We start from the raw sequence: 72,089 nt of genomic DNA, 5'->3' as shown, positions 1-72,089 counted from the left end.
TTTGAGGATCATCTGAAATAGCATGACTCAAAAGACTAGAACCCACAGTATGAGAATGGGCGCGACGAGTATTTGAAGGATCACCGGCCATAGAACCTGCCACCTCAATAGTAAGGTGAGACCACTTGGGCATCTGAGGTGGAGCAGGTGGAGGTGGGGATGGTGGATCATCAACACAATCATCAGAATCATCCTCAAAAAGATGTTGAAGAGATGCAGTGGTCGGAGTAGGCAGAGGAGTAGACACTAGAGTCGGGGTATCCATTGTGGGAAGGTGCCCATCAAACTGAACATCCCGTTGAAACAGGACCTCTTTGGAATCAGGATCAAACAACCTATACACCTTAACATCCTCACAGTAGCCAACAAAAATGAGGGGTCGGCTCTTCCACTCCATGACTTTCCTCTGAGCATCAGGAATAAAAGCCCATGCCTCACTGCCAAACACTCAGAAAAAAGAAACATCAGGCTTGTCATGAGACCAAGCCTCCTTAGGAGTCATATGTTGAATCGCCTTGTGAGGCATCTAATTCTGAATATAGTTGGCACAATTGACTGCCTCAGTCCAAAAAGATGAATCTATGGACCTAGACTGAATCATACAATTCACCATCTCTCATAAAGTTCTGTTCTTGCGCTTAGCAAAACCATTCTGCTGAGGGGTGTAGGGAATAGTAAACTAATGCTGCAAACCATGCTCAGTGCAAAAATCTCTAAAAGATCGATTCACATACTCCCCCCCATTATTTGTATGTATCTGCCTAATAGAACAACCAAACTGCTTCTCAATAAATGTCTTGAAGATTCAAAATGAATCAAAGACATTAGACTTGTACTTAAGAAAGTACACCCATGTGCGTCTGGAGAAGTCATCAATAAAAGTGAGTACATACTTGGCCCCAGAAAAAGGAGTGGGAAATGACATGAGATCACTATGAATCAACTCCAAGGGTGCCAAAGCACGAGAGGCTCTTCCCTTCAGAAAGGGATCTTTGTGATGCTTGCCATGCACATAACCATGACAAACACCATCAGTGTAGAAAATCTGTGGGAGCCCAAGAACAAGTGCATGTGTACTCATCTGCTGAAGATATCTATAATTGACATGGCCCAAGTGCTCATGCCAAAGCTTACTCATGGAATCTGCATGTTCTATAATAGAGGAACCTGCACCCTCAGAGGGCTCAAATCCATCAAATCTGTATAGATGAGATGCAGTATCAACACTCCTAGTAGTGACAACTAAATCAGAGTCATGGAGGTCTTGAATAACCACATCATGTGGTGAGAACTCAATTGTCTCACCAGAGCTAGAGTGGCAAATCTGATAAATGGACATGAGGTTTGTCGAGATGTCAAGGACAACCAAAACATCCTGTAGATTACCCCCATCCAATGAGACAGAACTTGAACCCAAGACTGAAAGCTAAACTGAATCACCCACTGCAATCTATGAAGTACCACAAGAGGTAAGAGAAGTAACCAACTGCTAAGTGTGAGTCATATGGTGAGAAGCACCAGAATCTAGCATCCATGTGGACCCATAGATTGAAGCTCAAGCAGTGAGAGCATGACCTTTGCTTGTGGAAGGAGAAGACACCTGAGGTGAGGAGATGTGATGCTACTGCATGGCTTCTTCTAAAGCCTCTAATTGTTTCCAACACCTGGAAATTGGATGTCCTTCCTTGCCACAAAAACTGCAACTATCTCCTGATTTCTTCTTAGTCTTGGAGGAAGACTCACCAGATTGTGAAGATTTCCCTTGTTTTGGAGGAAATGGAGGTTTAGAATCAGACTTCAGAGGTGGCTTGGAGGAAGACTCACTGCCTGCAGAATTCTTCTTGGGCTTTGGTTTCTGCTTTTGCTTCTCCTTAGAGGACTGAGCAACCAATGCTTTGTTTTTGGAGCCTGGGAGCTTATCCATCTGAGAAAGATGAGACTGCTCATGAGATAAATGCTCACAAAAAATATCAAAGGTAGGCATGGTGAAACAAGCACCCAAGCCATCCATGGTGGAGTAGAAGGTAGAGGCAAAAACCTAAAAAATGACCCCGAAGCTTCGAAAGAATCAAGTGAATGCACTTTATGTCTATCTTGATCTTGCCACATCTGTGAAGAACAGATCGGGTAGTCTTGAACTTGTTAAATAAATCCTCACTGGTGGGAAAGGAATCAGGTGACAAGAAAACCAAACCGGCCTCAATCTATAATGCTTGAATCTCATTAACCCTCCCGAAGAGAGAATCAAACTTCAACCACATAGCCCAAGGAGTGAGGAACTCATCAAGGTGAAACATAAGACTGTCGGAGACATGTAAAGAGAGAAAACCCATGGCCTCATCCATCTTGTTTTTATGCTAAAGAAGCTCATAAGGACACTGCAATAAAGGTTGAACCTCATCCAAAGAAGACCACAAACCTCATTCCTAGAGAAGCCTCATGATGCGGGGCTTCCAGGTGTGATAGTTCTATGAATTCAACAACTCAACTGAAGGATCTGCCATGAAAACAAAACTCTGAACCTGCACCTACTTGTTGGTTTATTTTATTATGTGATCTTTCAGAATAGATAGAAGATGTAAAAGGTTTTGTTTGTTTTGTTTGTTTTGGTTTTCTTGATTTCTGATATAAATGATAGAAAGCGAGAAAAAAACACCCCCCACAATAGATAAACCCAAACCCTAGGACATACTAATGAGAAGGAAGTAGTGCATAAGAAAAAAAACTTCAAACTGATATCTCATGTACCTGATGAAAATTCTGAGAAAAACGATCACATATCTGAATAGAGAATGCTAAGAGCTTTCCAAGGCCTATTCATTTTCAAAAAACGAAGTCTGTTTGCCCATTCTACGGCTCCGAAAGTGCAAAAAAGAGGCTCAACTTTAACTAAAAAAAAGTACAGTCAAACAGCAGATTCGAAAAAAAAATCCAACACCATGAAGTTTGGTCATCCATACGGCGGCCGGACTATCAGGTCTGGAACCCTGCACAAAGAAATCCCCCCAAAAAATTTGAAACCCTTGTTTGCTTTTTTGCCTTTTTTGACTTTTTAAAAAAAAAATTTGAAGATTTTTTTTGAAAAAATAAAAAATTCGGCCTGCATGCCGTAAAAAGGAAAAAAAATTATTTTTGAATTTTTTTCTCGATTTACGAGCCAGGGTCGTACGACCTGGTTTTGGAGAAAAAATTACCCTCAGATGCTCAAGATTCAAAACCAAGCAAGTTTTATATGACTATAGAGGTTTTTGGGCCTTCTGAGCATGATGGTGAGGTCGGTTTAGGCCTAAAGTGCTCAGAAAAAAGCTTATCCCTAAGTACAAAAAACTTCCTAAAACCCCAGATCTACTTCCAATGCAAAAATTCTCAAAAACAAGAACAGATAGCTGGAGATCTGAGCTCTGATACCATGTGAGAGTTGAGAAATACAACCCCACAGGAGCCCAAAGATCTTTTGCAAGCTGAATAATCTGTTACAAGGAGAATCAAGGAAGCAAATAATCTGAAAGACAAAAATACAAAAAAATATGCTCAAAAGATGAGAGCTCAATATTCACCAAAAGTGTAATGTAATAATAGATATAAAGAAAAGAATTAACCTCTAATAGGTCAAGAAACCCTAAAAAGGGAAAACCCTAGGCTTGCACATAATAATTAATAAAAGAATTAATTATTATGCACCTAATGTTAGCTTAAGTGTAAAAAGATAATAGGGAACTTAAAGAATTAAACAAATATTGTTTAATTAATCAAGTAAAGACCCAGTTACTCTAACAAAATTGAGAGAAGAAATAGCCCTTTGATTTATGACAAATTGAGAGAGATAATTGCTCATCAATTTTTACATGATTGAGAGACAAAATAGCTACCTAATTTATGACAAAATGAGCCATAAATTTTGCTCATTGATTATGACATAAGTGAGCACAAAAAGAGGAGAAATTGGTGGGAAAAGTTAGGAGGGAATAATTAGTGGAATTTGAAATTTGAAAAATTAGCAAAAATAGGTGGAAATAGAAAATTAGAAAAATAGGAAATTGAAAATTTGAAATTAGGTGAAATTAATTAACAAATATTCATTCATTAATTAATTCACAAAGAGGACATTATTAGCCAATTAAATGAAACACTTAATTGCAACAAGAGGGACCTAGGATAAATAAATTAATTTATTTCACCTAGAAGGAAAAGTTAATAGGATTAAATGATTAAATCATAAAACCCTAAGAGATAGACTAGAAATGAAAGGATAACAATTAGGTTGTGACAAAATCGAAGCCAAGAAAGATAAAGATTGCAATCAAAAGGACAAAATGACAAGAAATCGACATTGATTAACTAATGGAGATCAATGAAAAAATGATAAGGATTGACAAAAGGACTAGATTGATTGATGACAAAAGACAAAGGATCAATGACTAATCGATCCAAAATTGACAAAGATTTGCTGATTGATTGAGACCAATGACAAATCAATCAAAGATTGATAAAAGGTTGGTGTGATGAAGGTTGAATGACACAAAGGACCAATGACAAAATTAGTCACAAATTGACAAGAGATTGATAACTCAAGGATATAAGATGATCCAAATGATGATGGTTGATCGAAGATTGATAAAGACCAAGGATAAAACCCTAATTTGACACCAATAAGGGTCAACTGATGGTGTCCAATTGAAATGACACGATGATTGACAATGATAAAGATTGAGGACAAAACCCCAATTCAACATCAAATAGGATTGACAATGTCCAATTGATATGGAAAATTGATTACGACCAAAGATTGCAATTTGAAAATGATATTGACAAGACCTAATTGAGAAATGAGAAAAACACAATTGAAGAGGACAAAAGCGCAGAAGAATGATGAGATGTCAACAAATTATAAAGATTAAGTGTGTGACATAGAAGAAACGTTAATAAGGTGTGAAAACCCTAAAATAAGGTCACGTGGACATGTTAAAGTATGACGCTGCAAGCATTGCCATTTTTAGATGCCTACATTTTGCTCCTCTTTGAGACAATGTGATTATGAGCATTGTTACAAAGAATAATTAAGAAATATGCCCCAAACAACAATTAGGATATATGTATGCCCCCTTAAGGAATTGGCCAAAAAAAAGAGGCCAATTGATCGACAACGATGACAGGAAACTAATAGTTCGAATAGACTAAAAATCAGACATTGGATGCACGAGATAGAAGCGTTATAAAATATATTGCAGAAAGATAGTGATCATTTCAGTGTTAGACTGCCTCAGGGAACACATACACAGCTTCAGATGATCAACTGATGCAAGAGCACTGATAAGTGGCTCAAAAACCCATATTTTTGTTTTGGTCATACACCTAAGACATGAATGCACCCAATTTGCATGTAAAACAAGGGCATGTAGACCATAGGAAGAAACCCTAAAAACTGACAAAATGATGCCCCATTGTGGGACAAATATGTCAGACCATGGACCATGGATAAGAGGAGCTCCATCCTCAAGACAAGACAAACATGATGAGGATAGAGGGAGCCAACAATGATAAGGACATAGTCGCTCAATATGATTTAGACATCCTTGGATTTGTACTCAGCCTGTGGGCCATACTAAACTCAAATAGTCTGATTTTGTACTCTGACACTTTTGATATATATATGATATGATATGCATCTATGTTATGACTTGATATAGATCTATGCTATGTATGGATGCTTTATGCACATTTCATGAAATACAATGAATGAAATATGCACTCATTTTTTGTATTTTGCTTTATATGACATGCAAGGAAGAATGATGTTATGAAAAATGTATTATATTTTTTTTTTATTTTGTAATGCAATAAAATGGATAATGATGATATGAAAATGTACTAACCAATGAATGCAGAATGGAAATGTTTTTGGGCACATTGGAGTACGAGATCAAACTGATTGAAAAGACTGACGGAAGAAATGTTAGTAAGAAGAAATTAGACAAAGAAAAGTTAATGATGAAGAAAATCTTGCTTTCACAAATGTACAATAGTAGGTGAAAACCTTTACTTTGATTTTGGAAAATGGATGCGGCGCACCATGGCAATGAAGGCCAGGATGATAATGCAATCCCTTTGCATAAAATAGACATCTTTCATACAAGGAATGAGTCAAAACATCCTAGGACAGGACGTGTGTCAAGGGTCGAGGTATGTGTGGCATTCACAAAGTGAATGCACTTATCACAAACACCCAAGACATACTTGCCCCATAATGCTAGAAACACTCCACAAATAGAAGACAAAAAACAAAAAAGGTCCATGAGCCATCTCGGTCACTCTAAATCACTCAGTGACATCATTGAGCAACATAGGAACATGATCAAAGATAAATCAAGGAAAGATAAGACTCACAAATTCAAACAAGTCAAACAATTATCCTGATCTTGTTGTCAAAAGTGATAATGTTGGGTTGATAGGACGATCATGCTATTTGGTTTCAGGAATGCAGTACACTGTATAAGGCCCATGATAATTTTGACAAAAGGACTGATAATGATATTGATGTTGCTTGATTGATATGACATTTGGATCAATTTGAAAGCTTGGTTGACTGAACAATTCATCTGTTAATGCATGATTTCATTAAGCGTGGTGTTTAATGTGTCATTTATTTGTTGTCTACATAGGTGTTTGTCTATGTACAAAGGGGGACAGTTCATTTGCAAAATGAAAGTGCAAGTGATTGTTTTTGAATTTTTTTTTTATATTTTCCAATTTTTAGGGTTTTTGAAGTTTTTAATATTTTTGAGTTTTTTTAGGACATTTTATGATTTTTTGTGTTTATTTCAGGACATTTTTCAATTTTTTTGTATTTATTTTAGGACTTTATTTTATTTTTAGAGATTTTTTCAGGATATTTTTTTATTTTTTTGTTGCTTTCTTCAGGATCCTATTCAAATTTTAGTGATTTTTTCAGGACTTTATTTGCTTTTTAGTGATTTTTTTAGGACTTTATTTGGTTTTTAGTTATTTTTTCAAGACTTTATTTGATTTTTAGGGATTTTTTCAGGACTTTATTTGGTTTTTAGGGATTTTTTTTAGGACTTTATTTGATTTTTATGATTTTTTGTGATTTTGTCCCCAATGTCTAGCAAGGCAAGGAATATGACGAATGGATAAATAGGCTTACTGAAATGTTGGTGGATACAGGGAATACAAAAGGCCATTTATTATTGAGACAGAATAGATTCAATTCCCAAGGGCTACAATGTGATGGGATAAGAGACAGGATTTGAACATTTAAAGGACTGGCATGGTATGAGGGACATGTCAAGAGGTTATTGAAACCATGTTTTGCATTTTATATCCTCATGTCAAATCAAGATCAACAAACAGAAAAGAGTGTATGGAAGGTGATAGGATATGTTTAGGACAAGCAATATCAAAGATGGATAAGGGATATGAATAGGATAAGGATGTGATAGGCTAAGGGGTAATGACAAAAGGTTGCAATAATCCTAGGAATATGGACGGAAGGTTGTAATGAGAAAATGGATAAAGAACAAAAGTTGTGATAGACTGAAAGTTGCAAATAGGATGCATGACACTCGTGAAGATCCTCAGCCTTGTCAAGACCATAGGTGAAAAGGGAATATGGGTATGAGGGAAGATAGGATAATGGAGGGTATGACATGAGTAAGATATGATAATGGAGGGTAATAGGACATGAGAGGATAGCAAAAATGAAACCTGCCCCCAAGGATGGTATGGAAGAAGTTCATAGATTATGCATGATGCCTATTTGCCAGGTTTTCATCATGGTACTTGCCCAAGCTGCCTGTTTGTCAGGTTTTCACTAGAGGATGAATTATTTTTCTTTACTTTTTTTTTTGTATATTATATTTTCCACATTTTTTTTCTTTTTTTTTTTTTTTACTTTTTTTACTTTTCAGAAGAAAAATGGACACATGATAAGGGATAGAAGAAGGACTCAAGCATCTTGTTATATGGATGGTATCTTTGAAAATGGACCATGACATTTAAAATTATGCTCAAAGTCATTGGTAGGATAATGACATGGAAATGAGATGGGACTAAGGCAAGGATTTATGCAAAGGATTGGATAGGATGGAAGGAAGGATGGAAAATATGCATTGGATAATGGATAGGATATTGGAATATTTGGGCTTGAGTGGATGGAAATGCTAGCAAGATCAACATTGGTACACACCTTGAGGGGTGGACTAATGGAGGGAAAATGGATTTTGGATATTGAGATTTTGATGGAGGAAAGGATAGGGATTTTGAGACATAAGGACCCAAAATGGATAAAGGAGGTGATGGAGGAATAAGTTTTGAAGATTTGGATGAAGGAATAGCAATTGTGGATGCCAATTTTGGTCCTGCTTTTTGTGCTTCTAGGAGCTACTTGGGAACCCACATGGTTTTTTATTTTTCATGCTTTTGTCGTTCCTTGGAATGCATTGCTTGCACAAGGGATTTAGGAATCCATATAAATTTTGAATTTTCTTTTATTTTCTTAGTGGCCCTCTGTGGCCTTTTGGATATTTATTTTTCTTTTTGGATCACATTTTTCTTTTCTTTGACATGTCAATTAGACTGTACATGTTGATCCTTGACTGTATGTGGATTGATGGACTTATGACTTTTATGCTTGGCATCCCAATTGCTTGGAGAGGGAAAGGAATGCGTGGATGGATAGGACTGATATGGAGGACTTTTGGATAGATGGAAGGTGCTCAAGAATGTGTGCCTTTGTTGATCCTGCATAGGGGATGAAGGGATATAAGGACCTAAAATGGACGGAAGGGATGAAGAGGAAGGTGTATTTTTGGATTTGGGTTTGGTGGGGATACCAACATCTCAAGGAATGTCACTGAGGCCATGACCAGTAAGTTTTTCTTTGACAATGAGGGGTTCTTTCTCATGAAGGTCTACCCCTTTGCCTTTATAAATATTTTGACTTGTAGAATATTCTCTACTTTGGGAAGAAGATGCGGGTCCATTGTGAGGTGGACATGATATGGAAGAAATGATAGGATCATGAAATAAATCAGACTAGACCAAAGAGGAGGAACCCATTGTGCATGTAGGGGGTTCTTGAACATCTTGCACCAACATATTAGGATCATGAGGGGGACTAGGATCGTGTGGTGGACATGGATCAATGATAGGCTCTTCATGAGATGGAGTGGGAGGAATAATGGGACCATCAAAGGAAATGAGATCTTGAGGTGTATGTAGAGGATTAGGACATGGAGATGGAGGAACAAATGAATCTTGTGGTGGACATGAAGCTAAAAGGATACTTTGATCTTGACAAGGAGGAAGATCAGTAGATTCCTCTTTAAAGGTGCTTTGCTCTTGAATTTCAATGGGATCATCAGAAAGGATAAAGGGGATATCTTGACCTTTGTTAAGGAGTATAATGTCAACGAGATTTGAAAAGGCATCAAGTTCTTAGATAGGTATAGGGGGATCCTCATGGGTGACTAGGAAGATGGGATCCTGGTCAACAATTGGATGAGATGATAAGGTTTCAGAATCTTGACCTTGATCCATTTCAAGAATTATTTCTTCATGGTCTAAATTATCCTCTTGACATGGTGTTGGACTTTGGATATGTGCGGGGGATTCAGGCAAGGAATCAGTTATTTTACATGAGAGGGATGGACTTTGAATCAGATCTTCTAGAATAGGTAGTGGCAATGAAGCACTCAGTGGCATTGGGTCTAGCATTTCTGAAGTATGGCAAGGACTTGCATCATGAATTGGATAAGTTTGGCAATCAATTATGGACAACCATTGGGTAACTTCATCCTTGGGTGTATTGTTTGGTGAGGATGATATAGAAGGTTCTTGCAAATTTTCAAGAGGTGTAGGAATAGATGCTACTGGAGAGTCAATTTTTTTATGGGGGGGTGAACCATTTCTAGACATAGGTATATGATTTTTATCTTTCTCATAAGGATTGCTTAAGATTTTCTTTAAGAGTTGTATAAAAGAGCTATCTTTCTTTGGAGACACATTTGAATCGTTGCAAGATTTTGTCATGATTGTATTTTGATTTTGGATTTGTTTGTAAGGGATTTGGTTTTGATTTGATGTCATGTTTTGATTTTGGACTTGGTTAAGTTGGTTTGACATGTTTAAAATTTGGTTTTGGTTGAATGGGATTTGATTTGTCATGTTTGAAATTTGTCCTGGTGTGAGTTGCAACTTTTGTTTTTGAATTTCTGGTTGTAATTGCTGATATTTATTTGTTGATTGAGTTGGATGTTAATACTTGATATTTGGTTGAACCAACTGTTGACATTATGTGTTTGGTTGGACATATTATTGAAATTGTACCATTGATTGTATTGGTTGGATTTGTTGGACCATGTGTAAGTTGGACTCGTAAGAAGGATAGATTACTTTTGAAGGTTGAGTCTCATAAGAATATGAAGGTTGGTATGACTCAAATTCCAATTATGATTATGATTCAAAGTCTGATTCTAATTCCCTTATGATTGGTGGTATTTGATTATCTCTCATCATTTTCTCTAACCAAATCGCATGTGGGCTAGGATCAGTATTGTTCGAACTAAGATTTTGATGTTTTGGATGCAAACTTGAGGTTTGGTTTTGAATGATTGTTTAATTTGAGGGTGATCTTGGGTGAACACTTCCAAGTCCTGGTTGTATTGGTATGAAGATGGGTTCAAAATTTGGTGGTGGTCCCAATTGAATGATTCCATACTCTGGTAGCATGTTTGTATGTGGACAACCATTTGGATTGAAGTTTGGTTGTACGATATTGTCTCATTGTTGTGTTGGATATAATTGTGATTGTCTCAACTAGTTATCATCCATTAGAAAAGACATGACTTGATATGTTGATTCTTGTTATTTACTTGATTTTAATCTTGTTTTAATAGGCATGCCACTATGCAATGCAATATTTTTAGGATTTTGATTTTAAAATTGATGTATTAAACTAATGCAACCTAAAAGGATGACAATGAAACCTATGTTTTTGGTCTTTTTAGATCTTTATAATGACAATGAAATGCAAATAAATGCAACTTAAATGATTGACAACACAATTTGGGGCAAGAATGCAAACTATGTTTTTATTGTTTTTCAAGATTTTCACAAACTTTTGAAATACAAACCTAAAGACTCAACCTTGGGAAATTGAAATGAAGTCAAGACCTTGAAAGGACAAGAGGACAAAGGACCAAATGATTATAGGACAAAATGACAATGTCTCACCTATATGCTTAGATAGTAAGCTAGGTTTGACAAAATGATATTGACAAGAGTGTAGACACTTAAATTAACTATTTTTAATTAATTAATTTAACTGTCTCACATAATTAATTTATTAATTATGTTGATCCCTACTCTTTTGTCAATATTAATTGAATTTAATTAATATTGTCACTATAGTCTAGTTATTGATTTATTTAATAAATCAATTTACCTTTATTCTTCCAAAGTCCCTAAAATTAATTCTTCCTAAATTCTCTCTTTAATTAATTAATCTTAATTAATTATTTAACATAAGTGATTCCTAAAAATCACCTTTTCCTAATCCATCATTAACCTAATTAATTCTTCTAGAAACTGTTAGGATTCCCAAAGATACTAAGAGGGGGGGGGGGTGAATCAGTATCTTGCCGATTAATGGATTTTCTTAACTTATTAAATGAATTGCATTCCAAAACAGTGTACCAGTAAACCAAAATTAATGCAGTAAATAAGAATAATACACAACATAGAAAGCACACCATAACACAATATTTTTAACAAGGAAACCTGGTGTGGGTCTCTCACTAGCCAATAAGTGAATATTACTGATACATTAGGGGCCTGCACATGCAGGAAGGCCAACTGCCTAAAACTCACTACTTAAGTACAAAGAGGGAAGTCTCACTGACTTACAAAAGTGGATTATACAAATCCAATGTCATGTACTGCTTTGGATCAACATCTGCTATGCCAGGTTTAGTACTGGTTTAAGCTCATACAACTTCCAAAACCTTATTCCAAATTTTGCCTTATTATTCACATCTTAGTTCTACAATAATCTAACCATATCTGCATATCCTAAATGATCTATAAGACCTCATACTTATATGAGTCATATTACAACTCACCTTGTCGTCTTACAAAAAGATTTTACAATTAAATATAAAATACAATAAATAAAATCTTGTCGGCCAGGGTGTCAGTGAACATCTTTGCCACTGCTGCTGCCGGTGTCTATGCCTGTGCCAGTGTCTGCCAGTGCCAGTGCCATAGGATTGTAAGGTTGCCATCAATGACAATACCTTCAATCACCTATAATTTCTCATTGGAGTGTGCATTTTCCAACAATCTCCCCCTTTGGCATTTATGGAAACACTCATGAGAAAAAGCCAAAAGTGTATCCAAAACTGTTGTCCAAAACTGTCTTACCAAAACTGTCAAAACTGTGTGCTCCCCCTGAGAAGATGATCTCTTTTGTTATATATTTTTATCATCCTCATTCCTTTTTCTCATCTTCTACTACTCCCCCTTTGGCATCAATGACAAAGGCTGTCATTCAATGTCAATTGAGTGTAGTTCCTATCTTGATCCTTGTAACCGGTTGGTTACAATCTAATAAAGTTCTGCTAAAACAACATTCAGATTGTTGTAGAATCTTTCACTATCCTTCAGTGCTGCTTTAGTCCTCTAGATTGTATAGGTGAGAAGGTGCATTTTCTCTTCCGATGTCTTAATTCCTAGAATGAGAGCCTCATAAATCTCTTTTCTCAAAGAGATAAGGATATCCAGTTTAGGACCTAGTCTGCACTTAAGTTCTTTTGCCTTAAAATTTATCCTTTCCTTATCTTTTTCAAATTTTTCTATTTTCTCTTCAAATCCTGCAATTTCCTATTCTACTACTGATATTGAATCCAATGAACCTATCAAGTTGTCAGCAATATCATTGATTTCCTTTTGAGCTATGCTAATCTCTTTATCTATATCTTTTGTCAAAATGTCTGTTTTGCATGTATCTTTGTACAGTTTCTTGAAGTCCAAAATTGTCTTGCCTAGTACCAGTAATAAGGTATCCATATGTTCCTTATTCTTCTTGACTGTCTCCTCAAAGAATTTTTCCTTCTCTTTATTCATTTTATCTTTGAATGTCTCCTCATTGATTTGATCAATTGTCAGAAGATTTTTGGTTATGTACTTAGACAATGTGTCTAATTGACCTAAAGAATATTTATTCTGTATGTTACACTTAGGTGCAATCATCTTCAAAATTGGTAATGCATCATCGATAGCCTTATATGCTAGTGCATTACACTCTATTATTTTCTTGATTGAATCTAGCAATACCTCTGTCACATTAGTAGGTATAAATTTAGACATAGAGGTTCCAGATGAATGTCCATCTACCTTTACAATATGTAATCCACCGGTGGTGGTAATAGATTTCTTTTCCTCTTTCTCTGGAGGGTCAGTTTGTGTCTCCATTTCCACTAGCAAATTTAGGTTTTTCTGTTGTAGCTAGTGGCACTGTCTCTGAATGTACCTGTGAATCCTATTGCTCTACCTATTTCTCTGTATGTGTCTCTACCAGTTTCTCTATGCTCTCTACTGATGGTTTCTTTGATTGTGCCTCTGATGATTTTACAGTGGTATCCACTGCTGGTTTTTCAATTTGCACCTCAAGAACATCTATAGCCGGTATCTCAACAGATTTTTCATTGCTATCAGTTGCCGGTTGCTTAGTAGATACATCAGTATGTGCACTAGTGGTATCTACAATTCCTATATCTGGGGAATCAGTTTCCTGTTTAGTTTGTTGTTCAGTCCCAATCTCAAGGTTTCCAACTGTATCCTCAATGTTTTTCTCAACAGTTGTGTCTTGTACTAGTGACTCAGTTGCCACATCTCTTTTCTCAGTTGATTCCTTATCAACCACAATGTTCACTTCCTATGTGTCTATATTAATTGTGTACAACACCTCTAAATCAAGATTTGTGTCCTCATGTGTTGTCTCCATACTCTCTATTGTCGGTGGAGTATCAACAGTTTGTGCTGATGGAGTATCAGAGGAAGGTGGGGGTAAGCTATATGTCACCTTTATGATTGGAGGTCCACCTACCTTGCCTTTACCTTTATCCTTTTCCTTTTGATAGAATTTAAAGGTCTTTGGTCTCTTAAGCTCTTCTTGTTTCTCCTTTTCAACAAAGAATATATCCCATTTGTCTACAGTTTCTTCTGATATCTCACTAACTCTTCCTACCATTAGTGCTACATGCCCGTGACCGGTTGAAAATACTGTCTAGTTTGCCTCACTGATTAACTCATCAATCTCTTGAGTTGAGTTCACTGGGTGAACTGTAAGTAGTTTTTCTATTTTGATCTTTTAATCTAATTCCACAATTTCTACCCTTCTTGCTTCTAACCTTCTATACAAGTAATTGGGTATATCATCTACAACTTCCATAAAAAAATTCTTATAAATATCAAGATGTAAAATAACACTATTTTCTATACTTTCCTTTTCCTCATCTGAAAGTGTGTTATACAACTTGCTAATATTTGTCAATTTTCCATGTTTAGTTATCTCATCCAAAAGTTTGTCCAAAGGAGGGACAACTTGTTTTTCCTTCCTTTTCTTTGGTGTCAACTTCTTTGTCAGAGGCCTAACTGCCTATTGTTTCTGTCTTGTTCTTTTTGGTGTAGGAGCAGGTGCCAATGAGGGTTTTCTTTTCTTGACTACCCTTTTTAAGTCTATTGGTATTTCATTGTCAGAGGAGGTAGCAACCGGTGAAAGATGTGTTTTCAGTTGTAGTCCTTCCAAATCACTCTCCTTGATACCATTTTTATTCAATACATCTTCCTTGATTGCTTTTGCCTATCTTGAACCTCTTCTGACTATCTGCTCAGTTTTCTTTATTCTTTTCTGACATTGAATTTTACTTTCTATTGTTTCAGCACTATCAAATATTTCTTCAATTGGTTCTTTAGGTGCCTCTAAGAGGGATTTTGCATAGCTTTCAATTATGTTCTCATCTGCCTCATATCCCATTTCAGTAACCCAAATAGTCCTTGAGACAACTGCCTCCATTCAGATTTCATCTTTCTTGATTACAAAGCATATCTCCTTTTGATATTTGTCCATAATATCTTGAGATAGCCTTATCATAGTTTTCATTTTAGCTTTTAGTGTTTGAAAATGTTCATTTATATTCTTTTCTCTGTCATCTCCCATGTTGTAGAATGTCCAGTAGTTGTTTTCCTATGGGGATGTCAAATCCAAGATCCTTTCTACCAATACCGAGAACTTGCTTGGTTATATACAACATTAAACATACAAGTAGATTGCCAAATCTGAAAGTCCCTTTCTTGTCTCCTTTGATTTTCTTCAGATTATCTATCAATTCATCCTTCAACCACTCACATATGTCAATCATAGCATTGTTATTTACCAAGTCATAGGCACTTTTGATACATAAGCTGGAAACAAAGTTTAATATGTTTGCATGCGTAACCTTGTATCCAAGAATCATTCTTATGAACCTTATGTTGATATCCTTAACATCATTTACTCTTAGGGAACTCTTATCGAAGGTTGCACTAGTTAGGGTCATTACAGTGTCATTTGGAACCTTTTTAGTCTTATCAGGCCTACTAGTAGTGGAAGGTGTAGATCAGGAAATTGAAAATCATCAAAAACAATAGCAATTAGGACAACCACAAAACCTAAAGCTGCTATGAAAGCAATCCCAATCCAATCAATGAAGACATAAAGACAAGATATTCAAATCAAATGAAATCGAAGAAAACCAATGCAGATATCTCCTTCATGTGGCTCCATTGTTCTTCTTTCACCTTCAAATTTGATGTGGATCTCACCTACAAGTGCAAAATGCAAGTGGAAAGAAAGTTGTTGAGAGATGAAATTCATAGCATAAGGTTACTCGAAAATGTGATTGATCAATCCTTTCATTGAAGAAAATCATCCAATTTATAGACAAATTGGAGAGAGGACAAGATTAGCATGAAGAGATTTGAAAGGAAATTCAAATCAAGAATGGCAAAATTATGACAAATGTATGACAATTTGCTATGTAAGGTGTATAACAAATTGTGACAAATTATGACAAGATTGAAATGCCATTCCCATGACAAAAGGGAAGAGAGAAAATAGCTTCCATGATTGCAACGAATGGAAGCATAAACATAGGAGAAAAATGAGGGAATGAATTTAGAGGAAATATTAGAAAAATTAAAGAAAATGGGAGAAATAGAAATTAGGTGAATTAATTAATAGGTTTTCATCCATTAATTAATTCATGAAAGAGACCTAGGACTAAATAAATAGATTTATTTAACCCACAAAGAAGAAGAAAAGGATAAATGAACAAATCATAAAACCCTAGAAATAAGAGGACAATGAATTAGGTCAAGACAATAACAAATTAATGTAGGTTCGATCATGATTCTGATTGACAAAGGACCAATGTTGATAAATGATTGAGATTGGTTGGAAAAAAATCAATGACAAATTGACCAAGATTGACAAGGAGATCAAATTGATAGGTGCCAATTGAGAAGCAACAATGACTAATCGATCCAAATTGACATGATTGAAAAGGACAAGGATCGATGATGAATCGATCACAAAATGACAAGATTGACAAGGACAAGGATCGATGACAAATCGATCGCAAAATGACAAGGCTAACAAGGACAAAGATCGATGACGAATCGATCACAAAATGATGAGATTGACAAGGACAAGGATTGATGATGAATGGATCGCAAAATGACGAGATTGACAAGTTCATAATCGCAAATGATTACTAAAAAATGATTGAAAGATTGACAAGAGGACAAAACCCTAATTCTATCATCGATTAGGATTGACGATGTCCAAAATGATGATAAATGAGAACGCACCATGATGCGACAGGATAAGATCGACCAAAATCATGATTGAAGATTGCTATCGACAAGACCTAATTCGAAAGCGATGAAAATGAGGAATGCAGAAGAAGGACTCAATGCTTACAAATGATAAAGACCAAGTGCACAACATAGAAGAAATGTTAATACAACGTAAGAACCCTAAAATAAGGCAATGCACCAATGTTTAAGTATGACTCCACAAGCGTTGACCATTTTTAGACGTCTACAGAAGGTAAGCTTGTCACTACCCTAACTACCTCTTTGGTTATCTTATGAATTAAATCCAACCAAAAGAACTCTCCATGAACTTTGCTTAGCACAATCCTTATAACATCCTTGGGAAAATCAGGGATACTAAGAATTTCCACAAAACCTAGGGTTTCAACTATTTTGTGTTCTGGTTTAACATTTCCATTTTCATCACATATAACAATCTTGTACATGTTCTTAATCTCATCATCTCCTAGTTCTTCTATATGACAATGTATGTAGATGCTAGGATCCTCAAGATAAGAAACTCCATTGGGTATTTTTGAGAATGCTCCTAGGGTATCATCTTTCTTTGCAATTTCAGGAATGATTTTAAATACAGGTCTAGGGCGCTTAACAACTTCAACTACAGTAGGGTTTGTAATGAATTTAGGTGCAGAGGAGGAAGCCCTTGTTATAAATACCTTAATCTACCTTTAGGTATGAGTGCTTGAATGATTTGCTTCACTTCTTGCTATGGATGCCTCCGCTCGGGATTTTCATGCTCTAAGGAAGTTTGAATGCTCGGTGAATGAAAAGAGAGCCAAAACATTTGCTTTATAATGTCTTTTCCTTCAACTACCACATTGAATGCTTGTCGATTAAGTCAAACTTAACTCATCTGCCAGTAAAGAAGTATTTCAACTTCTCACCATCAACCGAGGGTAAACTAGCATGTTTTTCATTTGATGCCATACCTCTAAGGGATTATTTCTCAGTTAGATGAAGAATCTCCTACCAGTGGAGTGATACTCTATTCTACCGGTCAAGGAATATCTTCATTAACATTCATATCTGAATTTCTGATACATTGTTTTGAAAATTCTTGTTTTACCTCTTCAACCTTTTCTTTACCTCTCAAACTGGGTCCTTTGTTATTTGCAAGTGATGCCTTACTTCTATAAAATTTTACAATATGTCCAATTTTGTTACAAGCATAACAAGTCACATTGTTTTTCCAGAATAGATTTTCCATATCCTATGCTAGTATGTGTTCTGCATTGATTAGATAAGTGTCCAAATCTTCCACAAACATAACATCTTACATTCATTCTACAATTTTCTGAATCATGTCCAAGTTTGTTGCATTTAGAACATTGACCGACGGGTGCATTGATGTTCTGATAGTTTCTAGATCTACACTAATTTTCTCTATGACCATACTTGTTATAGTTAAAGAATTTTCCATTAAATTTATAAGCATTAGGTTGTCTTACCGGTTTGCTGTGATCATGTTTGTTTGCAGTGCTAGAGCTTTCACCAACTTCAAAGCCAAGGCCATTAGTATCTCCATTAGGTTTCTAATTTTTCAGCATGTCATCAAGTTCTTTTGAACTTTTCTTGAATTTCTCCTTGTGTTGATCTGTAATAGCCAACTCATTTTCCAAGAAATCTTTCTGTCTCATGAGTTTAGTTTTATCATGCTCCAAGTGAATTATATCTGTTTTTAACATATCATTCTCATGACTGATGATAAGTTGAGACTTTGTCATGTTTTTATCATAAAAACTTAGGTTTTTGACATCTTTTGGTTTGCATAGTAGTAGTGAAGTATTGTAAATTGACTATATGTATTCCATGTGTTAAACCTGAACTTATGAAATCTTGCTTGAACTTTGCTGGTCTATTCCTCTAGCCATGCCATTTATTTCTACAGCCAAATGATTTGTTCTAGTTGCTATGCAGATTATTTAGGGTAATATCATATGTGAATTAATGAATGTATTAATTAAATAAAATACGTATGCATGTCCTTGTATGTTGTTTTTGTTGTAGTGCAGATAATAAATGATTTCGTAGTGGATATTCTCCTTTCTCACCCGAAGAAGGAAGAATCATGAAAGAAATAACTAGAGATCAAGCTGAAGAGAAGCTGAGCGAGTGCAAGGTACGGCATGAGCGTAGTAGCCAAGTAGCACTATGAAAGTTTAACTCTAGTGGGCATTGAATTCGCAAAATATCTCTATGGCATGCAAAGACTGTGTTTCGGTCTAGATCCACGTTTCCTGTAGCCAAGCTCTAGTTATCTTCTTCATTAGTCAATCATCTGCCTCTTCTTTTGGGCATGAATTGAGTTGTCCATTGTAGTTGATCTTTTCTTTTTAATAAGCTCTTCCTTTTTTCTTAGAGGTTAGACAGAATAGAAAGGAATAGAGTAGAGAATTTTGATAAGTATTATGGAGTTTTTTTAAATATGTAATCATTTTCAGGAAGTAATGAATAAAAGATATGTTGTTCTGATCTACTAAAAGTATTTTTTCTGGAAGCTTGATATCACTCATCTAAGGGGGTCCACTTGGTGAGTGATCCTGTGTTTATCCTCATTGAAATTAGTTCTTCTTTAGTTGCAGTAGAAGTTCGTACCTTGACTGTTCTTGCAACCACTAGAAATAGATTCATTGACTATTCTTGCAACCAAGACAGAACAGAGTGTTTTTTGTTATTTATATTAGATCATTCTAGCATTGTTTTTATAAGCTTTCATGTAGCCTTCTATAATTTCCATGCTTTCCTTTCCTTTCCGCATAATGTTAGTTACTGCAGCAATGCAGAATAGCCATTGAAGGAACTTAGTGCATATATAGTGCAAACCCATTTCAAGTTTTACGTCCCTGGGTTGATAACTAAATGAACACTAGCCATGAAAATAGTAATTTTACCAGATGAATGTCCAAACTTTGGGTTGAGATTTCTATTAGAGTTATTATTATTATAGTTGGAGTATACATTTTTGGCGTCGTTTTTTGGGATGGTGTCAAACTAAGAACCTTTTATGGCTATTATTGTTTCCAATTAATTATTTTTGAGATTCTTTATTGTTTGAAAATTTCATGAATCTGCATGCATAGAAGAAGAAGAGACCCCAGAGGTAGATTTCTGCCCAATCATCCTAATCATGCAGAAGATAATTTCCCAACTATAAATCCTTTTGCTGAACTTTACCAAGCCCCACAAAATTTGAATCACCCTGAATCTAAATTTTTGGAAGGTAGTCTTCAGTTCCTTTTTTATCTTCAAGAAGAGGAATTTCCTATAGTAACAACCCCCACAAGTCTAATGTAGGGGAACCCTCCTCTTGGTGGGAATAATCCACCACCACCACCAGGTCCAACATTTGAGTTTCCCATCTCTGATCAGCATGATAACGCTAATCTCAAGAACATACTAGCATCTTCACTCCCTAAATTCTATGGATTGGTGACAGAGGATTCGAACACATTTATGTTTGAGTTTGATGTTTTCTGTAGGAGTTTTGACTATACTATAGATGCCCATAGACTGAAAAATTTCCCTACCACTTTGAAGGAGTTATCCTTGAGATGGTTCATGAGCTTGGGTAGTAGCACAATCAATACATGGGATGAGATGAAATGGTTGTTTCTTGTAAAATATAAAGATTATTGTAGAGGTACTGCTCATCATGGGGATGATATCTTTAGAATGACACAAACTGAAGATGAGAGTCTTGAAGATTACTTGGAAAGGTTTCTATTTAGTGTAGCACTCTCAATGAAGATTCCTTCAAATTGATATTTTTGATGGGAATCAGTGATGAATGCACTGATTCCTTGGATCTTATGGGAGGAGGTGACATTACACAATCCACTTGGGCTGAAATAGGACAAATTTGCAAGAAGTATTCCAGATCTACTACTAAGAAGAATAGGAGATTTAAACCAGGTGCACCATTATCATCATCTGGAACAGGAGTTTCTAGAATGGAACTTAGTCATCTGTTAAAGAATTTCAAGGAGGACATTATAAACAATATGGCTACCCAATTGGATACACTGACAACTAAGAAGAAGCATGAGGAAGCTAATGCATTCCTTGCAGAATTTTGTCCTCATTGTAAACAGTGAAAGAAAGATTGCAGATGTAAGATGGTTGCAAATGTGGAGGTACATGACTTCAAGCTAATTCAAGGTGAGGACAAGCAAGTCTTCTATGTTGCTCAAAGAAGACCAAATTTTCAAAGACAAGGTATGCCACCTGATCCACTTTCTTTTTCTAGTTATAGTGGAAATTCTTATGCACCAAACAACCAATGGCAACCATAGTATTCTCAAAATCTTGGTAACTATCAAAATTGGTATGGTTCATAAGGCCAAAGGTAGCATTTTTCTAATCAAATGCCACAGTGGCAGTAGCCACAGGGGAACTGGTACACACCTCAGGGCCAAGGAAACCAGTTTCAAGGGAATTGGCAACCTACTTCTCAATGGAGGGGAAGCCAACCATGGCGAGCTCAATCTTCTGGTTATCAGTCACCTATTCAACAACCACAACCTCTTTCTTTAATGCCTCCTCTTGTAGCTACTACTGTACCACCTAAACCAACACAGTTACCTACTCAAACGTTGCCAAATCCAAATATCGAGTCTCAGTAATAAGAACAAGCTTATTCAGCTGATGTTAATTAGTACCCAGCCTATTATTTATCACTAGATGACATTCACCTCCAATCTAGAACAACTTTACCTAATCCCTCTCATCAAGTTATCACTGAGGTACAGGAGGAGTAAGAAATCTCTAATCCAATAGATACAATACCCTAGAATCAAATATTGCCACCATTTCCCCATAGATTGCAAGAAAAAGAAGTCCCCATTGAACAACAAAAAAGCTTTGATATTATTGATCAACTAAAGCACATTTGTGTTAAAATTTCATTATTGCAAGCAATAAAGGATGTTCCCATATATGGTAAGGCATTGAGAGAAACATGTCTAAAAAAACTTGGCAGGAAGAAAAAGGATCCACAAATAGTGTATGTTATGGGTCAACTGGCTAATATTATGTTAGGTAATTTTGCCATCCCAAAGTATTCTGATCCAGGTAGTCCTGTTGTGAGTATAGTCATTAATGACAATCAAATAAAGAATGTTTTGATTGATTTAGGGGCAACCATTAACGTAATGACAAGGGAAGTAATGAAACATTTTGAGATCAATAGTTTAAGTCCTACACCCATAGTTCTATAGCTTGTTGATGGCTCTACAATGAGACCTGATGGTATCATCGAGGATGTAGTGGTTATTCTAGATTCCTGGGAGTATCCTGCAAACTTTATGATTTTATCTCCAAAGGCAACATTGGGAGGATATCTGGTTATTTTGGGTAGACCTTGGCTTGCCACAACTGATGCATATATTGGGTGTAGATTAGGGGATATGACTATTTCAGATGGGAGCTCTACAAAAACATTAGCCTTGTATTCTCCAGCATAGCCCCAGCTTGAACAACAACAAGTCGTTTGGCCTTTCTTGGGATAAGAATTTGAAGAAATTGACTCTATTAATCACCTTATGATGATTAATCGAGGACCACTCATGTAGTTATATGATGAGGAATCAATTCTTTATAAAATCCTAATAAATGAATTCATTGAAGAGCAAAAATTGCAAGAATTGGGTCTAAATATTGCGGGTTTGGACTTTCTTGTAGCCACTGATATATTGCATACATTGTTGCTGCAAGAATTATCTTCTTCTCATTTTTCTGATATAAACCAGATTGATCTTACTATTAAGATAGAGGTGGAATTGAATAAATATTTGAATATCAATAGAGATCTATCAGATACTCAAAAAGAGGGCCTTGTGGACTTGCTAAAACTTCATAAAAATGCTTTTGCATGGGATTACAAGGATATGAATGAGATTGATCCAGCAGTTTGTACCCACCATATTTATATAAAGGATGAGTGTTTCCCACTCAGACAACCACAAAGAAGAATTAATCTTTCTTTGAAGGAGATAGTTAAAGAAGAATTACCAAAATTGTTAAAAGCTGGGTTTATCTATCCTATCTCTAACAATCAATGGGTATCACCTCTGGTGATAGTCCCTAAAAAAGGAGAAAAATGAAGGGTATGTGTTGATTATAGAGCTCTAAACTTAGCAACAAGAAAAGATCATTTTCCATTGCCATTTGTGGATTGGGTATTAGATTCTCTAGCTGGTAAGAGATATTTTTCATTCCTTGATGGATTTAGTGGCTACAATCAAATCTAGATAGCTCCCAAGGATCAAGGGAAGACAACATTTACTTGCCCATGGGGCATGTATGCATATTCTATTCTTCCTTTTGGGTTGTGTAATGCTCCAGCCACTTTTCAAAGAGCAGTGATCAGTATCTTTTTTGATATTTCTCAAGATATTATGAAAATTTACATGGACGACTTTACAACTTATGGTTCTAAATTTGATCAAGCATTGGGTAATCTGAAGAAAGTTTTGCAATGATGTGAAGACTACAATTTGTCTTTAAACAGTGAAAAGTGTTTCATCATGATGGAAGAAGGAATAGTCCTTGGCCATCATATATTTGTACAAGGCATCCAGGTGGGTCCAGCAAAGATTGAGGTCATTCAGCATATTAATGATCCTATGAAGCAAAAAGATGTAAGAAGTTTTCTTGGTCATGCTGGATACTACAGACAGTTTATCAAAGATTTCAGTAAAATTACAAGTCCCTTATATTCACTGCTTACTAAAGATACAATATTTAAATGTACTCCAACATGCAATGAAGCTTTCTTAAAGCTTAAGCATGCTTTGACTCAAGCATCAGTTCTTAAAGGGCCAAATTGGTCTCTACTATTCCAAATCCATATAGATGCATCTGATTATACAATAGGAGTAGTGCTAGGACCGAGAATTGACAAATTGGAAAATGCAATATATTATATTAGCAAGAATTTGCAGGGACCTGAATTGAATTACACAGTTACTGAAAAGGAAATGCTAGCTGTCATATATGCACTTAACAAGATATCCCATATTTGTGCATACAGATCATACTGCAATTAGATATCTCATGAATAAGCCATCAATCACTAGTAGATTAGCTCGCTGGTTATTGTTGATACAGGAATTTGATATCACAGTTGTTGATAAACTAGAGAAGTCTAATGTGGTTGTAGATTATCTTTCACGTCTTTGTTGGCATTATGTGAACCGGTATATGGACATAATGACATTGTATGTTGTCATTGATGTCAATATGTTGAAGAGGTATGAACCAGCATATGTGAGAACTGGTATAACACTGTGAACCGACTTTTGTGCCAAAGTGAAGTGGTGTGCTTGTTCAAGATGAACTAGCATATGGTTATGGGAACCGACACATGGAAGCATTGTATGACTACCAGTTGGTAGTCTCAACTTTAGGGTTTCTAGTTGAAGTGCTTCAAGCCTGTATGGCTCAACCGGTGATCTTTGTGTAATGAGTAAGTAGTATAATAAAGAACAGATCATGTTGCCACGTCAACCTTGTGCACGTGAAGGATCTTGCATGAAGAAGACTATCCCTATCTACCTCGGGAATGTGTGAAGTTTGTAAATGATGAAAATGCGTGATGGATTATTAGCCACCATAAAATCGGTGGATAATGAATGATGGAGAATGTCTTGAGATTTATTCAAGATCTACTGCATTTAATACAGTATGATGAACGATCAAGATTGAACTGTTTGAATTCCTTAACCTAACAAGTCTAGGGTTTAGGGTTTATGCTACCGACCTATCTATTGTCCTATAAGGTTGATGTTGTGATTCTTTCAGAGGTTGTTGGCAAAAGCTCTGTGTGAATATCCAAGAGAAGGGATACGAGATCCTTGCTAAACCAGAGGAGAGAAGTAATACCTGCAGAGTGTAAGTGCAAAAGGTGAAGAGGAGCTTAAGCGGATCTACATTGGCATTGAGTGCTGTTACCAGATCATTGTAATACCTATTGATCTCTAACCACCTCAATAGCTGGAAAATCCCCTAACAGGGTAGCCTTAACCGGCTTGCTGTAAATCCCTTAATAGGGTAACTCAAAGTTATTGAGATCTGGAAAGCTAGAGAGCTCTAGAAATCCTTTAGCTTTGAGTTCTTGAAATCCTCTAACAAGGTACCCTTAATAGGGTTTAACCCTTAATCGGGTATTGTAGCCATCCCTTAACCGGGTGATCCCTAACAGGATCGGTTCCTAATAGAACCTATTGTATCTGTCTTTAACAGGACAAGGCTCCTAACAGAGTGAAATTCCAAAGAGTTCAACAACAAGCTTGTGGGTATTCATCCCCACCGTGGTTTTTCCTAGTTGGGTTTCCACATGAAAAATATGTGTGTCATGTGTGATGCTTTTATCTTGTGATGCTTTGTTATTACCTATTAAGCATATGATGGTTTTGTGTTTTATGCCTGTCAATAAAACATGTTGAACTAGCTGTTGTGAAGATATGATGATAGATTACCTATTCATACATAAGGGTGAAATGGTAGTGTAGTTCTGAGTTGAGTGGAAAGCTAAGTGAGTAATCGGTTTATGATTGTTTTAGTTGTTCTGGGTTTTACCAGTTGCACTCTATTTCAAACTGGTGTCACTGTTTGCCAGTTATTTGGAGTAATTACCGTTGAACCAGTTTAGGACTGTATTTTGTCTATACTGATTCACCCCCCCCTCTTAGTACCAGTTTGGTACTATTTTCTCATCATTGAGTTATCAATTGGTATCAGAGCATCCTCCAGGTCCTCTATGTTATAAGCTTAACCACTTGAGATAAAGATCCTAGTCAAATGATGAAGAGGGAAGGTCTAAAGTTTAACAACGAAAATTTTGGTATATGAAAAGATAGGATGAAGATATTCATCAGAAGCATGGGTGCTCAACACTGGAGTTATGTTGAGAATGTCTATGTTGTCCCTACCAGTACTCTCACCGATGACCAAAAGAGAGAGATACAAGAAAATGGGCAAGTCATGGAAGCCCTTATTAGTAGTCTATTTGACATTGAGTTTATTGATGTTCAGGACAAGGTAAATCCCAAAGAGGTATGGGATGCTCTTGAAAATATCTATGGTGGTGATGAAAATGTAAAATAGGCTAAGGAAGAAAGCCTGAGAGGGAAGTTTGAAGATATGCGGATGGTTGAAGGTGAGACCATTTAGTAGTATGGAATAAGAATCAAAACAGTTGTTGGAGAAATCAAGAGTGCAGGTGGTAAAATAGAAGATTCCACTGTGGTAAGCAAAGTCTCGAGATCCCTATTGCCAGTCTATGCAATAAGGGTTGCTGCTGTTCAAGAGCTGAGATCAATAGACAAGACTAAGGTATCATTGGACTCCATCATAGACAAGTTGATAGCCTATGAGATAAATAGTTTTGATGGTAGTTTTCAAAAGACTGAATTAGCTTTTAAAGCCTCTACTATACCATCCAGAAAAGGAAAATAAGCTAGCACTAGTGGTGAACCTAGACAGAGTAGAGAAATGGATGATGAGGAGATTCTGATGGCATTTGAAGCTCTCCTTGCTAGGAAGCTTCCTAAAGGAACCGGTAAATACAAAGGTAAGATACCTTTGAAATGCTTTTCTTGTAACTGGATATGACATATTGCTATAAACTGTCCTAATGGCGATAACAAGGACAAACCAGAAAGGTTTAGGAAATTCAAAGGAGGAAATCAGAGAAACTGTTTTGTGGCAGTTGATGAAGGTGTCACAAATGAAGAATCAGAGGATGAAGAAAATGAAGATATTATATTTGTTGCTGTCAAAGAAGATGTGTCAGACAAGAAGGCTCTTCTCTCCCGGTTTGACAATTTCAATGAGTGGATCATTGATAGTGGTTGTTCTCACCATATGACTGGTGACCAGAGTAAGTTTCTATCCTTGGAGAAGCATGATGGAGGTGTGGTTTGCCAGAGTAAGTTTCTATCCTTGGAGAAGCATGATGGAGGTGTGGTTTTCTTTGGCAATGATGCACCATAAGTTTCTATCCTTGAAGAAGCATGATGGAGGTGTGGTTTGCTTTGGCAATGATGCACCATGCATGGTCAAAGGTAGAGAGTCCATCTCTCTGAATGGAAAGAGCAGTGCTAACAATGTGTACTGGGTTGATGGTCTCAGACACAACCTTCTGAGTGTTGCCCAACTGAATGACAGTGGCATCACTCTGGAATTCAAGAATGGAGTTTGCAGAATCAAAGGAAAAGATGGTGAATTGGTGGCCACCGGCAGGCAGACCAAAGGTAACCTATTTCATCTGAATGCAAATATAAGTACATGTCTTATGGCTAAGTTTGATGATAGCTGGATATGGCATAGGAGACTACCATGTAAAATTTGATAACATTGTGAAGGCTAGTAAGATCAAGGCAGTTAGAGGGTTTTCGGTGCTAAGAAAACCAGATAATACCTTGTGTAGAGAGTGTCAATTGGGGAAAATGTCTTCCTCAACCTTTAAAGGTAAATATTTCACTACTGACAACTTGCTTGATCTTGTGCATACTGATTTGTGTGGTCCTATGAAAACTAGAAGTGTGCAGGGTGATAGGTACTTCATGATTCTCACTGATGATTGCTCAAGAATGATGTGGGTCACATTCTTGAAAGACAAGTCTAAATCCTTTGTAAAGTTAAAATCTTTTAGAGCATTAGTGGAGAAGGAAAGCGGTAAAAGGATCAAGTGTCTCATAACTGATCAAGGAGGGGAATTCACTTTTAGTGAATTCAACAAGTATTGTGAAGAATTTGGCATCAAGAGGCAATTGTTTGCCCCCCGGACTCCACAGAAAAATGGCCTAGTAGAGAGGAATAACTGGACTATGGTTGAAGCAGCTAGAACCATGTTGATTCAAGGAAAGGTAGCTCACACCTTTTGGAGAGAAGCGGTGAGCACTGCAGTCTACACAATGAACCGAGTACTCATCAAGAAAGGTAAGGAAAAAACTCCTTATGAGTATTGGACCGGTAAGACACCTGTGGTTAGCTACTTTAGGGTATTTGGTAGAAAATGTTACATCAAGAGGAGTGAACATCAAGGAAAATTTGAAGCTAAATGTGATGAGGAAATATTCCAAGGATATTCCACCAAGAGTAAAGCTCTCAAGTGTTACAACAATAGGACTCAGAGAATTATGGAAAGTATCAATGTAAGAGTTGATGAATCCTCTGAGAAAAATAAGGAAACTGGTAGTGATCAAGCTGTAAATGAACCAGTTGCAACCTTCTGGGAACCGGTTGTTAGTCAACCAAGTATGAGTAATAGTGTTCCTGAATCGGTGAATGCTGATACTGATGAAGATGAGGATGAAGAGGAAAAGAAAGAAGAACTAGTCAAGACAATTCCTCGGTATGTCAAGCTAAATCATGATCCTAAGTAGATCATAGGAGATAAGGATGCAGGAATCCTTACAAGAAGAAAGATAGAGAAAACTCATGTATGATCTCTGAATTTGAGCCTAAATCATTCAAAGAGGCTCATAAAGATGAAGATTGGATCAAGACAATGGAAGAGGAGCTTGACCAGATAGAGAAAAATGGTACATGGTCCTTGGTACCCAGACCAGAACATAAAAATGTCATTGGCACCAAATGGGTGTTCAGAAACAAGCTAAATAAGGATGGCACAGTGATTAGTGTAGACATCTAAAAATGGTCAATGCTTGCAGAATCATACTTTAACATTTGCGCATTGCCTTATTTTAGGGTTTTTGCATCGCATTAACATTTCTCCTATGTCACACACTTGGTCTTTATCATTTGTGAGCATCAAGTCCTTCTTCTACATTCTTCAATTGTCTCACTTTCAAATTTGGTCTTGTCGATAACAATCTTCAGTCATGATTTTGGTCAATCTTATCCTATCGCATCAATGTGCGTGCTCATTTGTCATCATTTTGGATATCGTCAATCCTAATTTGTCGCATCAATGTGCGTGCTCATTTGTCATCATTTTGGACATCATCAATCCTAATTAGGGTTTTGTCCTCTTATCAATCTTTTCATTTTGTGATCGATTTGTCATCGATCGTTGTCCTCTTTTCAATCTTGTCGATTTTCGATCGATTTGTCATCGATCATTGTTATTTTCAATCTTGTCGACTTGCAATCGATTTTTCATTGATCATTGTCATTTTCAATCTCATCATTTTGTGATTGATCTGTCATCAATCGTTGTCATTTTCAATCTCGTCAATTTTGTGATTGATTTGTGATCGATCCTTGTCCTCTTCAATCATGTCAATTGGCGCATATCAATTTGGTCTCTTTATCAATATTGGTCAATTTGTCAACCAATTTCAATTGTTTATCAATTAAATCATTTATCAAGTCAGAATCATGATCAAATCGAATCTACATCAATTATCTTTTGTCAAGACCTAATCTTCTAAGGTTTTATGATTTATTCATTTAATCTTGTTTGTCATTTTTCCTCTAGGTTAAATAATTTATTTATTTATCTTAAGTCTTCTTGTCACAATTAAATGTTTATTTAATTGGCTAATTATTTCCTCCTATTTTTGTAAATTAATTAATGAATGAAAAATTATTAATTAATTTACCTAATTTGTATCAATTTCCTAATTTCCAAGTCATCATTCCTAATTTCCTCATTTTCTAATTTTCCTAATTCCTAATTTCCTCATTTTCTAATTTCCTAATTTCAATTTCCACCTAATTAATTTTTCTCTAGTTCTCCCTATTTTTGTGCTTCGATGGAAGCATGAATTTCTCATGCATCATACTTTTGGCATAGCAAGATGTCATAAGCTTCTAGTCCTCTAACCTTTGCATTGGCAATATGTCATAATTCATGACATAGAAGGTGTCATAACCTTCTTCTTTCCACTCAATTGTGCCATTTTTGAAATCAATTGCCTCTAATACCAATTTAATGCTAATCTTGTCTTTTCACCAATTTGTTTATAAATTGGATGAGTTTCTTCAATCAAGGCCCCTGATCCCTGGTCGAATCAATCACGCTTCGAGTATTCTTGTGCTATCATCTTGTCTACTTGCTTTCACATCATGCTCATGCACTAGTAGGTGAGATCCACAACAAAGCTATTTGAAGGAGAAAGAAGGACAATGGAGCCACATGAAGGAGACATTCAAGTTTGCAATGGTTTGCGTTTGAATTGATGTCTTGTTTTCATGTCTTTATTGAGTGTAATTAGGATTGTTATCACTGCAATTGAGTTTTTGTGATAGAACTAGGCTATTGTTTACATTGCTTTGATGATTTCCATATTCCTATCTACAATTAGGATTAAAGCCAGATTGGTGTGCAAAGGATATGCTCAAGAAGAAGGAGAAGACTATGGAGAAACCTTTGCTCCTATAGCCAGATTGGAAGGAGTTCGTATGCTTCTTGCATATGCAGCTTTTAAAGGCTTCAAAGTATATCAAATGGATGTAAAATCTGCATTCCTAAATAGTGTACTTGAAGAGGAGGTGTATATTGAGCAACCAGATGGGTTTTCCCTATCTAAAGACAGTGACATGGTATGTAGGCTACATAAAGCCTTATATGATCTAAAACAAGCACCTAGGGCATGGTATGAGCGCCTACATTCCCATCTTGTGAAGATTGGATTTGAGAGAACCAGTGAAGATAGCAATATCTACTTGAAGTCTGAAGGAGATCAGATCGTTATCTGTGAGGTATTTGTTGATGACATTATCTTTGGTGGTGATGACAAGATGAGTCATGAGTTTGTTGATTTGATGAAGGAAGAGTTTGAGATGTCACTCATAGGGGAGATTAAGTTCTTCATTAGACTACAGATTCAACAAATGAAGGAAGGAATATTTATCACTCAATCCAAAATATGTCAAAGAGGTGTTGAAGACCTTTGGCATGGAAGATAGAAAACCGGTTGATACATTGATGGTGGCCGGTTGTAAACTATCCAAAAAGGATGACTCTCCATTGGTTGATGAGAAGGAATACCGATCAATGATTGGTAAGTTGCATTATGTAATACATAGCATACTAGATATTGCACATGCAGTTGACATTACTACAAGGTTCCAAAAAAGTCCAAGAGAATCCCACTTGGTTGCAGTCAAGCGGATTCTTAGGTATCTGAAGGGAACTGTTGACTATGGATTGTGGTATCCATATAGCAAGGACTTCAACTTGAAAGTGTTCACAGTTGCTGATTGGGCTAGTAATGTAGATGACCAGAAGAGCACAATCGGTGGTGCATTCTTCCTTGGTGGTAGACTGGTCTCATGGATGAGTAAAAAGTAGAGTTGTATCTCTCAGTCTACAACGGAAGCGGAGTATGTTGCAGCTTTCATGAACTACACTCAGACAATTTGGATGAAGCATGTACTGAAAGGCTTCAAAATCCTTGTACTTGAACCGGTAAGTATATTCTGTGATAACACAAGTGCTATCAATATTTTAAAGAATCTGGTTTTACATTCTAGAACCAAGCACTTTGAGCTTAAGTATCATTTCTTAAGGGAAAAGGTTCAGAACAAAGAGATTGCACTGAAGCATGTGTCCAGTAAGGAGCAGTTAGCAAACATATTCACCAAGCCTCTTCCAAAGACTACATTTACACACTTAAGAGGTGAATTAGGCATACTACCCCTTCAAGAGGTAAACTAAAGGTATATTCTCCACATCAGTCATGTATTGCATAGTCAAATCTTTCTTTAGGATTGATGTGTTGAAGGATGCTACTCCTCAAGGGGAGCAACATAATGGAACCGAGAAGCTTGTGCCTCCACTTTGGCATTGTTGTCAAAGGGGGAGAAGATGTCAAGTGGGGAAGATATCTGTAGAAATTGGGGGAGAAAATGTGAAGTGCAGAGATATCTTTGTATATTGCCATCAATACCAAAGGGGGAGATTGTTGGCATTATGTGAACCGGTATGTGGACATAATGACATTGTATGTTGTCATTGATGTCAATATGTTGAAGAGGTATGAACTGGCATATGTGAGAACCGGTATAACACTATGAACTGACATTTGTGCCAAAGTGAAGTGGTGTGCTTGTTCAAGATGAACCGACATATGGTTATGGGAATCGGCACATGGAAGCATTGTATGACTACCGGTTGGTAGTCTCAACTTCAGGGTTTTCAGTTGAAGTGATTCAAGCCTGTATGGCTCAACCAGTGATCTTTGTGTAATGAGTAACCAGTATAACAAAGAATAGATCATGTTGCCATGTCAGCCTTATGGACGTGAAGGATCTTGCATGAAGAAGACTATCCCTATCTACCTCAGGAATGTGTGAAGTTTGTAAACGATGAAAATGCGTGATGGATTATCAGCCACCATGAAATTGGTGGATAATGAACGATGGAGAATGTCTTGAGATTTATTCAAGATCTACTGCATTTAATATAGTATGATCAACAATCAGGATTGAACTATTTGAATTCCTTAACCTAACAAGTCTAGGGTTTAGGGTTTATGCTACTGACCTATCTGTTGTCCTATAAGGTCGATGTTGTGTTTCTTTCAGAGGTTGTTGGCAAAAGTTGTGTGTGAGTATCCAAGAGAAGGGATACGAGATCCTTGCCAGACCAGAGGAGAGAAGTGATACCTGCAGAGTGTAAGTGCAGAAGGTGAAGAGGAGCTTAAGCATATCTACATCGGCATTAAGTGCTATTACTAGATCATTGTAATACCTGTTGATCTCTAACCACCTCAATAGTTGGAAAATCCCCTAACAAAGTAGCCTTAACTAGCTTGCTATAAATCCCTTAATAGGGCAACTCAAAGTTATTGAGATCTGGAAAGCTAGAGAGCTCTAGAAATCCTTTAGCTATTGAGTTCTTGAAATCCTCTAACAAGGTACCCTTAACAGGGTTTAACCCTTAACCGGGTATTGTAGCCATCCCTTAACCGAGTGATCCCTAGCAGGATCGATTGCTAACAGAACCTATTGTATCTGTCTTTAATAGGACAAGGCTCCTAATAGAGTGGACTTCCAAAGAGTTCAACAACAAGCTTGTGGGTATTCATCCCCACCGTGGTTTTTCCCAGTTGGGTTTCCACGTGAAAAATATGTGTGTCATGTATGATGCTTTTATCTTGTGATGCTTTGTTACTACCTGTTAAGCATATGATGGTTCTATGTTTTATGCCTGTCAATAAAACATGTTGAACTAGTTGTTGTGAAGATATGATAATAGATTACCTATTCATACATAAGGGTGAAATGGTAGTGTAGTTCTGAGTTGAGTGGAAAGCTAAGTGAGTAACCAGTTTATGATTGTTTTAGTTTTTCTGGGTTTTACCAGTTGCACTCTATTTGAAACTGGTGTCACTGTTTGCCAGTCATTTGGAGTAATTGCTATTGAACCGGTTTAGGACTGTATTTTGTCTGTACTGATTCACCCCCCCTCTCAGTACCAGTTTGGTACTATTTGCTCATCATTGAGTTATCAGTCTTCAATTGCAAGAAGATTCTACAATAATAGATGACACTTTTCCATATGAACATTTGTTTCTCATTCAAGCTCACACTCCTTGGTATGCTGATATTGCTAACTATTTAGTGGCAGCTAAGATGCCAATTTATTTCTCTCCCAAGGAAAGAAGGTTGCTAGTTGAAAAAAATTTTAACTTCTCATGGATTGCTGATTGTCTATTTTATAGTGGACCTGACCATGTCATGCGAAGATGTGTCAGAGAAGATGAAACATATGACATCCTGCATGCATGTCATGATGAGCCATGTGGAGGTCATTTTGCTGCCAAAAGAACAACACTGAAAATACTCAATATAGGATACTATTGGCCCACATTACATAAGGATGCAAGTCAGTACACACAGAAATGTGATAGATGTCAGTGAATGGGAAGACCTACAAAATCTGATGAGATGCCACTATATCCTCAAATATCAGTTGCCCCGTTTGACAAGTGGGGATTAGATTTTGTTGGCCCAATTGATCCATCTTCTAATGGCAGATCTTATATCTTGGTATGTATAGACTATGTAACAAAATGGGTGGAAGCTCATGCCATGACACATGGAAGAGATAATAAGGTAGCTAAGTTTCTTTATGAAGAGATATTTACAAGATATGGTGTACCAACATAAATTGTCTCAGACCAAGGACCTCAATTTACTTCAACATTGATAAAAGATTTGGTCAATGAATACAATATAAGGCACAAAAAATCTACTCCATATCATCCACAGGCTAATGGACAAGTAGAAGTTACAAATAGAGAGCTTGAGGCTATTCTTACAAAAATAGTGTCTATTCACAAGAAAGATTGGTCTCACTGGCTTTCAAAAGCAATTTGGGCATATAGAACAACTTGGAAAACACCAATTGGTTTCACACCTTTTGAGATAGTTTATGGAAAAATAGCAATGATGCCTATTGAATTTGAGCATAAAACCCTGAGGACAACTTTGCAATTAAATATGACATTGTTTGAAGCATAGAAAGAACACATTCAACAACTAAATGCTCTAGATGAATGGAGAAAGATAGTTGTTCAACAGACAGAATTGATTCAAAATCAAAGAGCAAAATGGCATGATAAATATATCAGGGAAAAGAAATTCAAAGTTGGTGATTGGGCACTACTGTATGATTCCAGATATAAAGATGCTATGGGAAAGCTTCAAACCAGGTGGTTAGGTCCATATGAGATAGAATAAGTTTTCCAGAATGGAGCTGTTCATTTGTCCACAATTGATATTGTTCAATTTAAACTCTTAGTAAATGGTCACCGACTATGTCTATATCATAAACCACCTACTAAAGAAGAGTTCCTATAGCAGTTTACTCCACAAAGTTACATAAAGGTTCCTGGAGCAACTAACAAGGTTCATACGACAACTGACAATGAGCCTGCAATAATTCATGAGCTTCCTGTTGCAATTGAGCAAGGTAATAGAGGTAAAGTTCCTACAGCCTCTATAGTGAACATATTTGCCACTTCATAATAAAATATTTCCATATTATATGGGAATATTCTTCTCTGTACATAAAATCCCATCCACAACATTCCATCCCACGTTCTTACTTGTCATTTCATTTCATTTCACCATCATTTTCATATAATTGTAGGTATGTGTATATTGTGTTTTATTTTAATTATGCATTTATTCGTTCATTATGATTATATCCTGAATAAATCCGCTCCACTACCTGAAATCTTGTCAGCTTGTGCGGACATGTGCTAGGTTAAGTTGGGGGGGTGCTTCATGGTTTGGTTTCTAAAGTGATTAATTATCAGTCCTTTTTGGTACTCCGAATTGATTTTTCCCCATCATTACTTATTATGTTATTATTTCACGCAAGTGAATTATAAACTCTGCCACCAGAATTGAGATATGTAAGGGAATTTCAATTTAGCAAGATTGTCTGATATTTTGGTTCAGCTACAGATATAGAAAAATAGTAGAGTAAGAGATGGGTGGTGATCCAATTCATCATGAGTCGACAGTTCATGAAGTGTTGTTGTAGGATGCTCTATGTGAGCATTATTTTAGACACCACGGCTGGTTGGATTACTTCTTGAAAATCAGGGATTATAACAAAGAAATTGTTGCAGAATTTATGCATTCCTTTAATGAAGGAGAGGCTATAGTTAAAGGTTTGAGGGATATTGCTATGGAGCAGTGAATAGTAGAAGTAACGAGGTTGCTGCAGGAAGGAGAACTCTTTCCAAAATCAAAAGATGCAAGGAGTGCCAGAGCAGAATTCATAATTCCCATGGATGAACCCTCAATGGTGGACAAACAAGGAACTAGAAGGGTTTCTCTACCAGCACATTGGCCTCAAGTAGCTTTGTATATTATGAAATACATTACATGTGAAGGGTGATATTCAAATCTGCATTCACCTCATTTTAAATTACTTAGTCATTTGCGGCATAGCCGGTGAGTGAATGTTCCTAATTTCTTATGCCACCTCATTTCTACAAGTGCTAAGGAGACGCAGAAAAATGGAAATCACTCTGTTAGCCATCATGGATTGGTTAAGTTACTTGTACGGTCCCTGAGAGATGTTTCACAAATGGAATGGGGTGTATTTGAGGATATATAGCAATTTAGGGTTGAAGATGCCCCTATTGCAGATAACCCGCCGATTGAGGAAGAAAATGTTGCAGTATCCTTTTCCCCGTAGTTGCTGCAAATGAGGATTTGCTTGTTGTTGAAGGAGCCATGGTTATTATGGAAGAAAAGATAATGGAATCAAGTGAAGAAAAACCCTCTACTTCTCTTCAAAAAGATTCACCAGTTCTGGGAAGGAAAGGGAAAGAGATGGAAAGGGATGAAATAGATGAAGAACTTATGGCCCAGCCACAGGTAACTCATATTCTTCCTGCAGCCAAGAGGCGTAGGACAAAAATAAAAACTCCTGTAGCAACTGAAGCAACTCTTGCAGCCATTCTGAAAGTTTATGTAAGAAGAACACGTAGTAAGACACAAAAGACTCATCCTGGGGGTAATTCGGTAGAGGTTATTACAGTGGAAACTTCAGAAGAAGGAAGCCCTGCAGAGGATGAAATTCAAGAAAATGTTGTTGAGGATAAACTAGCAAATCTTGCTTCTGTGGCACATCAATTTGAAGAAACTGTTGAAGATATTCTATAGCAACCTGATGAAAATATTGGAGAGATGCCAGCTCAGATTAAGGAGTTTATTGAAGAAATCCTATGGTCTAAGGTAGTACCTATTAGACCTCCTTCATTCCTAAGTAGTTTATCTATTGCTTTAACATTTTATAGACAATGGGAAATAGAGAAGGCTAGGTTGCAGGGGATTATTTATAAACAACAAAAAGAAATTGAAAAGAGAGATAACAGAATTGAGGAATTAGAGGCTAAGGTAGAAATAATTTATGGTATGGTTCCTACGTTGATGCAGTGTAGGGCACCTCCAACAGTTTATACAGTACATTTGAAAGAGTGGTATCTAAACTTCAAACTAAACTGCATTGTTAGGGACCTCAACCCCTCTTTAGAAACACCTAAAGAATCCTTTTATGCTTACCAAACCTCTCCACCTGCTGTGAAGAATTTTCTATGTGAATTATACTTACATAACTATGTTGTACCCTCAGATAAGGAATGGAACCCTTTATTGTATATTGGGGATATCCATATCAAAGCTTTAATGTCATGGATCCAAAATGAGATTATCATGGGGGCACAAGCCAAGGAGTATGACAAATTAGAGCTTGACTGTCCATTACCATTAAGAAGGGAATCAGAAGCACCAAGAGTTCTTTATTATGATTGGCAGAAGTTACTGGTAAGAGATGATGTTAGAAAATTAGTGCTTCCAATGAGAGAAGAAGTCTATCAAACATATGAGCATTTGATTCAGACTGACAGGACAATTACAATAGAAGGGTTAACTCAGCGCTGGAATAACCTATCAGAACAGTTAAAATAGGGAGAACCTTATTCACTGCAAAATTTTCATTCAACCAAGCAAAGAGCCCCTAGATACATATAGTTAGGTAGGGAGAAAGCCAACAACTAGCTACTATTGATTTTTCAACCCCCAATCCTTATGTGGTTGCTTTTGGCATGTCAGCCTACAGAGTAGAATTATGATGCAGTCACAGAAGAAACATCTAGATGGTCTAGGCTAGAAAAAATGAAAGGATTTTATTGGAATTTGGCTTCAGGGGGGACAAGTCAAGGCACCGTTGGTGATTTAAGAGTTACAGCAAGAGTCAAAAATTTTCCTTTTGCTATAGGATCGACAAACTCTTAAAGTTGGGGGGCATGATAAGTTGAGACTTTGTCATGTTTTTATCGTCAAAACTCTTAGGTTTTTGACATCTTTTGGTTTGCATAGTAGTAGTGAAGTATTGTAAATTGACTATATGCATTCCATGTGTTAAACCTAAACTTATGAAATCATGCTTGAACTTTGTCAGTCTATTCCTACAGCCATGCCATTTATTCCTACAGCCAAATGGTTTGTTCCATTGCTATGCAGATTATTTAGGGTAATATCATATGTGAATTAATGAATGTATTAATTAAATAAAATATGTATGCATGTCCTTGTATGTTGTTTTTGTTGTAGTGCAGATAATAAATGATGTCGCAGTGGATATTCTCCTTTCTTGCCTGAAGAAGGAAGAATCATGAAAGAAATAACTGGATATCAAGCTGAAGAGGAGCCGAGTGAGCGCAAGGTACAACATGAGAAGAGCAGCCAAGTAGCACTATGGAAGTTTAACTCTAGTGGGCATTGAATTCGCAAAATATCACTACGGCATGCAAAGACTATGTTTCAGTCTAGATCCACATTTCCTACACCCAAGCTCTAGTTATCTTCTTCATCAGTCAATCATCCGCCTCTTCTTCTGGGCGTGATTTGAGTTGTCCATTGTAGTTGATCTTTTCTTTTTTATAAGCTCTTCCTTTTTCCTTAGAGGTTAGACGGAATAGAAAGGAATAGAGCAGAGAATTTTGATAAGTATTCTGGAGTTTTTTTAAAACATGTAATCATTTCAGGAAGTAATGAGTAAAAGATATGTTGTTCTGATTTGCTAAAAGTATTTTTATGGAAGCTTGATATTACTCATCCAAGGGGGCTCACTTGGTGAGTGATCCTATGTTTATGCTCATTGAAATTAGTTCTTCTTTAGTTGCAGTAGAAGTTCATACCTTGACTATTCCTGCAACCACTGGAAATAGATCCATTGACTGTTCCTGCAGCCAAGCTAGAACAGAGTGATTTCTGTTATTTATATTAGATCATTCCAGCATTGTTTTTATAGGCTTTCCTGTAGCCTTCTATAATTTTCATGCTTGCCTTTCATTTCCGCATAATGTTAGCTACTGCAACAATGCAGAATAGCCATTGAAGGAACTTAGTGCATATATAGTGTAGACCCATTTCAAGTTTTGCGTCCCTGGGTTGATAACTAAATGAACACTAGCCATGAAAATAGTAACTTTACCAGATGAATGTCCAAACTTCAGGTTGAGATTTCAATTAGAGTTATTATTATTATAGTTGGAGTAGACAACCGACTCTTAGATTTTCATTTGCAGCATCATTGATTCTCCTAGCCAAATCATCTTCATTCTTCTTTCAGTCTTCAATGCCTTTAGAAAACCTCATAGTAATATCTTGCATTTCATTCTTCAAGGCCATGTTATCCTGCTTCAACTTGCTTACAAGATCATTAAGAGTTTCTTTCTCATCATCATCACTCTGTATCTTCTCATGAAGTTCTCTTTGTTTGTTCCTAGTAATAGTAAGATTCTCCTAAATTCCTTGAATGATTTCCAATGTAACCTTCAAATCATCTTCAAGTTTTATATTCTTCAATTTTTCTGCATCATAATCTGCAAGAGATGTTTCCAATTGCTTTCTCAGATTATCCATCTATACCAGTGTTAGAATCTTCCTCAAGTTGTTAGGCTTTTGAAAATAGAGGACCAGGCTCTGATACCAATTGTTAGGATTCCCAAAAATACTAAGAGGGGGGGGGGGTGAATCAGTATCTTGTCGGTTAATGGATTTTCTTAACTCATTAAATGAATTGCATTCCAAAACAGTGTATCGGTAAACCAAAATTAATGCAGTAAATAAGAATAATAAACACAACATAGAAAGCACACCATAACACAATATTTTTAACGAGGAAACCCAGTGTGGGAAAAACCTCAGTGGGATTTGTGACCCACAATATTTTCTCACTGGCCAATAAGTGAATATTACTGATACATTAGGGGCTTGCACATGAAGGAAGGCCAATTGCCTAAAGCTCACCACTTAAGTACAAAGAGGGAAGTCTCACTGACTTAAAAAAGTGGATTATACAAATCCAATGTCATGTACTACTTTAGATCAACATCTGCTATGTCAAGTTCAGTACTAGTTTAAGCTCATACAACTTCCAAAACCTTATTCCAAATTTTGCCTTATTATTCACATCTTAGTTCTGCAATAATCTAACCATATCCGCATATCCTAAATGATCTATAAGACCTCAAACTTATATGAGTCATATTACAACTCGCCTTGTGGGCTTATAAAACTATTTTACAATTAAATACAAAATACAATAAAGAAAATCTTGTCGGTCAGGGTGTCGGTGAACATCTTTATCGCTACCGCTACCAGTGTCTGTGCCTATGCTGGTGTCTGTCGGTGCCAGTGCCATAGGTGTTAGGATTCCCACAGATACTGAGAGGGGGGGGTGAATCAGTATCTAACCACTTGAATGATTTTCTTAACTTAAAACATGTGAAGCATATCAATATTGTATACCGGTAAATAGAAAGTAATGCAATGATTGGTATCAAAGCTTGGTCCTCTATTTTCAGAAGCCTAACAGCTTGAGGAAGATCTTGACACTAGTAGAGATGAAAAACCTGATGAAGCAATTAGAAGGAGCTCTCTCAGACTCTGATGCAAAAATGTTGAAAAATATCAAACTTGAAGATGATCTAAAAGTTGCACAGGATATCATTCAAGCACTTCAAGAAAATCTTACCATTGCAAGAAACAAGAGAAGAGAACTTTGTGAACAGATGCAAAATGAGAATGATAAAAAGGAAACTCTTAGTGATCTAATGAATAAGCTGAAACAAGAAAACATGACAACAAAAAATGAGATGCAGGATATGACTATGAGATTCTGTAAAGAAATTGAAGATAGAAAGAAGAATGAAGAAGATTTGACTAGAAGACTGAATGATGTTGCAAATGAAAATACAAGACTTAGTTATGAAAATGATATGTTGAAGACAAATTTGATGCATGAATAGAATGACTCAAATGAACTCATGAGACAAAAAAATATCTTGGAAAGAGAACTGGTTACTGCAAATCAACACAAAGAAAAATTCAAGAAAAGCTCAGAAGAACTTGGTGACTTGCTGAAGAATCAGAAACCAAATGGTGACACTAATAACCTTGTCTTTGAAGCTGGTGAAAGCTCTGGTACTGCAAACACACAGGATCATGGAAAACTAGTAAGACAACTTAGTGCTTATAAATTTAATGGAAAATGCTTTAATTGTAACAAGTATGGTCATAGAGAAAATCAATGTAGATCTAGAAATTATCAAAGCACAAATACACCCGCTGGTCAATGTTCCAAATGCAACAAAATTGGTCATAATTCAGAGAATTGTAGACTGAATGTAAGATGTTATGTTTGTGGAAGATTTGGACACTTATCTAATCAATGCAGAACACAAACTGACATAGGATATGGGAAAGCTATTCAGAAAAATAATGTGACTTTTTATGCATGTAACAAGATTAGACATGTTGCTAAACTTTGTAGAGGCAAGTCCTCACCGGCAAGTAATAATGGTGCTAGTTTGAAAGGTAAAGAAAAGGTTGAAGAAGTAAAGAAGGAATTCTCAAAATAATGGATAAGGAAATCAGATCTAAATGGTGATAGGAACACTCATCCACCAACAGAACAAAGTAACACTCCACTAGCAGGAGACTCTTCATCTAATTGAAGAAAATTCTTTGAGGGTTTGACAATCAAATGTGAAACATGCTATAATTCCCTCGATTGATGGTAAGAAGTTGAAATTACTTCTATACTGGTAGATAAGTTAAGTGATTACTTAACTGACAAGCATTAAATGTGGTGCTTGGTAAAAATAACATTATAAATCAGTGATTTGGCTCCAATTTCATTTCACCAAGAATTCAAACATTTGAAGAGCGCGAAAATTCTTGAGCAAAGGCATTTCGAGTAAAGAAGTGAAGAAATTCAACAAGCAATCATTCCTAAGGAAGATAAAGGTATTTATAATCATGGCTTCTTCATCTATTCCTAAATTCATAGCAAACCCTACTGTAGTCGAAGTGATTAAACACCCAAGACCCGTATTTCAGTTAGTTCCCAAAATTGCTAAGAAGGATGATAATGTTGGTGCATTTTCTCAAATTCCCAAAGGAGTAGTTTTTGCTGAAGACCCTAGAATGTACATACATTGTCACATAGAAGAATTAGGTGATGAGGAAATCAACAACATGTATAAATCAGTAATCTATGATGAAACCGACAATGTTAAAGGTAAACACAAGATAGTGGAAACCCTAGGTTTCACTGAAATTCTTAGTATTCTGGATTTCCCTAAGGATGTTATAAGGATAGTTCTAAGCAGGGTTCATGGTGAATTCTTCTGGTTGGACTCAGTTCACAAAATTACAAAAGAGGTAGTAAAAGTTGTGACAAGGTTACCTTCTATCGGTAACAAGCCTGATAAAACAAAGAAGGTCTCAAATGACCTAGTGATTAACCTAACATGTGCAGCATCTGATAAGAGATCCTTAAGAGTAAATGATGTAACTGACATCAATGTCAGATTAATTAGTATGATTTTAGGCTACAAAACCACATATGCAAATAGGTTAAATTCAGTCTCTAGCCTATGCATAAAGAGTGCCTATGATATGATTAAAGATAATGCAAAAAATAGATGTGTGTGAATGGTTGAAAGATGAACTTATTGACAATCTTGGAAAGATAAAGAAAGACAAAAAGGGGACATTTAGATTTGGAAACCTACTTGTTTGTTTAATGCTATACATAACAAAACAAGTGCCTGGTATTGGTAACAAAAATCCTGGTTTTGATATACCGGTAGGCTAACAATTGTCTGATTTACTAAATAAGATGGGTGAAAACAAAGAAAAGAATATAAATGAGTACTTTTAGGCATTGAAGGCCCAGATGAATACCAAAGTCAGATTATCACAAGCAATTGTAAATAAGTATAAGGATGAAATATGATTTGTTATTAAGAAGGATGAGATTTGGATGGAGGCAGTTATCCCAAGAACCATTTGGGTTACTGAAATGGGTTATAAAACTGATGACCACATAACTGAAACATATGCAAAAGCCCTCCTGGAAGCACCCAAGGAACCTAAAGAAGAGGTATTTGGCAGTGCTGAGACTATTGAAAATCAAATCCAATCAAAGAAAAGGGTAAAGAAGGTGGAATCAAAAGTTAGAAGAGGATCTAGACAAGCTAAAGCTATCAAAGAAGATGTACTTAAACAAACTGGTATTACTGAAGATAAGTTAGAAGCACTACAGCCAGAAACTCACCTTTCACTAGTTGCAACCTCTTTGGAAAGTGATATGCCAACTGCATTTAAAAGAGTTGTGAGAAAAAGGGAACCTTCACCGGTATCTACACCTTCTCCTAGAAGAACCAGATAGAAACAACAGGCAGTAAGGCCCCCGGCTAGAAAAGTAACTCCAAAGAAGAAGTTAACACCCAAGAAGAAGACTCAAAAACCATTGCTCCAATTGACAAACTTCTAGATGAAATTACAGAGGATGGAAAGCTGAAAAACATCAATAAATTATATAATTCATTATCAGCTGATAACAAAGAAAAAGTTGAAAACAGTGTAATCCTACACTTGGACATTTACAATAAATTTCTAATGCAAGTTGTAGATGAATTACCGATAGAACTATTTAAAAGACTTGAAGCTAGAAGGCAAGTTGTTGTAGAGCTTGATAAGAAAATAAATGTTGAAAAACTACTTACTGTTTATCCTGTCAACTCACCAAAAGAGATAGATGATCTGACCTCTGAGGCTAACCGATTAGTATTTTCAACTGCACACCACCATGTAGCACTTAAGGTTGGTAGAGTGAATGAGGTAGTAGAGGAAACTGCTAATGCATGGGACATATTCCTTGTAGAGAAGGAAAAAAAGGAAGAATATAGAAACCATAAACCCATCAAGGTATATCAGAAGGATAAGGGAAAAGGCAAGGTTGGTGGACCACCTAGCATAAAAATAATAGATAACTTATCCCCACCACCTTTGGATACTCCACCAGTAGTTACCATTGACAATCAATCAGCTAGTGAGAGTATGGACATACCACAAGAGGACACAAATCCCAATTCTGAGGTGTTATATATAGTTGACATTGACACACAAAAAGTCAATATTGTGGTAGATAAGGATTCAACAAGGAAAATAGATATGGCTAATGAGCCATCGGTAATAGATAGTACAGAAGATAAACTGATAGATGACAACACTGATCAACAGGCTCACACAGAGCAACAGGCTCCCTCTTAGCAACATGTTCATACAAAGAAAGTGCCACCAACATCAGCTAAGCAATCCAAACCTTTTCTTAAAGAAGTGGAAACACAAAATTCCTATTAGCTTCTGTGTCGGTATGCTTCCTTTCACTACCAGTGGTCTCTGTGCCGGTATAGAGTCTATCTTTGCTGGTGTTGGTAAATTGTCTTGTCGGTGTTGTAGGATTGCAAGGTTGCCATCAATGAAAAAACCTTCAATCACCTACAATATCTCATTGGAGTGTGCATTTTCCAACAATAGGATTGTAAGGTTGCCATCAATGACAATACCTTCAATCACCTACAATTTCTCAATTGAGTGTGCATTTGCTAACAGAAACATCCTTAATCCCACTTATCATTATTATTCTAATTTTTAATTCCCTCCACTCATTCTCTCCTAGTCAAATCTCACTTTCCCTAATCCCACCTAATCATTCTTCTAATCCCTCTTCTAATGAGTTGCTAGTGGCTAATCCTCATGATTAGCCACAAAATCAACTCATTGTCCCCTCATCCAACCACTTTCCTTAAATTCTCTTTTCCTAGGTGAATGTGAGATTTTTTAAAATCTCACATTCCTCTAGGTATCTCTTCCTCCAAGGAATTTTTAATTCCTTTTTACTCCAATCCCTATGAGCATTCTTTTAAGGAAATTTGAATTCCTTCTCCTAATCATTCAAGGAATATTTTATTCATTTTATCTTCCCTAGGTGCATTGGGAAGCCTTCCCAATGAGCCTTGAGGAGTGTGGAGACAAGAAATGCCTTTATGGCATATCTCTTGGACTCCACACTTGTCTTATCAATCTCCCTTGATCCATGTGTGGGATGACATGCAATCTTGACCCTCCATCTTGGATCAATCCTAGCCCTTCATTTTCTTCCATCTCCTTCTATAAATTGGAGACTCTATTCCTTCATTTTCCATCTCCAAGTTATCTAAGTTTATGTTGTCAAAATAGAGCTCAAAAATCATCCATAGCACCCAAACTCTAGAAAAATTCCCACTCATCCTTCATTTGGTCAGTTTAGCATTCCATCTTGCCTATCCATCCCATTCTCAATGTATTCATCCTTCATCCATTTCATCATCCTTTGTGCATATTTGGAGAGCCACCACATTCAAGCAAGAGGAGCTCATCAAATCAAGTGGAGACAAGGGTGCTTCTTCACTTCATCCATAGCTCAATTCGAAGGAGAAGGTAAAATTAGAAAGGTATAAATGGTTATTTTGTGTTTTACGTGTTTTGTTTGAATACATATCATTGAATCTTGCTTTGCTACATTTTCCCCTCTTCATTTTGGCATGCTTGGTGGGAGCCACGTCCCTAAATTTAATAATTTTTTTGAAGTTTTTTGTGAATTTTTAGTCGCTGGTATCAGAACAACACAAGGGACTACAAATTGGTATGAGAGCTTTGGATTCAGCACAAGTGATAGGGCCTTTGGCATGTTCAGACGTGCTTTAGCACGTAGGTTTTGAATTTGAAATCTCTAACCCACCTTTTTTGCAGGTTGTTCGATTAGCGTGAGCGATTGTAAAACAATGTGTGCCATCTTATTGTTTTTCACTTGCTTTCTTATTGGTGTTTTATATATATTCTATTTTTTGTTCCTTGATTAGTAACTAAAAAACACACTTAAAAAACAAAAAACATAAGAAAATAAAATAAAAATTAGTTAGTTTTATACCTAATTATCTTTTTTATTTAAGAAGTATCATTTTAGCGTGAGCGCTCTTCGAATAGCGCAGGCGCTCTAGTAGAATCCCATCTGTTTTTAAAATTTTAAAATTTCAAAATTTCAGGTACTAACCTTCTCTGGCACGAGCACACGCATTTTGGTGCCACCGGGATTAGAACAATGCATTTGACTCAGGTGTATTCTGCATTTTTTGAATTTTTCACTTTTTTTCATTTTTTTTCATTTTGTGCTTTCAGGCCCCTTTGTAGTGCGTATGTAGGCATTTTAGTTCTTGTGCAAGCGCTTCAATGCGACTGTCTATAGAACAACACGAGTGCTATTTCTATAGACTAGTCTATTAATCTAAATTTTGAGTTTTGCAGGTACTTTTTGAGTGGTGGAAGACAATCCAAAAACTACTAATCTAACATTTTGTAGGTTGCCTAAGGAAATCCAACCAAACATTGTGTCTTTTCAATAATTTTTGTAGGCACCTATTTGGTGCCTAGAAACGGGTTTACACTAACTCAAAGGCAGAGATGGAGCTGTTTTCTCCTAAAAATATCTATGGAAAGCCACTCCCAACTGTTTAATATTCTTCAGACTTGGACAAACAATGACAATGATGCAAGATCCTTCTATGCTTTAGGCTCTGCAAAACTAGGGAGGGTGATCCCCATGCTTATTTGTGATTTTACATCACACTCACAAATCATGCATGAAACAAAGAAGATAATCTCATATAAAGACTCAACAATAAGGGAGAATGCTCAGGAATGGAAAATTCCTCAGTGATCCTCGAACTGCTTGGAGCATGAGATGATTAACAAATATGATAACATTCATATAAAATGAAAATATTCTAATATTCAACAAGTTATAGCAAACCAGTGGTGATTCTGAATAGTAAATAAATACCCAAGCATTCACTTAACTATGATTAATGCCTTATTCCATTGGGTACATGAATTCATACTGCATTAGACTATACTTCTGATAGAATTTATCTAACAACATATAACCAGAGATAATATTGCCTTACAATATATCATACTTGTAATCCCCACCCAAAACTACTTATCAAAATCCCTATAAAGACCCCTATCACTCTACAATTTCATTCATGAACAAAAGGTTACATTAACCACAATAGTGCAATGAATGATAAAATCCTTCATAGTATGTATTCCAAACATGATAGAACAATACATTGGAAAGAAATGGGTTTGAATCATGTATTTATTCATTAATTCTGATGTCTCTGTAAGAATACAATCCATACATAACTCCTTCAAGAACCTGCAAAAATCATAGACACAAGACTCTTTTCTATTTTTTTTGCTCTCTAAAATGACCTTTTATAATCCTTTTGTCTCACCTAGACTTTTCTATTTGGAAATAGAAATTCATAACACATAAGGGACCAAAATTCTAAACCTTGTCTCATAGCCCTGAAATCCCTTTTATAAAAAACAAGGGAGCACACAAGCTTTTGGCCAGAGGAGACACCTGTCATCTAAGAATGACTATGCATAATTGCATTCTGTTATACAAAACAATCATCCTTGAAACTTGCTTATATTGGATCAAAATATGCAGCCACCTTCTTCAAAACTTATGATAAAAAATCCCCCCATCCTGTCTTACGGGTTCCAAAATATCTGCCACTAGAAAACAAAAACAATTATGCAAATTGTTTACAACTTTCTATTCATCATTCAAATACATGTCACTCCACGTGCTATAATCCTTATCAGATGGCCAATTGAAATTCATTACTTCATCAGCTTTTGCCCTATATGGAATATACTTAATGACTACTTGGTTTGCCTCTCTTTTAAAAGTTTCAAAAAATAGGCCTGTAGCAATTATTTTATCCATACTATCATCCAACATATCCATATTTATACCATCACAAATCATTTCTACTTGGGTGTTGATGACTCTCTCTGCCTCTTCCTTCCAAGAATGCAAAGGCTTAACTGCCCCTTCTTTATCTACAATATTTGGCAAAAGAGTTTGTTCTAATTCACTAAAACTCTTCATCAATTCCCTTATCTTTCTTTCTATATTTTACGGCAGAATTTGGGCTTCCTATATTGATTCCACCAGCAAATATGTTGGTTGGAGTGCATGTGGTCTCTTAGTATGAAATTTAGAGGCCATGGACATCATTCTAAGCTCATTTCCCCTTTGTAATCACTTTGTAAATTGGGAAATTGCCACTTCTTTATCATCATTAAACTTTTGAATAGCATAAAAAAGTAAAGAATATAAGGCATGAATATTGTTTAACCTGCTTTCAATTTTCTCATTTAAATGAGTTAGCACAGAGCTAACTATATCCTTCTACTCTTTAGCTAATTGTTTTTCTGATTCTTTCAAATTATTTTCTAATTCAACAATCTTCTCCAAAATCTGAGACTCATTTGGTTCAGTTGATCTAGTAGTATTAGGCTTGTCATCATCATCATAAGGGACTAATACCATGTTAGGGATATTAGTACTTGTATTTAATTGAGTTTCTTCTCCTCCTTGGACCATAAGTGGCGACCTGGATGTTGATGGCTCAGACGGTCCTGCAAGTGAGGGATAGGAAACCTTTATTTGTGCTTCCTCAAGGAGTTGCACTCTTGTTCGTAATTCCACACATATTTTCTGAGATGTGTTATAATTGTTAAAAAGAATGTCAAATTTTTTCATCATCTCAGCCTTCTCTGAAGCTTCCTCTTTTGTACTCTCTTGTGCCGACTTAGCAACATCAACATTCAATTTTGTAGCCTCTACACTTGATGTGTCGACTACTTTGTTTATAATCAAGTTTCCCCTCAAGTTGGGGTTTAAATCACTGATGTCAGGCTTCCTAGGTCCTTCCTCTAATGCCCATATAGCCAAGGTTGCATAATCATCTACAAAGTCTGGTCCTCTTAATGCTAACCTTGCTTCTTCTTCCTTTGATTTCCTAATTGTGTCAAATGCCACTACATCTGCTATATCCCCTTCTGGCAATATCAAGATTCCAACCTGACTTATAATTTTCCTGCCCTCATCAGCAGTGATTTCTGTGAACTCTTCCTTCATTTCACTTTTTACTTCCTCCTGGATTTCTTGGTCTAATCTATCTTGCCTTTGGGCCTTCCTCTCACTAATCCTTCCTTTGTATTCCTCAACCTTTGTTTTCCATACTACCTGCAAATGGTTGGGCTTCTTACAAATGCATCATCCTCAAGGAAATTATCACATGCCTCCTTTCTTGCATCTTTTAAAGATTTACCCTAGATATCCAAGGGAGTAGGATCCAACTCCAAATTAGGAGGCAATACAAGAATACCCATCTACATTTCTACACTTGTTGCAACAAACATGCCTCCCTCCACCTGAGAATCATCTTGCCTTGCTGGTGGAAAAGATACAACTAATGAAGAGGGACTTCTATCATAATCTTCAAGATCAATGATCCTGACTCCTTGAAGATGCTTAGTTTTTATCTTTGGGAAAGGCTCTGAACTCATCATCTTCTTACCCTTTCTCCTTATCAATCTCCCACTATCATTTCTACTATCTTCTTACTCACTTATTTCTTCTTTAACTCTTTTGTGTGGAGATTCCTGAACAGACTTCTCTACTATCACACCACTTACTTTTTGGGATAGAAGAGGTTGTGAGCTTAATTGTCACCGACCATGAACTTCTTCAAGTCTCACTAGCTTCTCTCTTAAGACCTTTGTTAATTCATCAAAAAATTTCATAACAAATTCAATATTGGCATGGAATGGGTAAAACTCTTTTAATAAATCATATTTTGGATCCATCTTCTGAATAGCAGCCCATAATTTTCTAAAAATTATCCACTTCTCTTTTCTCCATTCCTACATCATGGGGTCAAATTCATTCCTGATTAAGTCCTCAAGAAAATTATGCACATGTGACAACATAGATCCTTTTATTCTCCTTCTAAAAGTGTTGTAAATGTTAGAGTAATTGGGTCTTTACTTGATTAATTAAATAATATTTGTTTAATTCTTTAAGTTCCCAATTATCTTTTTACACTTAAGCTAGCATTAGGTGCATATTAATTAATTATTTTATTAATTATTATGTGAAAGCCTAGGGTTTTCCCTTTTTAGGGTTTCTTGACCTATTAAAGGTTATTTTTTCTTTTCATTGTATTATCTTTTCACAATACTTTTTTGGTGAATTGGAGCTCTCATCTTTTGAGAATAGTTTTCCTGTGTTTTGTGTGTTCTTCAGATTATTGCTTCATTGCTTCTCCTTGTAACAGGTTATTCGGCTTGCAGAAGATCTTCAGGCTACTATGGGGTTGTATTTCTCAACTCCTATATGGTATCAGAGCTAAGATCTGCAGTTATTTGTTCCTGTTTTTGAGAATTTTGCATTGGAAGTAGATCTGGGGTTTCAGGCATTTTTTTTGTATGCTCAGGGTTAAGGTTTTTTCTGAGCACTTTGAGCCTAAACGAACCTCACCATCGTGCTCCAAAGGCCCAAAAACCCCTATAGTTATATAAAATTTGTCCTTTTTTTAACTCTTGAGCATCTAGGTGATTTTTTTTCTCCCAACCAGGCCGTACGACCTTGGCATGCAAATCAAGAAAAAAATTCGAAGAATTTTTTTTTTTTTGCCTTTTTACGACATGCAAGCCAGATTTTTTGATTTAAAAAAAAAAAAATTCACAAAAAAAAAAATTAAAAAAAAATCACATAGCAATTCAAAAAGGCAAAAAGGAAATTTGTTTAACAAAACCACCAAGCAGGTGCAGGTGTCGAGTTTTTTTTTGTTCTCATGTCAGATCTTTTAGTTGAGTTGTTGACTTCACACAACTATCACACCTGGAAGCCCCGCATCACAAGGCTTCTCAAGGCACGAGGGTTGTGGGCTTCTTTGGATGAGGTTCAGCCAGTACTGCAGCATCCTTATGAGATTCTTATGCATAGGAACAAGCTGGATGAGGCCATGAGTTTGTTCTCTTTGCATGTCTCCGACAGTTTTCTGTTTCACCTTGATGAGTTTCTTACTCCTCGGGATATGTGGTTGAAGTTTGATTCTCTCTTCAGGAGGGTCAATGAGATTCGGGTGTATATGGTGAAAATGGATAACAATAATAGCAATATTGAAAGGCTAAATGAATCCAACCACAAAAACCCTAGCCTAACAACAACAAAGATCCACCATAACATATGAAGATTACCTAAGACAATGCAAAATAAAACAAAATCACAAACATTATACCATCACATGTCCAATAGGGTTTTGATCTCCATTCTTCCTATCTCCATTGATCTTGCTTGATATATTTGCTCTCAGATTTTTATATGCACAAGAGCTCAACAAAGAATGGAATGTGGTTGCAAGTAGGATCATAGTGTAGCCAATTGATCAAGTTGTTAGCATAAGTGATTAGGCATTAGGGGTTTGATAATGAAGAAGGCATCTCCTTAAATAGAAGACACAATATGAAATGGAGGCATAAGATTGAGAGGTGTAAAAAGAGAGGTTGGCTAGGATTAGAGGGTAGGTAAAAGAAATACCAAAATAATGAAAGAGGTAGGTAGTGTAGGAATTAAGAGATGAATGACATGTGTCATGTGTAGAAAAGGCTAATGAATTAATTAAATAAATAAAGATTTATTTAATTAATAGAAGAAATAGGATCAATTAAATAAATAAAATATTTATTTAATTTAGGAAAAGGATAATTTAAATAAATAAATGTATTTATTTAAATGAGAAATAAGGCTAGAAGAGGATAAATGAATTAATTAAATAAATAAAGATTTATTTAATTAATAGAAGAATTAGTTTTAGATAATTAAATAAATAAAATATTTATTTAATTAGACATGACAATTTTAGGTGTCTACATTTTGCCCCTCTTTGAGACAATGCGGCTTGTCGCGTTGTTTCAAAGAAGATAAGATGAATTGATACAGAGTTGCCCCAGTATGGGAATGATATGCCCCCTCGAGAGATTGGATGAAAATGTCTGAAAATATTGCAGACAATCTCTCGATAAGAAAGATAGGATAGAATGGACTAGCCGGATAAAGTGATAGAGTCACGGGATAATGAAGACTGACTCGGGAGGCGAGGGCTAGGGCTAGGGTAGCCTATAAGATAGACCACGGGGGAAAATACATCCTCATTGTCATCTACACATTTACAAGAGCATAGTGCAGAGCGAAAATAAAGCAGCAACAGTCAATAGTGATGGCTGTTGTTCACAGATTCGACTGTGTTCACCAATTCTAGAGGCCAGCGGAGGCAGGAGAGCCGGTGAGTACCACAAAACCTCCTTGTACTTTGATGCATTTATTTTTGTCATTAATGCATACTAGGTAATGTAATAAATGCATGTTTATGTCAGGAAAGCACGTTTGTGTCCAAAAATGCGAATTTGTGTCTTCTAGGTCAAATCGACAGTTCTGTGATGAACATATGTTGTCGATTGGATAAGCTGCTGAGGGGATACACTCAAGCAGGTCCTCTAGGAAGACTAGGATAGATCAAGGCACTTTGTGATGAAGAGTGAGTACCAAGATAGAGCACTTTGTGATGAACAGGGAGTACTAAAATTGTGAGAGCAACACTTTATGATGAACAGGGAGTGCAAATGTGAGGAGCACTTTGTGATGAATAGGGAGTGCAAATGTGAGGAGCACTTTGTGATGAATAGGGAGTGCAAAACATGTAGTACTTTGTGATGAATAGTGAGTACCAAGATAGAGTACTTTGTGATGAACAAGGAGTGCAAATGTGAGTAACACTTTGTGATGAACAGTGAGTGTCACACACGTAGTACTTTGTGATGAACAGGGAGTACCACTAGGATAGATAGCAACACTTTGTGATGAACAGTGAGTGTCACTAGGATAAATAGCTATGTGCATTTAGATAGCGAGTAGCATTTTGTGATAAATAGTGAATGCCACTATGACTGACATGATTTGATTTGCTTGACTGCAGGAGTACTTGCCGATGCTGGAGTCACGGGAGAGATTCCCGTCGACACAGAGGTTGCGACCTGAGTTGTCGCCAAGGACTGAGCTGCGATTGAGGCTATGGGCTTGAGACATATTCTGTATGTGCCTGAGTTTTGGGCAAACATGAGATTGCTGACTGCACTGGCTGAGAGATGGCATTCAAAGACTTGTAGTTTGCATTTGCCGATGGGTGAGATGACAGTCACCTTGGAGGATGCATACAAGATTCTGTGGATACTGATCGATGGGGAGTTAGTACCCTATAATCGAGACAGAGATAGGGATGCACTGAGATGAGTGTTCTAGGATCCAGGACTGGAGATGAGGGTGGGACATGTGGCATGGGATACCATGACAGGGACAGGATTAGCACTACCAACAGTGTTGGCAGGAGTTATCAGTGGGTTCCTTTGTATCAGTTTTGTACCATTTTGTATGATGATGTAGACACCTGCGGGTGGTTGTAGCCATATGATTTTTGACATCATTGTATCATGACACTTTATATCTATATATATATATATGAGATGATTCATCTTTGCGGCAGCTATATGCATGTGTACCTATGTGATGAGATGTTCTTATGTGATGCTTATGATATGGATGCAAATATGTATATGATACAATGCAATATATATTTTTTTTGGTCTTTTATGTTTTATATGTTATGCCAATGCAAATGTGAATGTATGAAATGCAAATAATTATTTACATGATCAAAATGTAAAATGTGCTAATATGTGTTGTGTGCAGGATGTGATGTAGTTGTGATATCTATATGTATGTATGAAATGCTTATATGTGGTAATGCAGGTGCAACTACATGAAATGCAAATGTTTTTGGTGTGTCATTATACTCAGTCATGTGATAGCAGGCTACGCGGACTCGAGAAGGATGATGGAAGTCAATCAAGAAAGGGGGGATGGAAGATAGAAGATATGAAAGTGAAAGAGCTTCTTGTGCGTTATCATCATTGAGCTTTATTATGGCAAAATAGGTTATGACAATCGAGGCATATGTTCGACCCAGAAAGTCATTGTACCTGTTTGCATGGAGATAAGACAGTCACAAACAAGGAATGCCCCAGTTTGCACTAGACTCACAGTGTCCTCATATCCTTGGACAAGTCATAGCATTACTAAGAAACAATCCACAGACAGAAAATACAAAAAGGTGACGATACCCCATCCTTGCCTTTCTAGTCAAAGACATCCTGGAGATAGAATCTCTAGTCAGAGACATCCCGGAAAAGCTAAAAGACATGTCACCAAAAAAGATGAAATCAAAAGGAAACCAAGACTCGACACCAACATCCACTGTAGTCCTCAAGTTTAGTGTCTCTTGTCACTTGTATAAGTTGAATTTTGATTGTGGTCACAATGTTTACTTTCACAAAATGGATAGATAGCACTAAACCATAATGTTGTCTGAGTTTGTTGAAAGATTTGATTTGTTGAAGCCCATTGTTGCTGTTGTGTCTCATCTGAAACTGACTGAATCCATGAAACTGATACTTTATTGCAGAGAAGATGAAATTTTATTGCGGATCTGTGATGCAAATGTTGCTTTATTGCGGATTGTGCGCGGATAGACTTGAAGGAAGCTGGAAGAAACTGTACTCCTCAAAACATGTGGTGTTCTCAGTTCCACACCCATCACTAGACGTAGGAATTGCCTTAGCCACAGATAAGATCTGACTTATTATGGATGGAAAGGGAGTGAAAAGGGGGGTTTATTATGAATGGCTAACCAATCTTGGGTAGATCAATAACAAGCCATGATGGGAATGGGTAAGTTTATTGCGAATGAATAGGTTGTGAGTGTGTGCAAAGTGAAAGGATAAAAGAGAATCTCGAAGGAGGGAGGAGCAATGTCTCTACGCATGGCGCTGGTGACCCAGTTTTCACCATGGTACTTGCCCAGGGCGCCACCAAAGTGGTTTTCACCGTTGGACGAAATTATTTCTCTTTACTTTTTTCGATTTTTCAATGTTTTTTTGTGTCACAAGGCGCCTGTTTGCCAGGTTTTCACCAAGTAACGAATTTTTTGTTTTATAAATTTTATTTTTTTTGAATTTTTTGATTTTTTTGTATTTTTGAAATTTTTTGTTTTTTTTGTATTTTTGAATTAGGATATTCCGGAGAACTATGTGTAAAATTTGCGAAGATGCATGATATTGATAGGATCCTCCAAAGGTTCACCTTCTGTAGTTGAGAGCTAATATGCCCCAGATCCATATACCGCTGTGATGATGTAAGGACCAAGCCAATTTGGTTCGAACTTACCCTTCTTCTCTCTATCTTGCTGATTTTTGGGGTTTTCTCTGAGAACCAAGTCACCTACCTCAAATGTGCGAGGCTTGGCTTTGTGATTGTAGTTGCATTGGTCCTTGACTAAATGATCTGTAGCTCGAGTGACTATCTTCCTTGATGAAGGAATTGAGATAGAATTACTAGTGTGTGGACTACACAGGCCCGTATGCATGTCACCTAAAGAAGTTTGGGCATCCCTGATAACAAAGTCCCTTGAGGAAGCTCCATTAAAGGTCCATGATGTATCACTAGAAGGGAAAGGATGTGTGGAACAAGTGGATGAGTTATGAAGGCTTATGACTGTGAAAAGAAGTGAAAGTAGGATAGCATGATGGAGACTTAGGATCAACAAGTATGCTTTTTGACTTAAAATTGTAGAACTTTTGCCCCCAGTTATTTTGATATTAGGGGAGATCAACTCTTGTTCTTTTTCTTTCATTGGATTTTTATCCTTGACCTTGATTTTTGCAGAGTCCAATAGCTTTTGATTTTGATTTGGACTGAAGGACTTTTCTTTAGTTTTGACTTTTAGATTTTTCTTTTCAAAGCTTGATTTTTGATCCCCAATGAGTAAGGGCTTTTGTAATTCTTGTTGATCCAAGTTTGGAAGTGGAGTGCAAATGGAATGAGTGGATGATATGGTAAAGCTATGTAAGTTATCAAGAGGGCTGGCGATATGCTCAATAGATTCTTCTCTAGAACCACTCTTAGGACTATTGATATCAAGAGATGCTTGCACCACTAGAGGAGATTTGCATTCAGACTTAGTAGCCACAACACTAGGTGGTTCACACCCAATTCCTTGGCATTGCAAATTGTTTGTAGGTTGTTTCTGTCCACTGAATACCTTAGGAGATAGTGGGAGTTGATCAACATGAAAGATATACTCACCACATCCCATGTCTTTAATCTTGAATTTTTCTTTGAGCTCTTCTTGCTTTGATGTAGAAGGTTTCAAGGATTCTGGATCCACATATGCTAATGAAGGAATAGATTCTCTATTGACAGGGATTATTATTTCTGATCGAGGTTGCAGATTGTTGCAATATATGAATGGATTTGGATCTGCTTTGACAGTCACTTCAACTCCATTGTGAGGAAACTTGATACATCGATGATATGTAGATGAGACTGCACTCATTTCATGAATCCATGGACGTCCTAGCAATATGTTGTATGTGAGATCCAGGTCTAGGACTTGACAAACCACATCCTTTGTAACTGGCCCAACTCTGAGAGGTAAGGTGACTGTTCCTTTGGATGAACACTCTTCATCATCATATTCTTTGATAGTAATTTTGTTTGTAGAATTCATAGCTTTATCAGAATATCCCAATTGTTTAATGGTGCTCAATGTACAAATGTTTAGACCAGCTCCTCCATCTATCAGGACTCGCTTTATTCGATGTTTGTGTATGAAGGCTTCAACATGTAGTGGGGCATTATGTGGCTGACTTACAGAGGCGTCATCGACTTCTGTGAATGTGAGGGAATGTGGAATGGAAAGGTATCCCACCATGGCTTGAAACTGGTCCACGTTCAGATCAGTAGGAACGGCAGTGTCTCTCAAGATTTTGTCAAGAATAGCTTTATGAGCGGGGGATATACGTAAGAGCTCAAGGATGGAGATGAGCCTGGGTGTCTTCCCTAACTGTTCTACAAGGTCATACTCAGGTTTGGTTGATGAAGAAGTAGTATTTTTAGTGGAGGCACCTGGCAATGTAATCTTACCTCGACGGGTTGTAACATGACATTCAGAGGTATGTTCGGAAGAAGATCCAACACCTCTTAAGAAAATCTTGGGTCTCTGAGGAGGATTCTCAGGGTTTTTGTTCTTGATGGTAATAGTAGAGATATGATTGTCCATCGAGATGTGATTGATAGTTGAATCATAGTTGTAAGGTGCTCTAGTATAGTTGGCCTGATCATCTGTGACTTTGGCTTTTCCCTTGTCATGCTTTGGGAATGGTTCCTTAAACATCTCATGTTCTTGATTAGATGAGTGTCCCTCAATCTCAATATCACCTCTATCAATGAGATCTTGCACAATGTTCTTCAGTCAATGGCAATTTCCTGTCTTATGACCCTTGCTTTTATGAAATTCACAATACTCATCATCATTCCACCAATTTGGTTTGACCTTTGGTTCATATGAAGGAAAATCTAGAACTGTGATCACTTTGTTTGCCACAAGCTTTTTGAAGACTGATTCAAGTGGTTCTCCCAATGGGGTGTACTTCCTTCATGGTCTAGAAGTTGTTTGAGTATTCACTTGATTGTTTGTAGAACTTGATCCCGAAAAGATGAATTTGGGTCATACTGTATTGGCATCAACATCACCATCATTGACTGTGTTCTTGTTTTTATTCCAAAATCTTGGCTTGTATTTTCCTTGAATATCTTAATGACTCCTTGTTCAATTAGAACCTTTTCTGTTGCTAAGCCTTTTTCAATGACATCCTTGAAGGTGGACAAACAAGATTTCCTTAAATCATAGCCAATGTCCTTGTTAACATTTTGTGTGAACATCTCTACCATTTGTTTCTGTGGAATTTCACAAGAGCATTTGCTGGCTAGATTTCTCCATCTTTGTAAAAATGATGCAAAAGATTCTCCCTCTTTTTGCTTGGTATTGCACAAAGTAGTGATTGATATGTCTGTCTCTATATTTTAGGAGAAATGTTGAATAAATGTCTCTGCTAAGTCACCCCATGACTTAATACCAGGTGGGAGTTGGGAGAACCATTCCATAGCTTGATCGCCTAAGCTTTGTGGGAATAATCTCATCAAGTATGTCTCTTCTGCTGCTACCTCAATACAAGCTGTGAAAAATTGTCTTATGTGTGCCTTGGGGTCCCCTTTTCCTCTATACTTATCAAATTTAGGCATCACAAAGTGTGCAGGAAATGGAGGCTTTGGAATGCTCTTGTCAAATGGATAAGGACATATGTCTCTCATTGTGTACGTTGGCTTTGGTGTATTTATGTCCTCCATATTCTTTTGTAAATCTCTGATTTGTTGCTCCAAATTGCTCTTAGGTGGAGATCGATTTCTTGTAGCATACCCCATGTTTGAGACACCAATTTGAAGAGGAGCTTGTTGCATGTATGGATGATATTGATCATACACATGTTCATATGGAGGAGGTCTATATTGATGCGGCATATAGGGAGCACTTGGTATAGCTTCATGTTGAGGAACCCCATATCTATTTTGTGCATGTATACCATATTCTACAGGCATGTCATGTTCTATTGTATTGCCCCCAAATTTGACATGAGGTTTCCTTGTGTCCAAATTTTGAGCATGCCTTTGAATGTCCAATTGTTTTGGTTGATCCATAGCTTGTGCATGTGATTGAGCATATCTGTCTGCATAAGACTTCCATAATGGTCTTCGAAGGTAAGTATCATATGTTTGACCATGTGTATGTGGGACTTCTGGTTTTTGAAGCAAAGCTGATAGTGATTCAGGTACCATATGCGGTCCTCTATTTCCTCCACTATTAGGTCTCCTTTGATCCATGTTGGAATGAGTTTGTTGCAAGGGTCGGTTTTCCATAAGTTGAGACATGTCAAAGTCATGAGGTATTTTAGCTCCACTTTGTGCCATCATGTGTAAAAAGTACTGTCTATCCCTCCTCATTATCTGCTGATTGTATTGAAAAGTTGTCCACATTGTCATTGTGTGTAGCATTGTTGTTTGTAGTGTCTGCGTTTTCCACATTTGGAATGTTTCTATAAACATCCATGTCAAGCAATGTAGTGTGCTCAGGATTGAAAAATAAATCATTGTCATACTCATAAGAACTCATGTTTGCGGACTCTTGAGCCTCTTTAGCTTTTCTCCTAGATTTTTGAAGACGGGTTTCAACCATGAACTAGGTATTGACCAAGATGTGAGAGACTAGATGAAAATGGAAAGAGTATGGAAGACCAAGAGTTGTATGGAGTGTAAATGAATCTGAGGTGTACTTGCAAATGTCCAAAGTGTAAGATGAAGTATGTATGTAGTAGACTAGGTGTGACTTCCAAAGAGAGGATAGTTTCTCTTGATGAGGTAAGCTGACCTTGACCCTAAGTAAGACCAAACGAGACCCAAAGGTAAGAAACCTTGATGAGGGACCACTTAGCAAAGTGTTGTTGTATTTAGTGTGTTGACAAAGTATGATGAGGACAAGCAAGTGACCTTTTGACCCAAGTTTAGACAAGTATGAATGTAAAATGAGATGTGAAGCAATGATGGGCTGTGTGAGACCCAAAGACAGGTTGAATTCTAGATGAAACCTGAAGAAACAACCTAGGAAGCTCAAGTATTCCGAAACTGATTTCTTTTGTTTGTTGGACTGTAAAATTTTTCCAATTTGTGAAGTTGTTGGTTGTGACCAAATCTGAATGTTTGACTATTTTTCGTGACAAGAGGACACAATGTTGTTGAGGACTCAATGTTTGCAAGTGTTTAGACTTCAAAATGACTCTAGGAAAGTGTGTTGTTTGATGTAAAATTGTTTTGCATACACTTGAAAACACAAAAGACACAATGTTTTGTTGTTTGGTCTTGAATGTTTGAATGTTTAAAATAAGTCAAGCACAATTCTTATGGCTAGCCAAGACAATAGTTGTTGATCCCACATGGGGTTTTACCCCCGAGGCTACGCTATTCAGAGCGGATACTTAGATGCTTAACCTCACTGGCTCCACCCTCGACACTCACTTCTTGGGTCAGCCAAGCATCAGTCCCCATGAAAACTCCCCGTGGCAAACTTTGTATCTCTACTAAGAACCGTATGTGTGTGGGCCGCTACCAGAGGTCCAACCTCCTGCCCCAACAACTAGAAGGATTTGGGCTTCTAAAACAAAAAGGTGCTAGTAAGGGCATCCGCTCGTGTGGCCATACATGCGGCACTTTTAGCTCTGTAAATACAGAAGGCTCCCAGCCGGTAGGGGTTACGCCCTACAAATGATCAAATAAATTTGATCAAACGGGTTTATGGGGAGACATAGTGTCGGTATGAACTAATTAGCACACGTTATTCATAGTTTTCACCATGAATACATTTATTTATAGTGGTTTGGAAGAAGATGGTTTTTCTTTTGCTACCACTTGGGTCATTCTCTTCTCACTAGTAGTCCTAATGACCACACGGGAAGACAGGCCCTCTAAAGATTAAACAAAAAGAGCCTATTGCTCAAGACACAAAAGACAATGATTCAATTTTAGTGCACCAATGGAAGTGTTTGCTAATCTATGAAAACAAGGCACACAACAAAATTTCAAAACCCTAGCCAAGGACCTGCAACAAAGATTTATTAGTAGTTTGGATTATTTCAAATGATCACCCCTTCCTGCAAGCACACAAGTTAGGTAAATTTTAGATCCAAGAGACTTTGTGAAATAGGGGCCTTCAACAATGCGTTTTGTTGACCAATTCAAAGACCTAATTCATCATAAAAAAGGCCCACCTATGAAATTTTAAGAGATTTCCAAAAATGTAAGAAAATGCAAAAAAATTGCTAATTTGCTCCAAAAATTAATTTTTTATGAAAAATCATAAAAAATTCATATAAAGTGCAAAATCGATCCAAAAAATATGAAATTTTTATTGGAGAGTCTTTATGGTCTTCCAAACCTGCACAAAAAAATTTTCTACAACAAATCTAAGCAGTTTGTGAGATATGAGTAAAATAATGCAAAACCCTAATTTTCAAAGATCTGATTTTTGAAGAATAATTTTGCATAAAATTTAAAATAAAAAATAATAGTTCCTATGTATAATTCTGAGAGATTTCCAAAAATGTAAGAAAATCTGAAAAATTTGCTAATTTTCTCTCAAAATTAATTTTTTATGAAAAATCATAAAAAATTCATATAAAATGTAAAATCAATCCAAAAAATTTGAAATTTTTACTAAATCTTTCTGATACTTTTCTTGAGCTGCAAAAAAATTTTATGTCAAAATTCAAAGCCGTTTGTGAGATCTGATCAAAATAAAGAAAAACCCTAATTTTTAAAGATCTGATTTTTAGGGAAATATTTTGCATCAAAATTAAATTCATAAAGAACAGATCCTGTGTATAATTATGAGAGATTTCCAAAAATGTAAGAAAATCTAAAAAATTCTCTCATTTTCTCTCAAAATTAATTTTTTATGAAAAATCATAAAAAATTCCTAGAAAATGAAAATGTGCTCCAAAAATTCTGAATTTTGGATTGAGAGCTCCTGATAGTTTCTTCAACCTACAAAAAATATTTGGTCTAAAATTTCCTATCCGTTTGTGAGATATGATCGAATCTCTCCAAGATCTTGATTTTGTGTCCAAAACCCTAGCTGCACAAGGTTATTCTCCAAATTGTTTTACAAAATAGCAATATAGGGTTAGAAAAATCTGCAAAAAACACAGATCTAAGAAAAATCCATGTCCCACCGGGCGTGCCAAAATGTTTATGGTGAAAATGGATAACAATAATAACAATATTGAAAGGCTAAATGAATCCAACCACAAAAACCCTAGCCTAACAACAACAAAGATCCACCATAACATATGAAGATTACCTAAGACAATGCAAAATAAAACAAAATCACAAAGATTATACCATCACATGTCCAATAGGGTTTTGATCTCCATTCTTCCTATCTCCATTGATCTTGCTTGATATATTTGCTCTCAGATTTTTATATGCACAAGAGCTCAACAAAGAACGGAATGTGGTTGCAAGTAGTATCGTAGTGTAGCCAATTGATCAAGTTTTTAGCATAAGTGATTAGGCATTAGGGGTTTGATAATGAAGAAGGCATCTCCTTAAATAGAAGACACAATATGAAATGGAGGGATAAGATTGAGAGGTGTAAAAAGAGAGGTCGGCTAGGATTAGAGGGTAGGTAAAAGAAATACCAAAATAATGAAAGAGGTAGGTAGTGTAGGAATTAAGAGATGAATGACATGTGTCATGTGTAGAAAAGGCTAATGAATTAATTAAATAAATAAAGATTTATTTAATTAATAGAAGAAATAGGATCAATTAAATAAATAAAATATTTATTTAATTTAGGAAAAGGATAATTTAAATAAATAAATGTATTTATTTAAATGAGAAATAAGGCTAGAAGAGGATAAATGAATTAATTAAATAAATAAAGATTTATTTAATTAATAGAAAAATTAGTTTTAGATAATTAAATAAATAAAATATTTATTTAATTAGACATGACAATTTTAGGTGTCTACATCGGGCATTATAGATTGAGGTAGAGTTGGTTTCTTTGTCACCTAATTCCTTTCCCACTATTGAAGATTTTTTGAACAAATTCAAGACTACTAGATCTGTTCTTCAAGGATGTGGAAAGAACAAGATAGATATAGAGTGCATTCATTTGATTCTTTCAAAGCTTTGGGGTCACTTTTAGGTTTTTGCCTCTGCTTTCTACTCCACCATGGATGGCTTGGGTGTTCGTTTCAACATGCCTTCCTTTGATGTCTTTTGTGAGCGATTGTCTCATGAGCAGTCTCATCTTTCTTAGCTGGATACGCTCTCAAGCTCCAAGAACAAAGCATTGGTTGCTCAGTCCTCTAAGGAGAAGGAGAAATAGAAGCAGAAACCGAAGCTGAAGAAGCCTTCTATTGGTAGTGAGAATTCCTCCAAGCCTGCTCCTAAGTCTGATTCAAAACCATTTCCCCCAAAACAAGGGAAATCTTCACAATCTGGTGAGTCTTCCTCCAAGACTAAGAAGAAATTAGGAGACACTTGCAGTTTTTGTGCCAAGGAAGGACATCTAGTTTCCAGGTGTTGGAAACAATTAGAGGCTTTAAAGGAAGTCATGCAGCAGCATCATATTTCCTCACCTCAGGCGTCTTCTCCATCCATAGGGAAAGGTCATGCTCTCACTACTAGAGCTTCGACCTATGGGTCCACATGGATTCTAGATTCTGGTGCTTCTCACCATATGACACACACTTAGCAGTTGCTGACTTCTCTTGCCTCTTGTGGTATTTCACAGATTGCAGTGGGTGACTCAGTTTAGCTTTCCATCTTGGGTTTAGGTTCTGTCTCTTTGGATGGGGGTACTCTACAGGATGTTCTAGTTGTCCCTAACATCTCGACGAACCTCCTATCCATTTATCAGATTTGCCACTCTGGCTCTGGTAAGATAGTTGAGTTCTCACCACATGATGTGGTTATTCGGGACCTCCATGACCCTGATTTGGTTGTGGTTACTGGTAGTGTGGATTCTGCATCTCGTCTCTACATATTTGATGAATTTGAGTCCTCTTCGAGTACAGGTTCATCTCTCATAGCACATGCAGATTCAGTGAGTAAGCTTTGGCATGAGCGATTGGGCCATGTCAATTACAAATATCTTTAGCAGATGAGTATATAGGCACTTGTTCTTGGGCTCCCATAGATTTCCTGCACTGATGGTGTTTGTCATGGTTGTGTTCTTGGCAAGAATCACAGAGATCCCTTTCTGAAGGGAAGAGCCTCTCGGGCTTTGGCACACTTGGAGTTGATTCACAGTGACCTCATGTCATTTCCCACTCCTTCTTTTTTAGGGGCCAAGTATGTACTCACTTTCATTGATAACTTCTTCAGACGCACATGGGTGTATTTTCTTAAGTACAAGTCTGATGTCTTTGATTCCTTTTGAATCTTCAAGACATATATAGAGAAGTAGTCTGGCTATTCTATTCGGTAGATATGTACAGATAATGGGGGAAGTATGTGAATCAAGATTTCAAAGATTTTTGCATTGAGCATGGTTTGCAGCATCAGTTTACTGTTCCCTACACCCCTCAGCAGAATGGTGTCACTAAATGCAAGAACCAAATTTTATAGGAGATGGTGAATTGTATGATTCAGTCCAGGTCCATGGATTCATCTTTTTGGGCTGAGGTAGTCAATTGTGCCAACTATATTTAGAATCGGATGCCTCATAAGGCTATTCGACATATGACTCTTGAGGAGGCTTGGTCTCATGACAAGTCTGATGTTTCTTTTTTCAAAGTGTTTGGTAGTGAGGCATGGGCTTTTATTCCTGATGCTCAGAGGTACGCCATGGAGCGGAAGAGCCAACCACTCATTTTTGTTGGCTACTGTGAGGATGTTAAGGCATATAGGTTGTTTGATCCTGATTCCAGAGAGGTCCTATTTTGACAGGATGTTTAGTTTGATGAGCACCTTCCCACAGTGGATACCTTGACTCTAGTGTCTCCTCCTCTGCCTCCTCTGACCACTGCACCACTTCAGGATCTTTTGGAGGATGATTATGATGTTGATGCTAATGATCCACCATCCCTACCTCCACCCGCTCCACCTCAGATGCCCAAGTGGGCTCACCTTACTGTTGAGGAGGTAGGTCCTTTGGCTGGTGATCCTTCAGATACTCATCACACTCATTCTTATACTGTGGGTTCTAGTCTTTTGAGTCATGCTATTTCAGATGATCCTCAGAAGTTTTTCAGAGGCGACAAGTCACCCTAAGTGGGATTGTGCTATGGAGGAAGAGTATTCTTCTTTGATGAGGAATCATACTTAGGATCTCTATCCTCTTCCTAAGGGAAGAAAGATGGTTAGGTGCTACTGGTTGTTTCACACTAAGTATGTTGCTGATGGTTCCATTGATAAGTACAAAGCACATCTTGTTGCAAAGGGGTTTTCACAGGTTGAGGGTATTGATTACTTTGAGACATTTGCCACTATTGCCAAGATGAGTTCCATTCGCTTTGTACTATCTCTTGTAGCTTCTTGATGTTGGCCTGCCTTTCAGATGAATGTAAATAGTTCCTTCTTGCATGGGGATCTACAGGAGGAAATTTACATGGAACAACCTCAGGGATTTGTGTAGAATAGTTCTTTGGTTTGTAGACTTTGGCATTCATTGTATGGTCTCAAACAGGCCCCTCGAGCTTGGTATGAGAAGATGGACTCTTTCTTTCTCTCCATTGGGTTCTCCCACAGTCATTCTGATCACATAGTGTACATTCAGTTTCTTGAGGGTGACATCCTGATTCTTGTGCTATATGTTGATGATCTTCTCATCACAGGTAGCTCATCCTCTATGATTCAGCATATTCAGCATGCCTTGATGGACCAGTTTGAGATGACAGATCTCGGTCTTTTGCACTATTTCCTTGGTCTTCAGGTGATTCAGTCTTCTGATGGGATCTACCTCTACCAACAGAAGTATGCTCTTGACATGCTTCAGTGCTTCGACATGCTTGATTGTAAGCCTGCTCCCACTGAATTTTAGTCAGGGGTTGTTTTGACCACCGCTTGCCCCACTCCTTCGGTAGATTCTACACTTTATAGGTAGTTGGTTGGTAGTTTGTTGTACCTGACTCACACTCATCCTGATATTTCCTTTGTGGTTGGTCTTGTCTCTTGATTCTCCCATGATTCTCATGAGAGTCATTGGCAAGCTACCAAATGTATTTTGAGGTACATATAGGGCATTAGTTCTCATGGCATTCACTACACATCAGGGGAACCTCAAATTGTTGGCTTCACTGACTCAGATTGGGCTGGTGATGTCATTGATCGAAAGTCTACTTCTAGCTTTGTTTTTTGTTTTAGCTCTGGTCCTATCACATGGTTTTGCAAGAAGCAGACTGCTCATGCATTATCATCTACAGAGGCTGAGTACCGAGCTGCTATGCTCGCTAGTCAGGAGATCTTATGGCTTCGATAGTTGATGACTGAGTTTGGTTTTCCTCCTGATAGTCCCACTGTTCTTTGGTGTGACAATCAGAGTGCTATTTATATTTCCTACAACCTTGTAGAGCATCAACAGATGAAGCACATTGAGCTTCACATTCATTTCATCCACCAGTTGATTCAGGATGGTGTTCTTATTCTGGAGTACATTCCCACTTCTGAGCAGGTTGCAGACATCTTCATGAAACCTTTTGCATCACCGCGCTATCTTTAGTTGTTCTCTGTGCTTTGGGTGAAGGAAGTTGTCCTTGGGGGGTCTTTATGAGGCCTTCCTTCCTTCTTCTTCTTTCAGCATGTTCTTTTATCTCTTTTTGGAGAGGAGTTTTTTCCCATTGGGTTTTCTCCTTTGTCTCTGTTTCATAGAGATTTCATTGTATTTGGGTACCTGATCAAGCCTTGTTGCCAAGACCCATCTTTCATTCTTTTAGTAGTTGTTCTAGGTTTTAGCTTCTCCCTAAGTCTAGCTTAAGGGGGGGGTGTTAGAGTAATTGGGTCTTTACTTGATTAATTAAACAATATTTGTTTAATTCTTTAAGTTCCCAATTATCTTTTTACACTTAAGCTAACATTAGGTGCATATTAATTAATTATTTTATTAGTTATTATGTGAAAGCCTAGGGTTTTCCCTTTTTAGGGTTTCTTGACCTATTAGTGGTTATTTTTTCTTTTCATTGTATTATCTTTTCACAATACTTTTTTGGTGAATTGGAGCTCTCATCTTTTGAGAATAGTTTTCCTGTGTTTTGTATGTTCTTCAGATTATTGCTTCATTGCTTCTCCTTGTAACAGGTTATTCGACTTGCAGAAGATCTTCAGGCTACTGTGGGGTTGTATTTCTCAACTCCTATAGTAAAAACCCTTAGGATCACTGTTTCTAGCTATAGTTACCCCCAAATTATATGGAGCAAAGAATTTATCAAAGTGCTCATGTCCTCCCTTTATAATCACAAAGTAAGGGATAATGGTGTAATCCGGGAAGAATGTCCCTTTTCCTTTTCCTTTTAAATCTTTATCCTGAATACATCCAATTTGCCACATCACCTTAGTGAAACCCATTCTCAGAGGAATATTTAAAGGCAGTACATGAGGTTGTCTGGAAAAACCATAGATTTTGATTACAATACTTCCAGAGTACGGGATAAAATGCCCCCAATTATGTTCAATTCTGGCAAGAGGCACTCTTTCCTTGGGTCTCACAAAATCATGCAATTCCTTAGAAATCCTTGGTGGATTCACTATCAACCTTTATCTTAACCTAGAGGCAAATTTGTTATCAAATCTTATATAGCTAGCCTCTTGACTATCCCATGACATGTTTGTGCTCTAGAGCTGTATTGGAATCTCTTGATTATCTATTGTCCTTCTATGGTTCATGGTACCCTCAAAATAATCTGCATTCCTTGAAAGGAACATATGCATGAGTAAAGAATACCAGGAGAATTTAACACCAACAACTTGATTCTTAATGTCTAATAACCCCTCATGAATCTTCTCCTCAAGATAAGGGGCAAAGTCAAAAACTACTATAAAGTCCGGATGTTGTACCTATGTAGCCATGTACATAAAATCAGGTGGCATTACTGTGATTGGAATAAAACCCAATATTTTGCATAGAGAAAAGAAAGTAGCCTGGAAATAAGGAGTGAAAGCACCAATTGGGAATGACTCTTCTGAGCTAGGGCCGATATGGTATATTGTACTTCCCGCTCTAGCTAAATGTATTGGAAGGAAATTATTTCTAATGAATTCCTTCATCGTGTAATACTATGCCTTTTGTTCATTTAAATCTACTGGTACCAGGATAGGGGATGGATCATACAAGTCAAAATCTCTTGAAATTCCTCCCTTCTGATGGTTAACATAATATCTCCTTCAATTCCCTTGATAACCCTTGAAACTGGGTCATATCTGTCTGCAACAACCTTGAGTAAATCGACATCCATAAAAATGCCTGATACTACCAACTTGCCCAAGTCATACTATCAAGGACTGGATAATGTTGAATTTAATTTCCTTTGTCCATACCATAATTTAAAAATCTCTAACCTAGTTGCCAGTATATTAGCATCCGCCAAGCAAAATGCTTTGTTAGTGAACCCTTCCCCTAGGGTTTTTCCATCCACAAACCTTTTCCCACACTGCTTATCATTTGTAGAAGGCTTTAATTGATCCAAGAAATCATCATAAAGATTTCTTTTCATATAATCCACTTGCCCTGAATGTTTCCATGAGGTAGCCATCTTCTACAACTAGGGTTTTATACTATATCTCCAAGTTTGGGAAAGAAAATTAGGGCTTATTACAAGATTTTTAAATTTCCAGAGTAACTCAAACAGATTTCACTATTTTCTATCTAGTATCTTAACCCTAGAACAAATTGAATTTTCTTTTTGCAACCTTACACACAATTTGTAATATCAATTTGTTTCAAGAACATATGGAGAGCTCAGATAAACTTACTGCTTTTGATTTTTGCTAGAGATGACAATTCTATGTCGCGGAGAGTCATTTCAGTCTCCTTCAGCAACAGGAAATTCTTCAGGATTGCTATGAAATATTTTGTGAATGAAAAACCTTTTAAGAGTCTTTTAATTATTGTCTGGGAAAGGATGCAAATGTCTCATCTACCATTAATATTCACGTGAGCGAAACAATGGCTCATAACTTTGTATTTAAAAAATTTGAAAATTAGTCGTCGATCGTCCTTCCAGTTGGCCAATCCAATGATCATCTCCTTGTCAATTCAGCACTTGACCTTTCATTTGTATCAATGGCCCCACAAAATTGTGACAAATTAGCAACATCTCATCTTTCTTTCAAACTGTGTCAGTGATCCCACTGTAGGTCTTTCTGGCCAACTCGAGACACGTGGTATCATCCTGCGATACCGCGGTCTGTAACCACTTTGCAACTTCCTTTGTGGGAATACGAGGGTCATTTGATCTGTTCAAACTTTACCACCTAGCATACTTCCCATTGACTCTTTTTGAACTTAAAAATCAATCACCTTTTACCTCAAGATAAAACATCTCCGTTCATTCTGAGCACATGCAAATTGATGGGACTATTAGTAAATCGACCTTTATCGCCTGCGAACTGGTATAACAATGCTTTCGACTGGTTACACTGCTAATTGGTGCAGGAGCACCTGGTATGAAGACAACTTGGAGGAAACCATGGAGGCATGACAAGGAGATGTATGGGACTAATAGACTCAATTTTGATGTTTTAAATCCAACTATGACATTTCAATGTAATGATCCTAATGTAATGGTTAATTGTCCCGATGGGCCTAATAGGACCATAGGACCAAATATGGGATTTAAGGGTTATAGGATTGGGCATGGTCTTAAGAGTGTTTAAAACTCTTGAATAAATAATTGTAATTCATTAAGAGTCATTAGTTTGGGGTAGAATTCCAAATAGGGTGTTTTATAGGAGTTTTTAATTCAAATGTTTGAATGCCAACCGCTAGTGTGATCTTGGTGGGAAATGACAAAACTGGCTTGTTAAGCATTTGAAATGACAACTAACTCCAAGGATCAGTTGGGGAAGTTGTAGGAGGTTTAATTAAATCCTAAGAGGTATTTGTATGGGAGGGCAAGAGGTGAGAACACAAGCAAGTGTAGATTGTACGGACTGCAACACAATAGAAATAAAACTCATTAGTTTTCCTACAAATCTGTGGTTTTCTTTGTATTAAGGTAGTTTTCTATTGACTTGGTAATGAGATGTGGATAGTATCTATGTCTCTTTTCATGTTTTTGATCTGTTGAGGGTTTAATAAAATCTAGGAACACACATTGCATTGTTCCTTCCTAAGTCTGCAGTCATTAATTCATTTTTTGTTGATTTCCATTGACACAATGATCCAACCATAGATGTAGGACCCTGATACCTATGGTTTGGATCATATAATAACATGTATCATGCACTCTTGACAATTTAATGACATGAAGGTGAGTATGTTGGGTGTACAGCGTAAAGAGTTGACTGAAAATGCATGATTTTGATGTCATAGTAATAGCAGTAACAGATCGGCCTTAAGGAGAGGCTTTTTTTGTGTTTGACATGGTGAGTATAGGTTGAGGGAATGGTGAATCATCCATCATTTTATTTTGGAAGTGATGTTTGGTGAGTTTTTGGGCAAACCCTAAGTTTTAGGGTGTTTTAGTGAGGGTTTTGGAGTTAGGGCATACAAAAACCTTACCTGATCATAAAAATTAGAAATTCCTTGGTTTAAGATCATAAAAAAAGACTGTACAGAATTGTGTTTTCTAGGGTTGATTTTAGGAAGTACTTCCTTTGCAAAAGAGGCCTAATTAGCCTATCGAGTACAAAGGACAATAGAGGTTTTGGGACTGTTGGTCCAAAGCATCAATACCTGAGGTTTGGGCATGTTATTTTTGGCCAAAAAGGGTACTCAAATATGTGATTTATTTGTCTGGTGATTTGCAACTTTGGGGAGAAAATCACCTAAAACAGTGTTTGTAGGGCTAGTAGGAGCCTAGGCCTAGTTGGAGGCTAAAACTTGACTTGTATTAACAAATGTAGACTTGATGTCTTGAGAACTTGAGATACATGTTTTTGGGAGTATTTATATTGGTGTAGGGGTAGAGGATCCACTTGGCTTAGTGGAAGACTAGTTTGGAGTCTATTGAAGGCATTTGATGCACTTGAATAACCTTAGGAGTGTGGGGTTTGGGTCCTAAACATTTATTTAACTAAAATTTTACAAATTTTCCCCTTTTCCTCTACATCACTAACCCTATCGTTTTCCATTGATAACATGCAACACAATCTTGCGATGTCGTGGTCATTAAAATCCTCGCATCTTTGATTGCGAGGAAGTGCTATCCGTTGGATCTATCATTTCTTTAACAAACATTCGAAGTATTTAGGACCTTTTGGACTTAGAAAAATACAAGAACATGCATATATATTTTAAAAGGGGACCGGTAGTAGGAAATTTATGTGCTTGACTTAGGAAAATTATTATTTCACAAACCAGTTGATCAATATTTTTCTTAAGGAATAAGATGGCCCCACTCATAGAAAGGGTACCCTTGGGTTTAAGTGAGAAAAAGGTAACAATAGAGTATATCAGGGAGTTAAAAATTACTTTCAAACCAAGATTTAATCATAAAAGACACAACCCCTATAGCCCTAAACCCTAATAACTTGACCAAGGGCAAAAATAAAATCAAGATGACCAAATTTTGCAAGACATAATTTTAGGTCCTATTAGTGGCTCTAGTTGGGGATGCTCATTTCACAGAAATGAGATGAGAAACCAAGATATTTGGGGGAAGCAAACCAATTATAGAGTAGACCAAAAAGAAATTACCTAGACAGGGTAACCTCAACTGAAAGGAAACTAAACTAATATATACAAAATCTAACTAATGCTCTTGGAAAATAACTGCTTTCAAGAAAAGTAGAGCTTCAAGAATTGTCCATGAACAGGAAATTCAAGAGTATCACTATGTATATCTTGAAGAATATAAGAATCTTCTCCCCATTTTCTTTGAATTAGATATGGGCCTAGCCAAATGGCATCAAACTTGCCATGTTTTCCTTTATCTTCTATCCTGGCATTCCACATCAGAACCGAATCATTAACTTGAAAAATCCTTGCAATTGTTCTTTTGTCATATAGGTTTTTAACTTGCATCTGCAACTTTGTATTTCTTGTACTTGCTTCTCTTCTAGCTTCATCTAATTCTGTTAGAGCCTCAATTCTCAACTTACCATCATCTATATCATTATTTTAAGTTTGGACAAATTTATACATCTCCATCAGATTATTTTGGCATACACCAAATCAAAAGGTGCATATCCAATTGCTTTCTTGATTGTTACCCTATCTGCCCAAACAACTAATCTTAGCTTTGAATCCCAAGCCTTTTTATTCTTTTCTAGAATTCATTTAATAATCTTCATCAGACTTTTGTTACTAGATTCAACTTGCCCATTTCCTTGTGGGTGGTAAGGTGATGAATAAGAAATCTAGATACCACATTTATTGTAGAAGTTTTCATATTCTTCTGACCTAAAACTCATTGCATTATCAGAGACTATCCTCTCTGCACATCCAAATCTAGTCAATATATTCTTTGTAAGGAAATCAATTACCACCTTACTTGTTGTTTTTTTAGAGGGTACAACTTCAACCCACTTAGTAAAATAATCAGTGGCTACTAAAATCCATGAATGGCCACTACTCGATTTGCATGCTATTTCTCCAATGAAATCTATACCCCACTATTGAAATAGAGCTTGCACATTTATAGTTCTTAATGGAAGATTTCCTAAAAATATTAATTTTCTTGAGAATCTTTGGCATGCATCACATTTC

The sequence above is a fragment of the Cryptomeria japonica genome, chromosome 3, assembly GCF_030272615.1.
Source record: "Cryptomeria japonica chromosome 3, Sugi_1.0, whole genome shotgun sequence".
In the NCBI taxonomy this organism is placed as follows: Eukaryota; Viridiplantae; Streptophyta; class Pinopsida; order Cupressales; family Cupressaceae; genus Cryptomeria; species Cryptomeria japonica.
The sequence above is the reverse complement of the archived record's forward strand: the minus strand, read 5'-3'. Positions refer to the sequence as shown.